A 72,089-nucleotide genomic window follows, 5' to 3' on the forward strand; every position below is an offset into this window, starting at 1 on the left:
GCCGTGAGATGCTGGACGAGAGATTCGGTGCAGTTGTGTGTGCTCCTCAAAATGGACAACATTTCGGCAGTCCGTTATATCAACCACCTAGGAGGCACCAAATCGAAGGCTCTCTCGGACCTAGCAGCAAGTTTCTGGCAATACTGCCTGGACAGTCACGTGTCAGTCACAGCAGAATACCTGCCGGGCCGCGACAATGTGACAGCAGATTTCCACTCATGCCACTTTCGGGATACTAGCCTGTAGAAGCTGCACGACTCGGTCTTTGCGTCCCTCAACGACCTTTGGGGTCCGTTTACGGTGGATCTATTTGCGTCCCGTCTAGACCATCAACTCCCGAAGTTTTTCAGTTGGAGGCCCGATCCCCAGACAACAGCCACGGATGCATTTCTCCAAGATTGGAGCAAAGAGCGGGGCTATGCGTTCCCTCCTTTCGCGATGATCACCCGCTCAACAGCGCAAGTCCGCCGGCAGCGAGCGGAATTAGTCCTAGTCACCCTGCTTTGGAGGTCTCAAGTGTGGTTTCCAGTTCCTCTGGAACTTTCATGGGATTTTCAAATCCAACTCCCCCGGTTTCCACATCTTCTCAAGGATCCGTACGGCACTCCTCATCCTCTAGCGTCCACCAACTTGCTGTGGCTCATGGCATGGAGGATTTCAGGGGTAGATGGCAAACCCTGGGCCTTTCGCGAACGGCTGAGGAGCTCATCTCCAAGGCCTGGGTGGACAGTACGATTAAAAGATACAAGTCCGCGTGGGGCAGATGGTCCCGTTGGTGTTTGCGAAGGGGTCTCGATTCCTTGGTCGCGGACGTGGTCCACATAGTGAACTTCTTGGCGAGCCTTGCCTCAGACTGAATGGCATATCGGTCTATTAACACTTTCAGGTCGGCCATTTCCTCTGGCCATGTTCCGGTGGGCGGATCATCTGTGGGGGAACACCCGTTGGTTTGCAGACTGTTGAGAGGTATTCGTCTCTCTTTACCACCGGAGCCGAGGTATTCGGCTTTATGGGATGTGAATCAGGTCTTGAATCTTTTCCTTTCATGGCAACCTAATAGATTTCTGTCCCGTAAGGAGTTGTCAGCTAAACTTGCAATGCTCCTGTGCCTGGTGTCTTGCCGGCGGGTCTCTGATGTGCGCGCACTTGATATCTCCGGTTGCATGTTCACTCCGGAGGGAATGACGTTTACCCTTTTACGCCGTACAAAGTGCCACACAAGGGTCATCTCTTATCCAGAATTTTCGGATTCTCCGAAGCTTTGCGTAGTTCGCTGTCTTAAAGCGTATGAGGAAATGACAGACGAGTACCATCCTCCGGGAGAACGTCAGCTTCTCATTGATTCTCATTGCGCTCCAGATACCCTTTAAGTCTATTTCCTCACCCACCATTGCCAGACGGGTTCGTTGGGTGATGCAAGAAGCAGGCATTAGCCTCAGACATTTTGGTGCACATTCGGCAAGAGGAGCCATGGCATCTAAGGCGTTTGGTCTGGGTGCTCGCTTGGAGGACATTCTCAATGCGGCGGACTGGTCCTCAGATTCCACCTTCGTGTTTTTACTTCAAGCCAATTCTAAATATGGCTCATTTGGTTGTGGGCAAGCTTTAAACAAGCATAATCCTCGCCTCCAGTCCTGACATAGAATGAAAAATTTCCTAGCTATCGTAACGGAAAGTTTCAATTCTATTAAGGACTCGGAGGCAAGGATTATCCCGCCCTATGCTCTTGGAAGAGATCCCTCCCTGTATGGAGGTAGGTATGTTTCCTTTTTCCCTATGTCGGAAACTGTTGTTGCTTTCTCATGAATTGATGCAAATGATGTTTTGTATTGTATTCTTTCCTGAAAAGATGATATCTAGGGCTGTACTTTCCTCTGGTAATACGTCCTTGTTTGTTACAGGATCAGATACCCACAAACAGGATTCCTGAAGATGATGCTTTGGCTGGCTTCGTGCTCCGAAAGAGGAGGACAGGACGCTAACAAAGGACTATATCATTCCTGAGGAGCCCTGATTGGACACTGTCTCTGTCGTGATTGGTTGCTAACACACTGTTTTTTATGACTACATTTTTCCCTATGGTTCATGGGAAAAGTAGTTTTGTTTCTTCCAACGCTGCGGTTTAATAAAGTGAAGAAAGAAGGCATAATCCTCGCCGTTACGATAGCTAGGAAATGTTTCATTCTCTTCTCATTTGGGAGAAATGTTATCAAGTCAATTAAAAACTGAATGAAACAGTCAATTAGTTATAGAAAAGGTTTATTCAAATCTCGCTTTACAACAGCCGATGCATAATTCAACGTTTCACAGAACTGAAACATTTATAAATACATGTACTTAATAAGATAAATAATAAATTACACAATGTCAACCCACCAACCAATACAATTTAGCATCATAAATATCAATAAATACGTTTTTTTATAAAATAGTATAAATATCTTATTAAAAAAAACACAATACTTTCTATTCAAGTTTCAATTCCTTTTTTCCCTAAAGATAATACTTCGGGCAAAATAAATAGGCAACACAGCTGCATCAATCAATACACAGGTTTACCAATGTCATCGTGTGACATCGTAGTAACATAAAGTACATAGAAAAAGTTCAAATATGTGGTTAAACATTAAACCTCCACCGCCCTGAATAACATAAAATATTAAAACCAGTTAAAAAATAAATGTCGGACTGCTCCTGTGGGTTCCTCATTGTCGTACATTAGGGTAGGGTGATAGCGCTTAATTGACTCACAAGCATTAGCCCAAGCTATACAATATGTAAATATAAAATAATAATAAATAAATGACAACGATCAGGGTACCTAACCAGCATCTACACTGCTAATAGCTCAAAAATCCATTCAACGTTTTTAAATAAAATAAATATTCAAAAGCCAACATTAAATACTGATATATCGGTTCGCTCAAAATGTTGTAGAACTGCCAGAAGTCAAAAGCTCATATTTTCATGTAGACCAATATAAACTCCTTATCACTGCAGCTCATACTTATCCAGATCTAGAATTAAAGGGTTCATTGCTCTCCTCTTTTGTGTCATATCTGCCAGGTGCATTTTGGGGTTCGTAGTCCAACCCCTTCAATGATAAGGGCAGGGCTATGGGTAGACTACAGCACCAGGCAGCAAGTTAAACCCCAGGTGTGGCGGAACATAGCGTCCAAGTCCAGAGTCAGGGCAACAGATTGTGTCAGATGGGCAATTATTATCACAATATAAATTGTGCTTCACGCATGCAGCCACGTTTAAAGGGGCATCCGGAGAATGACATCGCCATACGCCCCTAGACCAAGCTGACATCATCAAACAATAGATCATTCTAGCAATGCCTATTGTTAGTGATTGTTAGCTGTACAGCACTGGTTAAAGACAACTGTTTTCTCTCTACAGTGAATGGCCCCTTTAAAGAAGGCACCATTTACACCTTGGCACCTAGTTTAACTCGGGTGTAGAGATCACTTGCCCAAGATAACAGCCCGATATAAACAGTAATCTGATGCCTTGGCCCTAGGCTACAAATATAAGAAGCTCCTGAAATTCCTTGGTGTAAAAACAATCGGGGAGGCTTTAGCTGTCGCAGGGGAAACATCCGAGAGGTCGTTGTAGGCCATATACAGTCAAATTAAAACAATATGGAATTTCAGAGCAGGAAGAGCACAAGGGTGCATGCCCTATGTATGTGGTTATTCTGTGACCAACATAGAGGACCAACCCCCCACTTTACTCCGCTATAAATCCACTAAACAAATGCATGCTTATCTAATTCTTACATTGCGAAACTCAGTGGTTTCCAGCAGCTCCTTAATTGCTGGAAGAGTAATGTTCTCTTCATCTTAATGTAATTCATGGCAAACATCTTAAAGCATTTCAAATAATTGTATGAATTCTGTTAACGGGCATTTTTAAATATCACACAGAGGGGCATATTTACAAGGGCATTGCGCTACCCAAGGGTCACTTTTTATGCCGCTCCAGTGGCGAAATGCCCTGCTCCATATTTACAATGCACTCAGCAGCACACATAGAAGGAGCACATTGCCTTTAATGATTGTGTACGTGCAGGATGGTGTCCCTTCCTGTACATAAACGATCATCCCTGTAACTCAGGCACCCTTGCACCATGGTGTAAGGGTTTCTGTGATTGCGCTAGACAGCATTTTTAGCGTTGGCACAAGGGAAAACACAGGGGTGTGCCGTATTCTTGTGAATATGGTGCATCCCTGTGTTTTTTAAATGACGCAGTGCGGCGCTGCTAAATTGGTTGCAGGGCCACGCTGCGTCATTTCTTTGTAAATATGCCCCAGAGTTCCCCTGCATTACTTATCCTGTAGACCCCCAAGTTGCTGACAAATGGGAGTGGAAGAATTCCCAAGGTCCTCTTTCTAAAGGAATATATAAATAAATAGCTAAATAAATAAATAGACAAACAGATCACACAAAGTACAATTCTGATCAGTAAATGTAATTTCCCTGTTCGCTAGACCGTTTCAGCAAAAGTTCCAATTTTCAGAATTGGCCAGTCTGAAATAGGGAACTCTCAAAAGTTCACTGGAATTTACTAGGCACAAAAGAAGGTGATTGAAGCAACAAAGTGAAGCTCTCCGAACAGAGGCATGAGAGTGGTGTGCGAGTGTGAGGGTTGGTATTTGTCTCACAATACTTAGTGGTATTTTAGCTGTTTAAGTGGGATCCGTACAGAAGCCCCCATCTGTAGCAGATGCCACCTCTGGCTGCATAGCAGCTTATCTCTGCTGCTCAATGGCAATGCGCCACTCAACAGCAAATGTTCATATGTAAGCCAAATCAACTTTGATGCCTAGCACCATTATCGATTGTATCGTTTGAAACCACAATAAAGATCATTAAAAAACTAAGTAAAATCAAAGATTCGTACAGTTCAGTTCCACACAGTGGACTACATAATGCATGAGGGGGTGAACTCCTAGAGGTCTGCCCCAGTGGATGATGAGTACTGTCATGGCGGTGAGCAGTGGTATCCAGACACCCTTCATATTCCGCAAAGCATGGGCCACAGCATCTGTCCACCGCACCGGAGGGATGCTTACTGCCGGAGGAGGGGCCGCAGGGCACGGATCAGGGTCTCCAGGGAGTGCTGAAGGTTGCACAGGAGGAGGTAACCACCGGCCTGCTCATGGAAAGGCATGGGGAAGCTGACTTCCGCCGAAGGGAAGTTCACTGGCACGATGCTCATGTGTTTCATCTGTGGGAAAGAATAAAGTAAAACATAAGCAGACATCCCTCGTTGTGCATCTCTGACTGCGTAAAAAAAAAGACCCGAACCTCAGCCTCGGAGACCAGGAAAGAGATTCAAGTAAATTTTCAAGTGTCTCCAGTTGTGTTGGAGGAGCCTCAACCCCTGTGTACTCGTACATGCCTCTGTGAACTGGCCTCAAAACATCTAAAATGGAATAAATGGGAATATTTGCACAGAAATAGAAAGGGCTGTGCCCTCTTGCACAATTAGCAGTCGAGAGTTGCACGTTTCGAGGCTTATTCAGAAATGTATGAAGGGGTAAGTAACAGAGTATGCGTGAAGTGCTACTTCCTGTACTCATAAATGCTTTTGTGAATCAGCCCCAGTGTGTTGTGAGGCCACCACAGTGAACCCTGTGCAGCACAATGGGCAGTTAACTTTCTTGAACATGCTGGGTAGGTGGGAGATACCTCATTCCACACCCAACTCTAATCTTCCTATGACACTGGAGGTGCCTCAACCCTGCCTTTTGACCAGCTTATCTGAAAGAAACACGTTAGTTAGATTCCTCACCTTAGAATATCCCCAGGCGTCAGGCTGGATCCGGAAAGATTTTTCGTCAGCAATACCCCTTGCGCGTCGCTAGGCGTCGTCTGCAGCTCCGCGTCCGTCGTCGGCATCGTGCGCTGGGATGACGTCGTCGGAGTACTTAGACGCCGCCCTCGCGCGCTGTCAGTTCTTCTTTTTTCCGCGCCAGACAGCGCCGATCCGGGAAGAGCTTACCCCCTTAGTCAATTTTTGACTGAAATATTTTGACTCTTTTTGGTCTTTGTCGACTCGACTCTGGTGCCGGTAGGATGCCTGGATTTAAGGCCTGTGACGCCTGTCATCGCCTGATGTCGGTGACGGATCACCATCGCCGGTGCCTTTACTGCCTGGGGGCCGACCAAGACGCGGAGTCGGGCCCTGACTGTCAGGCCTTGACCTCGAAGGCTAGGCGGGAGCGGTCCCGTAAGCTTCTCGAGCTTCGGCACTCGGCTCCGCGCCGCTCCCGGTCCAGGAGGAGGTCCAAGGACCGGTCGCGGAGCCGCAGTCGTCCTCATCGCTCATCGGGGCTCGAAGTCTTCGGGTAAGTCGAAGCGATCCAAGAAGTCCAAGAGGCGACACCGCTCTTCGGACTCTCCTCGCCGGTCGCGCAACTCGGCCGAGGGTCAGGGTGGTCCCACCCCCGCGGCTCCGTCGGAGCCGCGTCCGTCCCCATACCCGCCGGTCCCTGGGACTGACGCGACTCCGGCGGAGGTCAGTGCCTTCCTCTCGGCCAGGAGGGGCCTGGCTCCACCGTCGACGCCTGCCGGCGCGCCTTCGGGCCCCGCGGGCTCGACTGGGCGTCCTCGCGTTCCGGCGAGGTCCCGACGCCGCAGGTCCCCGAGAGATCCAGGCCTGGATCTCTACCGTCTCCGGACGACGCCGTTCCCCGGTTTAGTCCCTGTCCGGACCCGACGCCGGCACGGCGCCGCAACCGACGCCGATGGATGAAGGTTTCATCTACCGTCCGGCTCTGATCGTTCCTCCTGTTTATCAGGAATCGGATGACGGGGGCGACTGGGAGGGGTCTGAGGACCCTAAGGCCCTCCAGGGTCAACTTGCACAGGACTAGGCAGACGAACTGGGGGATGCCAGTGGTCTGGACACTTCGCCGGACGCTGGCTTCATCTCTCCTCCGACTGTGGCTTCGGAGGAAGGTGCAGCTTTTTCCGTGGTACTGCGCAAGGCGGCCGAAGCCCTGGGGCTCGAGTTGCCTGCTGTGGCCGTGAGGACTAATATCCTCACAGAGGTGCTTCAACAGTCAGCAAGCTCCACAGAGCCTCTGCTGCAGTTCAATGAGGCCCTCGTCGACGTTCTGCAGGGCACTTGGTCCAAGACCTCCACAGTTCCTCCTGTGGATCGGAACGTGGCCCGGCGCCACCGCCCTGCTCCGGGCGACCCCAGTTTCCTGTCCCAACACCCCATCCCCGAGAGCCTGGTTATCCAGGCCTCCACTTCCCAATCCTCCTTCCCGTCCGCTCCTCCGGATCGGGAATCCAAGAGGCTGGAACAGTTCGGCAAGAAACTGTTCTCTTCCCTGAGATTGGGCCTGCGGTCTTTGAACACCGCTTGCCTCTTGGACTGTTTCTCCCACTCTCTGTGGGATACGGTGGAGGACGTGCTGCCACTGTGTCCGGAGGAGGCCCGGACACGTCTCTTCCAGGCACTTGCTGACGGGCGAGATGCAGCGCGACATGCCATACAGTGTGGACTTGACACCACGGACTCGCTGGGTAGGGCGATTTCCACCACGGTGGCGCTACGTCCATGTCTTTTTCGGGGGATGTCCAGAGTACCCTCATGGATATGCCCTTTGGTGGCGCTCGCCTTTTTGGTGAGAAGGCGGATAGTGCGCTGGCTCGTTTTAAGGACTCCCGGGCTATGGCCACGTCCTTGGGTCTCTCAGCCCCACGGCCGCACGCTTCCGCCTTTCGCCCCTTTAGTGGCCAAGGAAGGGGCGCCTCCTCACGTCCGCCTAGCCACCGGCCGCAGAACCAACCTGCACGCGGTCGCAGACGTGGGTTCCGCCGTGGCGGTTCTAGAGGACAACGCGCCGGTCAGTCCACATCCACCCCGGCAGCATCCGCCTCAAAGCCTTCCTAGTCCGAGCTTTCAGGCCCATTCCACACCAGTGGGCGGCAGAGTTCGCCATCACCTCCTCCACTGGCGCTCCATCACTTCGGACAGGTGGGTGCTGCAAATCTTCCGAAGGGGCTACTCCCTCCCCTTCGAGACGACCCCTCCAGCCATGCCACCGCAGTGCCACCGTATATCGGAGGATCACTTGAATCTTCTGCGGGAGGAAGTTACGGCCCTCTTGGCCAAAGAGGCCGTCGAGCGCGTTCCTGGTCCATAAGTAGGCCGTGGTTGCTACTCCCACTACTTTCTGGTTCCCAAGAAGGGCAAAGGGGGCCTACGCCCTATCTTGGACCTCAGGAGCGTCAACGCCTTCCTCCGGAAGGAACTGTTCAAGATGCTAACTTTAGCTCAGGTTCTGGCTGCCCTCGACCCTGGAGACTGGATGGTAGCGTTGGACTTGCAGGACGCCTATTTTCACATCCCCGTCCTGCCGGCCCACCCGCGTTACCTGCGGTTCACGGTGGGTCAGGAGCACTTTCAGTTCACCGTGCTCCCCTTCGGCCTCCCCAGTGCCCCTCGGGTGTTCACGAAAGTGATGGCGGTGGTCGCAGCTCATCTGCGCAGATCAGGGGTTCCAGTCTTGCCCTATCTCGACGACAGGCTGTTGAAGGCGGGCTCGCCCCAGCAAGTCGTCTCCCACCTCCAGACTACGGCCGACCTCCTGCATTTGCTGGGGTTCTCCATCAACGTGCTGAAGTCACACCTGAGTCCCTCCCAGAAGCTCCTCTTCATCGGAGCGGTTCTCGATTCGGCGCAGTTCCGGGCTTATCCTCCGGAACAGCGGGTCGGGGATATTCAGGCTCTGATTCCCATCTTTTGGCCGCTATCCTGGGTTTCGGTCAGGTTGGTGCTGCGGCTTCTGGGGCTGAGGGCCTCCTGCATCCTGTTGGTGCATTACGCCAGGTGGCGAATGCGGGCTCTACAGTGGGACCTGAAGTTTCAGTGGGCCCAGCATCGAGGCAACCTGTCCGACCATGTCTTGATCTCGGAGGGCACTGCGAAACAGTTGCAGTGGTGGCTCACGGACCGCGATTGGGTCAGCTGCAGATCCCTCTCCCTACCCCAACCGGAACACGTAGTAGTGACGGACGCGTCCCTCCTGGGATGGGGGGGCCACATGGGAGAGGCGGAGATCAGAGGACTCTGGTCTCCGGCGGAGTCTCACCTCCATATCAACCTTTTGGAGCTGAGAGTGATCCGGCTTGCACTGAAAGCCTTCCTTCCCTCTGTCTGGGGAAGTGTCGTGCAGGTGTTCATGGACAACACCACCGCCGTGAGGTATTGCAACAAACAGGGCGGGGTGGGGTCGTGGACCCTTTGTCAGGAGGCTCTGCGCCTCTGGACCTGGCTGGAACACCAGGGCATCACCCTGGTGGTTCAACATCTGGCGGGCTCTCTCAACGCCAGAGCAGACGAACTCAGCCGCCGGTGCATGATGGATCACGAATGGCGTCTGAACTCGGACGTGGCGCAAGGTCTCTTTCTGAAGTGGGGAGAGCCTTGGTTAGATCTATTCACCACCAAAGAGAACGCGCAATGTCAGCAGTTCTGCGTGTTGGAATTTCCAAGGCAGCACTCGCTCGGAGACGCTTTTCGTCGCGAGTGGAGTTGCGGTCTGTTGTACGCCTTTCCGCCTATACCACTTCTGCCCAGAGTGCTGAAGAAGATCAGGCGAGACCGGGCCCAGGTTATCTTAGTGGCTCCGGATTGGCCAAGAAGGTTCTGGTATCCCGAGATTCTCAGTATGTCAATCGACCCTCCGATACGACTGCCACTTCAGGAGGACCTTCTGTCGCAGCAGCAGGGGACGGTCCTCCACCCGAACCTGTCCAGCCTCCACCTCCATGCGTGGAGATTGAGCGGTGGCAGTTCATGCCATTTGACTTGCCTCCTGAAGTCTGTGATGTCATTCTGGCAGCCAGGCGTCCCTCCACAAAGATGGTATACGCCTGCCGGTGGAACAAATTTGTGGCATGGTGCACAGCAAAGGCTGTGGATCCCCTTTCCGCCCCTCTTTCTGAGGTTCTACTCTTTCTTCTTTCTTTGGCCCAGCAGGGCTCTGCTCTGGGCACCTTGAAATGTTATCTTGCTGCAATCTCTGCCTTCTTACGGCTTCCTGATCAGCCTTTTATCTTCAAGTCCCCTGTTGTTTCACGTTTTCTCAAAGACATTACTCACATGTTTCCTCCTGTCCCCTTCGTAATGCCTCAGTGGGACTTAAATCTTGTTCTGACCTTTCTGATGTGCGCTCCTTTTGAGCCTCTTCACAATTGTCCCATTCGTCTTCTGACCTTGAAGACTGCTTTCCTGGTAGCTATCACCTCGGCTAGACGGGTGAGTGAGCTCCAGGCTCTGTCATCTAAGCCTCCCTTTATTTCTGTTCATCCGGACAAGGTTGTCCTCCGGCCTCGTCCTTCTTTCCTACTGAAAGTGGTGACCCCATTTCATCTCGGGCAATCTGTCACGTTGCCCACCTTCTTTCTGCCTCCGCATCCTTCAAAAGAGGAAGAGAGGCTCCACCGTCTGGACCCAAAACGGGTGCTGTCCTTTTATTTTGACTGCACCAAACAGTTCCGGGTGGACGACCAACTTTTTGTTGGATACGTAGGAGCTAAGAAGGGGAAAGCGGTACACAAACGGACCATCTCGCGGTGGTTGTTGTTACTCCTTGGCAAAAAAGGACCCGCCTGTTGGTTTGAGGGCCCATTCCACCTGGGCCACAGCGGCTACTACTGCCCTGGGCCGGGGAGTTCCCTTGCGGGACATCTGTCAGGCGGCGACGTGGGCTTCACTGCACACGTTTGCCAAGCACTATTGCCTGGACAGCCAAGTCCGGAGAGACGGCTTCTTTGGCCGTTCTGTTCTCCAGGACTTTCTGGTGTGATCTTGGTTCGCAGACCCACCACCGGGGTTGGTATTGCTGGGGTATCTATTCTAAGGTGAGGAATCTAACCAACGTGTTTCTTTCAGATGAACAAGTTACTTACCTTCGGTAACGATGTATCTGTAAGAAACATTAGTTAGTTAGATTCCTCACCGACCCACCCATCCTCCCCGTTCTGCGAACTGACATCTAGGGTTAAGGCTATCCTTTTCAGGGCCCTAGATTTTTTGGCACCAGTATCGGTCTCTTGCATGGCTCTGCGTTCCTGGCGCGAAAGCTATGTACAAGAACTGACGTCAGCGCGCGAGGGCGGCGTCTAAGTACTCCGATGACTTCATCCCAGCGCACGACGCCGACGACGGACGCGGAGCCGCAGACGACGCCTAGCGACGCGCAAAGGGTATTGCTGACACAAAATCTTTCCGGATCCAGCCTGACGCCTGGGGATATTCTAAGGTGAGGAATCTAACTAATGTTTCTTACAGATACATTGTTACCGAAGGTAAGTAACTTGTTCATCTCTGCCATCTGATCTCAACCCAAATTTGACATTTGACCCTCCTCACTTTTGCTCTATGGTATTGGGCCAGTCCCAAGTCTGCACTGCGACCCCCCTGGGCCAAACTGGTCTGCAGCCTGAGGTGGTCACCTCTACGTCTGCATGGGCCACCAGGTCTCCATTCTAACCACAGCCCTAAAGCATAAGGCTGGTTTGAACATTCTTTCCAGGACTGACTTTGTTTTCCTGTCCAGCCTTAGTAACCCCAAGTTACCTGTAATATCAGATGAGGACCATATCTGCCGTGACACCACAGGTAGTCGGCGTGATATCTGTTCATTCCCTGGAGCACTGAACCCCTGGGTGGAGCGTGCTTCCTAGATTATGGACATGGAGGTCCAGTTCTCCAAGACGTCTTACCTGCTGTCTGAAGTTGCTCTGCAGGTCTTCGATGTCATGCCTCAGACGGCTGACAGCTACAGTGTTTCTGCTTAGGACCGTCTCCAGAATGGGGAAGCGGCTGTGGTAGGTCTGCAGGCCGCTCTGCACCTGGTTGAAACAATTCTCCTAGAAGCAGTAAAACAAATTGAGGCGCTTTTTCACACACCGTCTGCAATGCAAAACACTGGCTTAAGTGATGCTTTCTTGCAGGAAGGGAATAAAGTGAGTGTCCTCTCTGGGGTGCTACAAATCCCTCTGGAGAGTGGACTGAAGTGGTTGTCATTCCTGAGGGGATACCAGCAAGTGTAGTACAGATGGGGTTCACTGGGACGTAAAGGTAAGGCCTTGTAGAGCCTAGGAAGAGCATCTTTGTACAGCGACAATTAAAGCCTTGCTACACTACCCTGGGATCACCCCTGCTCCCAGCTAGTGTACCTACACACCTCCTCTCTCTATAGTAGCAGGTATCTGACCTCCCTTAAGGATTATAACCTATTACTTGGCACACAAGATGTGTCAGCGTGAGCATCTCTCATGCGGGTGGTAGTCAAAGGGTAGCAGTGTAAGCCCCCCTCACACACAGCCCAGGTGGCAACAGTGGAAGATGCTCTCATGCACAGCCCATGCGGCAACAGTGGGAGATGCTCTCACACACAGCCCAGGCGGCAACAGTGGAAGTTGCTCTCATGCACAGCCCATGCGGCAACAGTGGGAGATGCTCTCATGCACAGCCCATGCGGCAACAGTGGGAGATGCTCTCACACACAGCCCATGCGGCAACAGTGGGAGATGCTCTCACGCACAGCCCAGGCGGCAACAGTGGGAGATGCCCCCATACACAGACCAGGCGGCAACAGTGGGAGATGCTCTCACACAACCCAGGCAGCAACAGTGGGAGATGCTCTCATACACAGACCAGGCGGCAACAGTGAGAGATGCTCTCATACACAGCCCAAGCTGCAACAGTGGAAAATGCTCTCATGCACAGCCCAGGCGGCAACAGTGGGAGATGCTCTCGCGCACAGCCCAGGCGGCAACAGTGGAAGATGCTCACACACAACCCAGGCAGCAGCAGTGGGAGATGCTCTCATACACAGACCAGGCGGCGACATTGAGAGATACTCTCATACACAGCCCAAGCGGCAACATTGGAAGATGCTCTCATGCACAGCCCAGGCGGCAACAGTGGGAGATGCTCTCATACACAGTCTAGGCAGCAACAGTGGGAGATGCTCTCACGCATAGCCCAGGCGGCAACAGTGGGAGATGCTCTCACGCATAGCCCAGGCGGCAACAGTGGGAGATGCTCTCACGCACAGCCCATGCGGCAACAGTGGGAGATGCTCTCACGCGCAGCCCAGATGGCAACAGTGGAAGATGCTCTCAAGCACAGCCTAGGTGGCAACAGTGGGAGATGCTTTCATACACAGACCAGGCGGTAACGGTGGATGTTGCTCTCACACACAGCCCAGGCGGCAACAGTGGGAGCTGCTCTCATACACAGCCCATGCGGCAACAGTGGAAGATGCTCTCATGCACAGCACATGCGGAAACAGTGGGAGATGCTCTCATGCCTAGCCCATGCGGCAACAGTGGAAGATGCTCTCACACACAGACCAGGCGGTAACAGTGTAAGCCCCCTCACATACAGATCAGGTGGCAACAGTGGGAGATGCCCACACAAACAGCCCAGGCAGCAACAGTGGAAGATGCTCTCACACAGCCCATGAGGCAACAGTGGGAGATGCTCTCACGCACAACCCAGGCAGCAACAGTGGGAGATGCTCTCATACACAGCCTAAGCGGCAACATTGGAAGATGCTCTCACGCTCAGCCCAGGCGGCAACAGTGGGAGATGCTGTCATACACAGACCAGGTGGTAACAGTTGAGGATGCTCTCACACACAGCCCAGGGGGCAACAGTAGGAGATGCTCTCACACACAGTCCGGGCAGCAACAGTGAAAGATGCTCTCACGCATAGCCCAGGCGGCAACAGTGGGAGATCCTCTCGCGCATAGCCCAGGCGGCAACAGTGGAAAATGCTCTCAGGCACAGCCCAGGCGGCAACAGTGGGAGATGCTCTCATACACAGACCAGGCGGCAACAGTGGAAGATGCTCTCACGCACAGCCCAGGCGGCAACAGTGGGAGATGCTCTCACGCACAGCCCAGGCGGCAACAGTGGAAGATGCTCACACACAACCCAGGCAGCAACAGTGGGAGAAGCTCTCATACACAGACCAGGCGGCAACAGTGAGAGATGTTCTCATACACAGCCCAAGCGGCAACAGTGAAAAATGCTCTCACGCAAAGCCCAGGCGGCAACAGTGGGACATGCTCTCACGCACAGCCCAGGAGGCAACAGTGGAAGATGCTCTCACGCACAGCCCAGGAGGCAACAGTGGAAGATGCTCTCACGCACAGCCCAGGCGGCAACAGTGGAAGATGCTCTCACGCACAGCCCAGATGGCAACAGTGGAAGATGCTCTCACACACAGACCAGGCGGTAATAGTGTAAGCCCCCTCACATACAGATCAGGCGGCAACAGTGGGGAGATGCCCACACAAACAGCCCAGGCAGCAACAGTGGAAGATGCTCTCACACAGCCCATGCGGCAACAGTGGGAGATGCTTTCACGCACAACCCAGGCAGCAACAGTGGGAGATGTTCTCATACACAGCCTAAGCGGCAACATTGGAAGATGCTCTCACGCTCAGCCCAGGCGGCAACAGTGGGAGATGCTCTCATACACAGACCAGGTGGTAACAGTTGAGGATGCTCACACACAGCCCAGGGGGCAACAGTAGGAGATGCTCTCACACAGCCCAGGAGGCAACAGTGGAAGATGCTCTCACGCACAGCCCAGATGGCAACAGTGGAGATGCTCACAAGCACAGCCTAGGCGGCAACAGTGGTAGATGCTTTCATACACAGACCAGGCGGTAACAGTGGAGGATGCTCTCACACACAGCCCAGGCGGCAACAGTGGAAGATGCTCTCATGCACAGCCCATGCGGCAACAGTGGGAGATGCTCTCACAAACAGCCCAGGCGGCAACAGTGGAAGATGCTCTCACACACAGTCTGGGCAGCAACAGTGGGAGATGCTGCTCTCACACACAGCCCAGGTGGCAACAGTGGGAGATGCCCACACAAACAGCCCAATGCAAAAACAACAATTGATGGACAGAATGCAGAACAATGTCATACATTCAACCCAGTACAGAGATCTGGGCCTAAATCCATCGTTTTTTTGCTCACCATGCCATTCCAGTTTGAACCCAGCCATATGCAAATCAGTCTTGACCCTGTGCCCCATGGGAACAGTCCAGCCCGAACTGCCAAGCCAGGTCCTCCCTGGACTGGAAACAAGCATCCTAGGACCGGTTTCGGGCTTTCAGCCCTCGTCAGCCAGGATAGCTTGATTCCAGTGGCATGGAGAGCACGGGACTCACGTCTGAGCATACCCTTCCCACTCGGGGTGACAAATGCAAAAACAACAATTGATGGACAGAATGCAGAACAATGTCATACATTCACCCCAGTACAGAGATCTGGGCCTAAATCCATCGTTTTTTTGCTCACCATGCCATTCCAGTTTGAACCCAGCCATATGCAAATCAGTCTTGACCCTGTGCCCCATGGGAACAGTCCAGCCCGAACTGCCAAGCCAGGTCCTCCCTGGACTGGAAACAAGCATCCTAGGACCGGTTTCGGGCTTTCAGCCCTCGTCAGCCAGGATAGCTTGATTCCAGTTGCATGGAGAGCACGGGACTCACGTCTGAGCATACCCTTCCCACTCGGGGTGACAAATGCAAAAACAACAATTGATGGACAGAATGCAGAACAATGTCATACATTCACCCCAGTACAGAGATCTGGGCCTAAATCCATCGTTTTTTTGCTCACCATGCCATTCCAGTTTGAACCCAGCCATATGCAAATCAGTCTTGACCCTGTGCCCCATGGGAACAGTCCAGCCCGAACTGCCAAGCCAGGTCCTCCCTGGACTGGAAACAAGCATCCTAGGACCGGTTTCGGGCTTTCAGCCCTCGTCAGCCAGGATAGCTTGATTCCAGTGGCATGGAGAGCACGGGACTCACGTCTGAGCATACCCTTCCCACTCGGGGTGACAAATGCAAAAACAACAATTGATTGACAGAATGCAGAACAATGTCATACATTCACCCCAGTACAGAGATCTGGGCCTAAATCCATCGTTTTTTTGCTCACCATGCCATTCCAGTTTGAACCCAGCCATATGCAAATCAGTCTTGACCCTGTGCCCCATGGGAACAGTCCAGCCCGAACTGCCAAGCCAGGTCCTCCCTGGACTGGAAACAAGCATCCTAGGACCGGTTTCGGGCTTTCAGCCCTCGTCAGCCAGGATAGCTTGATTCCAGTGGCATGGAGAGCACGGGACTCACGTCTGAGCATACCCTTCCCACTCGGGGTGACAAATGCAAAAACAACAATTGATGGACAGAATGCAGAACAATGTCATACATTCACCCCAGTAGAGAGATCTGGGCCTAAATCCATCGTTTTTTTGCTCACCATGCCATTCCAGTTTGAACCCAGCCATATGCAAATCAGTCTTGACCCTGTGCCCCATGGGAACAGTCCAGCCCGAACTGCCAAGCCAGGTCCTCCCTGGACTGGAAACAAGCATCCTAGGACCGGTTTCGGGCTTTCAGCCCTCGTCAGCCAGGATAGCTTGATTCCAGTGGCATGGAGAGCACGGGACTCACGTCTGAGCATACCCTTCCCACTCGGGGTGACAAATGCAAAAACAACAATTGATGGACAGAATGCAGAACAATGTCATACATTCACCCCAGTACAGAGATCTGGGCCTAAATCCATCGTTTTTTTGCTCACCATGCCATTCCAGTTTGAACCCAGCCATATGCAAATCAGTCTTGACCCTGTGCCCCATGGGAACAGTCCAGCCCGAACTGCCAAGCCAGGTCCTCCCTGGACTGGAAACAAGCATCCTAGGACCGGTTTCGGGCTTTCAGCCCTCGCCAGCCAGGATAGCTTGATTCCAGTGGCATGGAGAGCACGGGACTCACGTCTGAGCATACCCTTCCCACTCGGGGTGACAAATGCAAAAACAACAATTGATGGACAGAATGCAGAACAATGTCATACATTCACCCCAGTACAGAGATCTGGGCCTAAATCCATCGTTTTTTTGCTCACCATGCCACTCCAGTTTGAACCCAGCCATATGCAAATCAGTCTTGACCCTGTGCCCCATGGGAACAGTCCAGCCCGAACTGCCAAGCCAGGTCCTCCCTGGACTGGAAACAAGCATCCTAGGACCGGTTTTGGGCTTTCAGCCCTCGTCAGCCAGGATAGCTTGATTCCAGTGGCATGGAGAGCACGGGACTCACGTCTGAGCATACCCTTCCCACTCGGGGTGACAAATGCAAAAACAACAATTGATGGACAGAATGCAGAACAATGTCATACATTCACCCCAGTACAGAGATCTGGGTGGCAGAGTGGGCTAAAGAACGGTGATGGATCAAACCCAGATCTGTTGACTGGGTGTGAGTGTTTGATTGGTTCTGATGCCCTGTCCATCGCCACCCCCTTTTGTACCGCTTTGTTCGCCATAAGTTGGCAGGGTATGCTCAGACATGAGTCCCTTGCTCACTTTGCCACTGGATTCAAGCAAGCCTGGCTGAAGACGGTTGAAATGCCAGAAACCGGTCCTAGGAAGCTTGTTTCCGGTCCAGGGAAGGCATGGCTTGGCAGTTCGGGCTGGACTGTTCCCAAGAGGCACAGGGTCAGACTGATTTGCATATGGTCATGTCTGAACTGGGGTGGCAGAGTGGGCTAAAGAACGGTGATGGATCAAACCCAGATCTGTTGACTGGGTGTGAGTGTTTGATTGGTTCTGATGCTCCGTCCATCGCCACCCCCTTTTGTACCGCTTTGTTCGCCAAAAGTTGGCAGGGTATGCTCAGACGTGAGTCCCTTGCTCACTTTGCCACTGGATTCAAGCAAGCCTGGCTGAAGACGGTTGAAATGCCAGAAACCGGTCCTAGGAAGCTTGTTTCCGGTCCAGGGAAGGCATGGCTTGGCAGTTCGGGCTGGACTGTTCCCAAGAGGCACAGGGTCAGACTGATTTGCATATGGTCATGTCTGAACTGGGGTGGCAGAGTGGGCTAAAGAACGGTGATGGATCAAACCCAGATCTGTTGACTGGGTGTGAGTGTTTGATTGGTTCTGATGCTCCGTCCATCGCCACCCCCTTTTGTACCGCTTTGCACACAAACAGCCCATGCAGTAACAGTGGGAGATGCTCTCACGCACAGCCCAGGTGGCAACAGTGGGAGATGCTCACACACAACCCAGGCAGCAGCAGTGGGAGATGCTCTCATACACAGACCAGGCGGCAACAGTGAGAGATGCTCTCATACACAGCCCAAGCGGCAACAGTGGAAGATGCTCTCATGCACCGCCCAGGCGGCAACAGTGGGAGATGCTCTCACGCACAGACCAGGCGGCAACAGTGAGAGATGCTCTCATACACAGCCCAAGCGGCAACATTGGAAGATGCTCTCACGCACAGCACAGGCGGCAACAGTGGAAGATGCTCTCATGCACAGCCCAGGCGGCAACAGTGGAAGATGCTCTCACGCACAGCCCAGACGGCAACAGTGGAAGATGCTCTCAAGCACAGCCTAGGTGGCAACAGTGGGAGATGCTCTCATACACAGACCAGGTGGTAACAGTTGAGGATGCTCTCACGCATAGCCCAGGCGGCAACAGTGGAAAATGCTCTCGGGCACAGCCCAGGCGGCAACAGTGGGAGATGCTTTCATACACAGCCCAGGGGGCAACAGTAGGAGATGCTCTCACACACAGTCCAGGCAGCAACAGTGGGAGATGCTCTCACGCATAGCCCAGGCGGCAACAGTGGGAGATGCTCTCACGCATAGCCCAGGCGGCAACAGTGGAAAATGCTCTCGGGCACAGCCCAGGCGGCAACAGTGGGAGATGCTCTCATACACAGACCAGGCGGCAACAGTGGAAGATGCTCACACACAACCCAGGCAGCAACAGTGGGAGATGCTCTCATACACAGACCAGGCGGCAACAGTGAGAGATGTTCTCATACACAGCCCAAGCGGCAACAGTGGAAGATGCTCTCACGCACAGCCCAGTCGGCAACAGTGGGAGATGCTCTCACGCACAGCCCAGGAGGCAACAGTGGAAGATGCTCTCACGCACAGCCCAGGCGGCAACAGTGGGAGATGCTCTCACACACAGCCCAGATGGAAACAGTGGAAGATGCTCTCAAGCACAGCCTAGGCAGCAACAGTGGGAGATGCTTTCATACACAGACCAGGCGGTAACCGTGGAGGATGCTCTCACACACTGCCCAGGCGGCAACAGTGGGAGATGCTCTCATACACAGCCCATGCGGCAACAGTGGAAGATGCTCTCATGCACAGCACATGCAGAAACAGTGGGAGATGCTCTCATGCACAGCCCATGCGGCAACAGTGGAAGATGCTCTCACACACAGACCAGGCGGTAACAGTGTAAGCCCCCTCACATACAGATCAGGGGGCAACAGTGGGAGATGCCCACACAAACAGCCCAGGCAGCAACAGTGGAAGATGCTCTCACACAGCCCATGCGGCAACAGTGGGAGATGCTCTCACGCACAACCCAGGCAGCAACAGTGGGAGATGCTCTCATACACAGCCTAAGCGGCAACATTGGAAGATGCTCTCGCGTTCAGCCCAGGCGGCAAAAGTGGGAGATGCTCTCATACACAGAACAGGTGGTAATAGTCGAGGATGCTCTCACACACAGTCTGGGCAGCAACAGTGGGAGATGATCTCACGCATAGCCCAGGTGGTAACAGTGGGGGATGCTCTCATACACAGCCCAAGTGGCAACAGTGGGAGATGCTCTCACGCATAGCCCAGGCGGCAACAGTGGGAGATGCTCTCATACACAGACCAGGTGGTAACAGTGGAGATGCCCTCATACACAGCCCAAGCGGCAACAGTGGGAGATGCTCTCATACGCAGCCCAAGCGGCAACAGTGGGAGATGCTCTCACGCATAGCCCAGGTGGCAACAGTGGGAGATGCTCTCACACACTGTCCAGGTGGCAACAGTGGAAGATGCTCACACACAACCCAGGCAGCAACAGTGGGAGATGTTCTCACGCATAGCTCAGGCGGCAACAGTGGGAGATGCCCTCATACACAGCCCAAGCGGCAACAGTGGGAGATGCCCTCATACACAGCCCAGGCGGCAACAGTGGGAGATGCTCTCACGCACAACCCAGGTGCAGCATGTGTGTGGCTTCCTTTTGGAGCAGTGAAACCATGCCATACTGTGTAAAGGTGCCACTTTTGAGGCCTAGCCCGGCCTAGCCCCAGTGTGGAATGTGTATCTTGACGCCAGTGTTCAGGTGAGCTCACTTGTTATTCTTCAATGTCCTCCTGCTTACATAGGCTCCCTGCCCTATGGTTACAGGAAGGGCTCTTTTGATCGCTCTGTGCTTTCTGTTTGCAGCTTTTTCAGCGCCAAGAACTCGGACGCCGAGGCGCTAGCCTGCACTGGCAGGGCCATCGGTGCCCCCAGAGCCTCTGCCAGGTTCTCAATAAGCACCATGGACAGAAGGCATGAGCTGGCATCTGGGCAGTGGGCAGAGTTGGACAGTATGGCACAAGTCAACGGCTGAGTAGACAGGAGAGTCACAGGGGACCGCTCGAGTCAGCGGATGAGGAGCTCAGGGAGAGGTGTGCAAAGTTTAAAGAGAAAGCACAATTTAGTGTATTTCCGATTATTGGAATTCACATATTTTATGGAGTTTTCCCCTTTTCCTTTGCCCGTGCAGCATTATTGGCAGAAATGGAGTCCTGTGAAACCATGTTACACCAGTTCCCCACAAAAGAAAATCTACGTGAAATTATACATGCATGCAGGAGAGCCACAAGTACCTTCTATTACACCAGAGTACCCGGGTCTGCCCCAGCAGGACAGTGGGATGCATGATTGCTTCTGTACTGCCCTCTGTCACACATTAGGACCTATTCACAAGGGCATTTTGGAGAATGTAAAGTGCTACTCCTATTGTACCCTTTTACGTACTCTTACACACCTTTGGGAACTGGCCACGAAACAAAAACCTGGAATAAAATGGAAATATTCATGTATAGATAGAAAGGGCTGTGCCCTCTTGCACTTTTAGTAGTAGAGACTTGGACGTTTCGGGGATGATTCGCAAACATATGTAGGCGTAAGCAGCGGAGTATGCCTTTAGTACTATCTTAAACACTCATAAATGGTTTTGTGAATCGGTCCCAGTGTGTTGTGAGGTCACCACAGTGAACTCTGTGTGGCAGAATGGGCAGTGAGCTTCCCTGAACATGCTGGGTAAGGGGGTTGCACATGGGCTTTTGAGACTGCATGTTTATTCTACTAGTAGCCTGGCAGGCTGTGAGATAACCGCACCCCTGAGCAGCACAACAGGTCATGAGATGACCTCAGTAGCATCACCAGTGCTTTAAATGGGCCGGTACCGTAGGGAACTGAGGACTAGCACTTTTTTATTTAGAGAGGGAGAGTACCTGTACTTTTCAAGAGTGATGTAATACTTTTAATTCTCACAATCAGGTACTCTGGTAGAGGGTACCTGCACTGCACTTTTCCATTTCAAGCACTGAGAATCACAGTATGGCTGTGAGGGTGTCTGTCCTGTTTCTCACCAGTTTGTAGCTGCTGCTGTGGCACTGGTCCAGGGGAGGCGCGTCGAGGTGCATCTGTTCCTTCAGCGCTGTCAGTTCCTCTTCCTTACACAGGAGCAAATCCCGGCACTGATGCGAAAAACAGAATATTATCTCGTTAGAACACAGACAGGTCACCTCAAAACAGAACTGATGCCTGGCCAGCTGTATAAAATGCTAACATATACAAAATATATATTCAACAGTGTGACTTTCATGTGCAGGAAGACTTGAGGCATCCTTTACCCCTGGCCTAACAGCTAGCGGCTAGAGCGATCGGAATTGAAGCTGGGGAACCGGGTTCGAGTCTCGGCAGGGACACTCAACACCCTGTGATTCTGGGCAAATCATTTCATCTCCTTGTGCCTAACAAAATGAAAGTGTCTGCCTGTAGCGCAACTGGTGCTCATATAAGGTGCTTTGATACCGTCCGGTCGAGTTTACCTATATAAAACTAAAAAAAAACAAAAAACTACTCAGTATCGAGGTAGAGGGGTAACAGCATGTTCTTAGGCAGTCCCTCAAGGCATCTCAACAGCAGAGGGAAGGTAGTGTCAGCAAAGCAGCACAGAGCTGCTGCACAGCCCACCCAGCATGGCCTCTGCATGATGAGGACACAGGAGATACCAGCCTGAGACTCGCCTTCATCTCCTGAATGATGCTAATTAGAAGTTTTAAAGACTGAAACACCCTGCATCTGCAATGTTATAACGTGCATCACACACAGTTATCATTAATTACCTACCATTCTTTTTTTATTGAAGTTAAAAAGGATAACTTAATATTTGTTCCTGAAATAAGATATTTTGATGTTAATTGTTACTAATTGCAGCATTTTAGTAGTAAATAACTACTAACTTGAACCATAATTTGGGTCTTGGAGCGAAGCCAGATCTTTGGCTTGTCTCTCTACCTCATTATTGCCTGGTTTGTCCACCTCTAATAATTTAGAATTGTCTAGACCAGGCAACACCAACACACATACATCCCCAAAAACCTTGTATCGATAGCTTGATGATGCTCGGTGGGCAGCTAAGTCATATAAAAGGTCCCAGTGGCATCAAATTCCCCTTAGTGCATCATTGCTAGTGTTTTCTATATTGGTGAGCAATGTCATTTAAGTCATTCTGCCCCCCTCGAGGTTGATACAAAAGTGTAGTCCTACTTCTCTGTTTGCGACCTGTCCGGAATTTTTGTATTCCAAATCTGGTCAACCTATCTCCATTGCTTTGGGACACTTCAAATTTCCCTGGAGCTGTAAACTCCCCTTTGCTTTGGGACCCTTGGAATAGCCTCTGGAACTGCGGAGCCTCTCTTGCTTTGGGGCACCCTGGCTTTGAGACTCTGAGGAGTCCTTGTGAGTATGGGACTCCCTTTGTTTTGGGGAACCCTCTTGCACTGGAAGCAGGAAGCAGTCTTGTGTTAGGGCTGCCTTTGGAGCTGTGGACTATTCCTTGCTTTAAGCTGCATGGCACTTCCTTCTAAGCTCAGGCAGCGCTCTTGGGTCAGGGCATTTCAGAGTCCACTGGATCTGTGAACTGCCTCTTACTTTGGGGTCTTTGTCATTCCTTGTGCTCTGTGACCCCACACCCCCCTTGCAGCTGTTTATTCTCAGTCACTTTGAGGCACGTGTTTTTTTTAATTACTGTTAATACATTCAATAAAGGAACCGCCGCTCAGGATTCGCACCTCACCTCAAACACCACCATACAAGAAATAAATATATAGGAGGTACATCTTTCTCTGTTCAAACAGCCAAACTATGGAACTCTTTACTCCCAAACATAAGATCCACGGATAACCATCTCACCTTCAGAGGACTAATCAAGATTTGGCTCTTCCCTACATAACCACCGTACTCACACACAAATGTACAGTATATGCCTGTGTATGTAAACATTTATAATTTGATTATAAGTATGTATCTTGATATGTGTATTTCCTTGTACACATATATGTATAATAACAATGATTTTAAAATATATGGCTATTCTTTAGGTCCATCTCTCCTTTTACTCATCCAAGCCTCATCTTACTTCTATGGTCTCCCAAAGAACCCTCTCTAGACTCTTCCCTCTTCTATCCTCCACTATCCTCATCAATCCAACTAACGGACTCACATGTCAGCAGCTCAAATTAACACATATTTCCCTATACTAACCCACCACTAATCCTTTGTGGGATCTGGAGTAGCGTGTTACTAGCCGAACAATCGCTTCGATGTCTTGTAATTGTATTTATATAGCGTTTACTACCCCCGATAATTACTCTTGTGGTTTCAAATACTTACAAAGACGTTGCGCAGCCACTGGCTCTTGTCTTTGATCTTGGCGATGAACTCCAGGTTGTTGGCGAGGAACTGCTGGAAGGCTTGATCTGCATACAGATGGCCGTACTGACCGGAGAATTCATTTAGAGGGGCTGCAAACACCCCCACAATAAGGTACTGGAAGAGCAGGCACAGACAGGACATCTGCAGCACATCTGCGACAGAGTGGGCACATGTGAGTTCTGGATTCGAAGCACTTTCTGTCAGACAGTCAAACTGTTTCAGAAACCCTCACCACCCATGTCCCAGCAACTCCACCCTTCTCTATCTCAACTGTCACTTCTTTTCTCAACCCAGGGGCCAGGACTTTTTCTTTTCTCACTCTCTCATTCTGTTCTTCCATTCAGCTTTGCTGTTTCTCCACTCTCCCGTCTCCCTCTGTTTAATCGTTCTCTTGTGTCATCATTTTCATACTCCCTCTGTTTAATCGTTCTCTTCTGTCATCATTTTCATACTGCTTTCGGCTTCGTTGTCCTCCTTTTGTCGCATGTATATTCATTGCTTATTCGGTCTCACTTCGCACTGTCATTCTTTTCCTTCTGCTATCTGTCTCATCACGCCCCCTCCCAATCATTCATTTCTGTTTGTTTTCCCCCCCCCCAAAGCCACTATTTTCTCTCGCCCTGTTTTCTTATGTATGCGCCTTCGCTTTTGTCTTGTTCCAGCATTTTCTCTCCTCGGGGCACCTTACCCCATTAACTCCGCTGCACTCACTTGTCGAAGGGAGCGTGTGGAAATGTGGTTCGGAGCTACGGCTTTCTTGAGCCGGCAGAACAGGAAAATCCGCTCTGGGAGCCCGGGCCTGCCCTCAACAGGACAGTGGCGTACCTAGGCCTTAGTCCGCCTGTGGCGGCCCCTGCGTTCGACGCCTGTGGCGAACGAATGGTAAGTGGAGGGAGGGGGGGGGGGGGAGGGAGGGAGGCCGCCTCCCCAAAACTCGTGCCGCCTTGCTACGCCACTGCAACCAGGATCTGCCTGCGATCCCAGCCAAGTGGCCCAGGGCCGGAGTACCTGTTCAGGATCTCAGTCCAGAAACAACACTTACGAGTGAGTATTTCTGCTCTCTGCTGAAATCTACGAGACAACTGGTGATCGTCAAATCACAGGGCACTGAGATCTCAATGTCCTTTCACTCCCTTTATTTATCTTTCATTACCCCATGGCACATCCCTTTGGTCCTGCTTTTTATCTGCTTTTCCCTCATCATCGCACGCCCATTTCCTAACTAACATTGGCCATGGTGCCTTTCCCCCTTCCACAGTGGGATTCACCTGGGGAGTCACTAGCCGTTTCACTTGTTTATCATAGTAGCACTACTAACTGTGGCGTACGCCTCCTGCCAATCACACTCTTCAGTGTGTACAACGCAGATTCCATTTTCATTGAATTTTTAATGCTTTGAGGCAGACCTGGCACCTTCTTTAACTAAACAGCAGACAGGAGGGGCCTGGCACCTTCTTTAACTAAACAGCAGGCAGGAGGGGCCTGGCACCTTCATTAAACAGCAGACTGGATGGGCCTGGCACGTTCTTTAACTAAAGAGCAGACAGGAGGGCCCTGGCACCTTCTTTAACTAAACAGCAGACAGGAGGAGCCTGGCACCTTCTTTAACTAAACAGCAGACAGGAGGGCCCTGGCACCTTCATTAAACAGCAGACTGGATGGGCCTGGCACCTTCTTTAACTAAACAGCAGACAGGAGGGGCCTGGCACCTTCTTATAACAGCAGACTGGATGAGCCTGGCACCTTCTTTAACTAAACAGCAGACTGGTTGGGCCTGGCACCTTCGTTCACTTTAGAGAAATAGATTAAATGGCCCTCCCATGTTCCCATGTTCTCAGACTGTGTAATCTACAGAGGGATAGCAGACTAGATGGGCCTGGTGCATTGACTAACTACGGAGGAGCAGCAGACTGGATGGGCCTGGTGCATTGAGTAACTACGGAGGAACAGCAGACTAAATAGGCCTGATGCATTGACTAACTACGGAGGAACTTGACTAACTACAGAGGAACAGCAGACTAGATGGGCCTGGTGCATTGAGTAACTACGGAGGAACAGAAGACTAGATGGGCCTGGTGCATTGAGTAACTACGGAGGAGCAGCAGAATAGATGGGCCTGGTGCATTGAGTAACTACAGAGGAGCAGCAGACTAGATGGGCCTGGTGCATTGAGTAACTACAGAGGAACAGCAGACTAGATGGGCCTGGTGCATTGAGTAACTACAGAGGAGCAGCAGACTAGATGGGCCTGGTGCATTGAGTAACTACAGGGGAGCAGCAGACTGGATGGGCCTGGTGCATTGAGTAACTACAGAGGAGCAGCAGACTGGATGGGCCTGGTGCATTGAGTAACTACAGAGGAGCAGCAGACTGGATGGGCCTGGTGCATTGAGTAACTACAGGGGAGCAGCAGACTGGATGGGCCTGGTGCATTGAGTAACTACAGGGGAGCAGCAAACTGGATGGGATTGGTGCATTGAGTAACTACAGAGGAGCAGCAGACTGGAGGGGCCTGGTGCATTGAGTAATTACAGAGGAACAGCAGACTAGATGGGTCTGGTGCATTGAGTAACTACGGAGGAACAGCAGACTAAATAGGCCTGATGTATTGACTAACTACAGAGGAATAGCAGACTAGATGGGCCTGGTGCATTGACTAACTACAGAGGAACAGCAGACTAGATGGGCCTGGTGCATTGAGTAACTACAGAGGAGCAGCAGACTAGATGGGCCTGGTGCATTGAGTAACTACAGAGGAACAGAAGACTAGATGGGCCTGGTGCATTGAGTAACTACAGAGGAGCAGCAGACTGGATGGGCCTGGTGCATTGAGTAACTACAGGGGAGCAGCAGACTAGATGGGCCTGGTGCATTGACTAACTACAGAGGAATAGCAGACTAGATGGGCCTGGTGCATTGAGTAACTACAGAGGAGCAGCAGACTAGATGGGCCTGGTGCATTGAGTAACTACAGAGGAACAGAAGAATAGATGGGCCTGGTGCATTGAGTAACTACAGAGGAGCAGCAGACTGGATGGGCCTGGTGCATTGAGTAACTACAGAGGAGCAGCAGACTAGATGGTTAGATGCATTGACTAACTACAGAGGAATAGCAAACTAGATGGGCCTGGTGCATTGAGTAACTACAGAGGAGCAGCAGACGAGATGGGCCTGGTGCATTGACTAACTACAGAGGAATAGCAGACTAGATGGGCCTGGTGCATTGAGTAAGTACAGAGGAGCAGCAGACTGGATGGGCCTGGTGCATTGAGTAACTACAGAGGAGCAGCAGACTGGATGGGCCTGGTGCATTGAGTAACTACAGAGGAGCAGCAGACTGGATGGGCCTGGTGCATTGAGTAACTACAGGGGAGCAGCAGACTGGATGGGCCTGGTGCATTGAGTAACTGAAGAGGAGCAGCAGACTGGAGGGGCCTGGTGCATTGAGTAACTACAGGGGAGCAGCAAACTGGATGGGCCTGGTGCATTGAGTAACTACAGAGGAGCAGCAGACTGGAGGGGCCTGGTGCATTGAATAATTACAGAGGAACAGCAGACTAGATGGGTCTGGTGCATTGAGTAACTACGGAGGAACAGCAGACTAAATAGGCCTGATGTATTGACTAACTACGGAGGAATAGCAGACTAGATGGGCCTGGTGCATTGACTAACTACAGAGGAACAGCAGACTAGATGGGCCTGGTGCATTGAGTAACTACAGAGGAGCAGCAGACTAGATGGGCCTGGTGCATTGAGTAACTACAGAGGAACAGAAGACTAGATGGGCCTGGTGCATTGAGTAACTACAGAGGAGCAGCAGACTGGATGGGCCTGGTGCATTGAGTAACTACAGGGGAGCAGCAGACTAGATGGGCCTGGTGCATTGACTAACTACAGAGGAATAGCAGATTAGATGGGCCTGGTGCATTGAGTAACTACAGAGGAGCAGCAGACTAGATGGGCCTGGTGCATTGAGTAACTACAGAGGAACAGAAGACTAGATGGGCCTGGTGCATTGAGTAACTACAGAGGAGCAGCAGACTGGATGGGCCTGGTGCATTGAGTAACTACAGAGGAGCAGCAGACTAGATGGTTAGATGCATTGACTAACTACAGAGGAATAGCAAACTAGATGGGCCTGGTGCATTGAGTAACTACAGAGGAGCAGCAGACTAGATGGGCCTGGTGCATCGACTAACTACAGAGGAATAGCAGACTAGATGGGCCTGGTGCATTGAGTAACTACAGAGGAGCAGCAGACTGGATGGGCCTGGTGCATTGAGTAACTACAGAGGAGCAGCAGACTGGATGGGCCTGGTGCATTGACTAACTACAGAGGAATAGCAGACTAGATGGGCCTGGTGCATTGAGTAACTACAGAGGAGCAGCAGACTGGATGGGCCTGGTGCATTGAGTAACTACAGGGGAGCAGCAGACTAGATGGGCCTGGTGCATTGACTAACTACAGAGGAATAGCAGACTAGATGGGCCTGGTGCATTGAGTAACTACAGAGGAGCAGCAGACTAGATGGGCCTGGTGCATAGAGTAACTACAGAGGAACAGAAGACTAGATGGGCCTGGTGCATTGAGTAACTACAGAGGAGCAGCAGACTAGATGGGCCTGGTGCATTGACTAACTACAGAGGAATAGCAGACTAGATGGGCCTGGTGCATTGAGTAACTAAAGAGGAGCAGCAGACTAGATGGGCCTGGTGCATTGAGTAACTACAGAGGAGCAGCAGACTGGATGGGCCTGGTGCATTGACTAACTACAGAGGAATAGCAGACTAGATGGGCCTGGTGCATTGAGTAACTACAGAGGAGCAGCAGACTAGATGGGCCTGGTGCATTGAGTAACTACGGAGGAATAGCAGACTAGATGGGCCTGGTGCATTGAGTAACTACAGAGGAGCAGCAGACTAGATGGGCCTGGTGCATTGACTAACTACAGAGGAATAGCAGACTAGATGGGCCTGGTGCATTGAGTAACTACAGAGGAGCAGCAGACTAGATGGGCCTGGTGCATTGAGTAACTACAGAGGAGCAGCAGACTAGATGGGCCTGGTGCATTGACTAACTACAGAGGAATAGCAAACTAGATGGGCCTGGTGCATTGAGTAACTACAGAGGAGCAGCAGACTAGATAGACCTGGTGCATTGAGTAACTACAGCGGAACAGCAGACTAGATGGGCCTGGTGCATTGAGTAACAACGGAGGAACAGCAGACTAGATGGGCCTGGTGCATTGAGTAACTACAGAGGAGCAGCAGACTGGATGGGCCTGGTGCATTGAGTAACTACAGAGGAGCAGCAGACTAGATGGGCCTGGTGCATTGAGTAACTACGGAGGAACAGCAGACTAGATGGGCCTGGTGCATTGACTAACTACAGAGGAATAGCAGACTAGATGGGCCTGGTGCATTGCGTAACTACAGAGGAGCAGCAGACTAGATGGGCCTGGTGCATTGAGTAACTACAGAGGAACAGAAGACTAGATGGGCCTGGTGCATTGAGTAACTACGGAGGAACAGAAGACTAGATGGGCCTGGTGCATTGAGTAACTACGGAAGAGCAGCAGAATAGATGGGCCTGGTGCATTGAGTAACTACAGAGGAGCAGCAGACTAGATGGGCCTGGTGCATTGAGTAACTACAGAGGAACAGCAGACTAGATGGGCCTGGTGCATTGAGTAACTACAGAGGAGCAGCATACTAGATGGGCCTGGTGCATTGAGTAACTACAGGGGAGCAGCAGACTGGATGGGCCTGGTGCATTGAGTAACTACAGAGGAGCAGCAGACTGGATGGGCCTGGTGCATTGAGTAACTACAGAGGAGCAGCAGACTGGATGGGCCTGGTGCATTGAGTAACTACAGGGGAGCAGCAGACTGGATGGGCCTGGTGCATTGAGTAACTACAGAGGAGAAGCAGACTGGAGGGGCCTGGTGCATTGAGTAACTACAGGGGAGCAGCAAACTGGATGGGCCTGGTGCATTGAGTAACTACAGAGGAGCAGCAGACTGGAGGGGCCTGGTGCATTGAGTAATTACAGAGGAACAGCAGACTAGATGGGTCTGGTGCATTGAGTAACTACGGAGGAACAGCAGACTAAATAGGCCTGATGTATTGACTAACTACGGAGGAATAGCAGACTAGATGGGCCTGGTGCATTGACTAACTACAGAGGAACAGCAGACTAGATGGGCCTGGTGCATTGAGTAACTACAGAGGAGCAGCAGACTAGATGGGCCTGGTGCATTGAGTAACTACAGAGGAACAGAAGACTAGATGGGCCTGGTGCATTGAGTAACTACAGAGGAGCAGCAGACTGGATGGGCCTGGTGCATTGAGTAACTACAGGGGAGCAGCAGACTAGATGGGCCTGGTGCATTGACTAACTACAGAGGAATAGCAGACTAGATGGGCCTGGTGCATTGAGTAACTACAGAGGAGCAGCAGACTAGATGGGCCTGGTGCATTGAGTAACTACAGAGGAACAGAAGACTAGATGGGCCTGGTGCATTGAGTAACTACAGAGGAGCAGCAGACTGGATGGGCCTGGTGCATTGAGTAACTACAGAGGAGCAGCAGACTAAATGGTTAGATGCATTGACTAACTACAGAGGAATAGCAAACTAGATGGGCCTGGTGCATTGAGTAACTACAGAGGAGCAGCAGACAAGATGGGCCTGGTGCATTGACTAACTACAGAGGAATAGCAGACTAGATGGGCCTGGTGCATTGAGTAAGTACAGAGGAGCAGCAGACTGGATGGGCCTGGTGCATTGAGTAACTACAGAGGAGCAGCAGACTGGATGGGCCTGGTGCATTGAGTAACTACAGAGGAGCAGCAGACTGGATGGGCCTGGTGCATTGAGTAACTACAGGGGAGCAGCAGACTGGATGGGCCTGGTGCATTGAGTAACTAAAGAGGAGCAGCAGACTGGAGGGGCCTGGTGCATTGAGTAACTACAGGGGAGCAGCAAACTGGATGGGCCTGGTGCATTGAGTAACTACAGAGGAGCAGCAGACTGGAGGGGCCTGGTGCATTGAGTAATTACAGAGGAACAGCAGACTAGATGGGTCTGGTGCATTGAGTAACTACGGAGGAACAGCAGACTAAATAGGCCTGATGTATTGACTAACTACGGAGGAATAGCAGACTAGATGGGCCTGGTGCATTGACTAACTACAGAGGAACAGCAGACTAGATGGGCCTGGTGCATTGAGTAACTACAGAGGAGCAGCAGACTAGATGGGCCTGGTGCATTGAGTAACTACAGAGGAACAGAAGACTAGATGGGCCTGGTGCATTGAGTAACTACAGAGGAGCAGCAGACTGGATGGGCCTGGTGCATTGAGTAACTACAGGGGAGCAGCAGACTAGATGGGCCTGGTGCATTGACTAACTACAGAGGAATAGCAGACTAGATGGGCCTGGTGCATTGAGTAACTACAGAGGAGCAGCAGACTAGATGGGCCTGGTGCATTGAGTAACTACAGAGGAACAGAAGACTAGATGGGCCTGGTGCATTGAGTAACTACAGAGGAGCAGCAGACTGGATGGGCCTGGTGCATTGAGTAACTACAGAGGAGCAGCAGACTAGATGGTTAGATGCATTGACTAACTACAGAGGAATAGCAAACTAGATGGGCCTGGTGCATTGAGTAACTACAGAGGAGCAGCAGACTAGATGGGCCTGGTGCATTGAGTAACTACAGAGGAGCAGCAGACTAGATGGGCCTGGTGCATTGAGTAACTACAGAGGAGCAGCAGACTGGATGGGCCTGGTGCATTGACTAACTACAGAGGAATAGCAGACTAGATGGGCCTGGTGCATTGAGTAACTACAGAGGAGCAGCAGACTGGATGGGCCTGGTGCATTGAGTAACTACAGGGGAGCAGCAGACTAGATGGGCCTGGTGCATTGACTAACTACAGAGGAATAGCAGACTAGATGGGCCTGGTGCATTGAGTAACTACAGAGGAGCAGCAGACTAGATGGGCCTGGTGCATTGAGTAACTACAGAGGAACAGAAGACTAGATGGGCCTGGTGCATTGAGTAACTACAGAGGAGCAGCAGACTAGATGGGCCTGGTGCATTGACTAACTACAGAGGAATAGCAGACTAGATGGGCCTGGTGCATTGAGTAACTACAGAGGAGCAGCAGACTAGATGGGCCTGGTGCATTGAGTAACTACAGAGGAGCAGCAGACTGGATGGGCCTGGTGCATTGACTAACTACAGAGGAATAGCAGACTAGATGGGCCTGGTGCATTGAGTAACTACAGAGGAGCAGCAGACTAGATGGGTCTGGTGCATTGAGTAACTACGGAGGAACAGCAGACTAAATAGGCCTGATGTATTGACTAACTACGGAGGAATAGCAGACTAGATGGGCCTGGTGCATTGACTAACTACAGAGGAACAGCAGACTAGATGGGCCTGGTGCATTGAGTAACTACAGAGGAGCAGCAGACTAGATGGGCCTGGTGCATTGAGTAACTACAGAGGAACAGAAGACTAGATGGGCCTGGTGCATTGAGTAACTACAGAGGAGCAGCAGACTGGATGGGCCTGGTGCATTGAGTAACTACAGGGGAGCAGCAGACTAGATGGGCCTGGTGCATTGACTAACTACAGAGGAATAGCAGACTAGATGGGCCTGGTGCATTGAGTAACTACAGAGGAGCAGCAGACTAGATGGGCCTGGTGCATTGAGTAACTACAGAGGAACAGAAGACTAGATGGGCCTGGTGCATTGAGTAACTACAGAGGAGCAGCAGACTGGATGGGCCTGGTGCATTGAGTAACTACAGAGGAGCAGCAGACTAGATGGTTAGATGCATTGACTAACTACAGAGGAATAGCAAACTAGATGGGCCTGGTGCATTGAGTAACTACAGAGGAGCAGCAGACTAGATGGGCCTGGTGCATTGAGTAACTACAGAGGAGCAGCAGACTAGATGGGCCTGGTGCATTGAGTAACTACAGAGGAGCAGCAGACTGGATGGGCCTGGTGCATTGACTAACTACAGAGGAATAGCAGACTAGATGGGCCTGGTGCATTGAGTAACTACAGAGGAGCAGCAGACTGGATGGGCCTGGTGCATTGAGTAACTACAGGGGAGCAGCAGACTAGATGGGCCTGGTGCATTGACTAACTACAGAGGAATAGCAGACTAGATGGGCCTGGTGCATTGAGTAACTACAGAGGAGCAGCAGACTAGATGGGCCTGGTGCATTGAGTAACTACAGAGGAACAGAAGACTAGATGGGCCTGGTGCATTGAGTAACTACAGAGGAGCAGCAGACTAGATGGGCCTGGTGCATTGACTAACTACAGAGGAATAGCAGACTAGATGGGCCTGGTGCATTGAGTAACTACAGAGGAGCAGCAGACTAGATGGGCCTGGTGCATTGAGTAACTACAGAGGAGCAGCAGACTGGATGGGCCTGGTGCATTGACTAACTACAGAGGAATAGCAGACTAGATGGGCCTGGTGCATTGAGTAACTACAGAGGAGCAGCAGACTAGATGGGCCTGGTGCATTGAGTAACTACGGAGGAATAGCAGACTAGATGGGCCTGGTGCATTGAGTAACTACAGAGGAGCAGCAGACTAGATGGGCCTGGTGCATTGACTAACTACAGAGGAATAGCAGACTAGATGGGCCTGGTGCATTGAGTAACTACAGAGGAGCAGCAGACTAGATGGGCCTGGTGCATTGAGTAACTACAGAGGAGCAGCAGACTAGATGGTTAGATGCATTGACTAACTACAGAGGAATAGCAAACTAGATGGGCCTGGTGCATTGAGTAACTACAGAGGAGCAGCAGACTAGATAGACCTGGTGCATTGAGTAACTACAGCGGAACAGCAGACTAGATGGGCCTGGTGCATTGAGTAACAACGGAGGAACAGCAGACTAGATGGGCCTGGTGCATTGAGTAACTACAGAGGAGCAGCAGACTGGATGGGCCTGTTGCATTGAGTAAATACAGAGGAGCAGCAGACTGGATGGGCCTGGTGCATTGAGTAACTACAGAGGAGCAGCAGACTAGATGGGCCTGGTGCATTGATTAACTACGGAGGAACAGCAGACTAGATGGGCCTGGTGCATTGACTAACTACAGAGGAATAGCAGACTAGATGGGCCTGGTGCATTGAGTAACTACAGAGGAGCAGCAGACTAGATGGGCCTGGTGCATTGAGTAACTACAGAGGAACAGAAGACTAGATGGGCCTGGTGCATTGAGTAACTACAGAGGAGCAGCAGACTGGATGGGCCTGGTGCATTGAGTAACTTCAGAGGAGCAGCAAACTAGATGGTTAGATGCATTGAGTAACTACGGAGGAACAGCAGACTAGATGGGCCTGGTGCATTGAGTAACTACAGAGGAGCAGCAGACTGGATGGGCCTGTTGCATTGAGTAAATACAGAGGAGCAGCAGACTAGATGGGCCTGGTGCATTGAGTAACTACAGAGGAGCAGCAGACTGGATGGGCCTGGTGCATTGAGTAACTACAGAGGAGCAGCAAACTAGATGGGCCTGGTGCATTGAGTAACTACAGAGGAGCAGCAGACTAGATGGGCCTGGTGCACTGAGTAACTACGGAGGAGCAGCAGACTAGATGGGCCTGGTGCACTGAGTAACTACAGAGGAGCTGAAGACTAGATGGTACCGACTACAAATGAATACCACACTGGCATGGGCCTGGTGCATTAAGTAACCCAGAGAAGTAGCAGAATAGACACAGGGTTGCCATCTAACGAGAATGTTTTGGACTTGGCCGCTGTTTTCTTATTTCAGGGAAATATTGAGAAAATTAGCAAAAGCTGGTCTTTCCAATATTAAGTTAAAATCCTGCATGCAAAGCAAGATCACTTCAAAGGCATTTCCCAAAATGATTGTTAAAACAAATAAGGGCAAATTACCATACTTTTGGCAGACAGCACTTGCACTTTCATGTGCACACCGTCTCTTTGGGGGCACTTTCCAGAGCCTTACTGAGCCCACTGGGACCAGCACAGGGGGACGGCAATTATCGGCAGCCTAAGCACCAGGAGGCGCACACGTGGGTCGGCAGCGCCAGGTGGCGCTTGAAAACAGCAGCGGGCTCGCGCAGCGCGGGGGGCGCTTTTGGCAGACAGCACTTGCACTTTCATGTGCACACCGTCTGTTTGCGGGCACTTTCCAGAGCCTTACTGAGCCCACTGGGACCAGCACAGCGGGACTGCAATTACTGGCAGCCTAAGCGGCAGGAGGCGCACACGTGGGTCGGCAGCCCAGTTGGCGACCGGGCTGGGCCGCCCCCTTTCTTGTTGTACACAGATGATGACTTGTTGGGACACCGAGAAACTAAGGTCAGTGCTAAGGGTGGGTGGCAAATTCCGTTCTGCTCGCGGAACTTGCGAAATTTCGGCATTTTCGCGTTCCACGTGGAACGCGAAAATGTCAAAACTTCCGCGATCCGCGGCGGAACGGAATTGTATTGCACAAAACGGTGGCATTTTCGTGGATAAATATATGCAGGGCAGGATTCTTTCTGGCATGGTGCTCCTGTCACAAAAATTTAACCTCAACAGGAAGCACTTACAGACATAAATAAAGCAGGTGACCGAGTTGAAGGTAAAATTCAGTAATGTATAATCAGCCCAAAACATTAGTGAGCACAGTCGAGGCTAGGCAGGTGTGCTTTCTTCCCATATCTATATCTATATCTACCGTCTACAATTAGCTGTAATCCTTGATGGAGGTCTTTGCATCCACGAGTTTCTCGAGCGCAATCCCCATGTAGTACCTGTGACCAGGAGGCTGCTTTCTCCTCATCTGCTGCTCTGATCGGTCTCTGTCAGAACACACGCTGTCAGACTTCAGGCTGGATTAAAGGGGCCGTGGTCCGCAGTAATGGTATCTGTGGATTTAGCTGGGGGGCTAGCAGCAGCACATTTGTTTGCCTCAATAATGGATAGGGAATCAGAGAAATATATCCCAAACAACAGAAAATGGAGACTTGGCCCAAGATAGTAGATTGCGTCAGAGTTTTACCAACTTCTCTAAATGGACAGTTATAATGTGAGATTCCGCGTGTTCGCTGAGATTTTTTGCCGTTTCGCGGAATTTTGCGAAAGGCAATCTCGCAAATTCTGCCCACCCCTAGTCAGCACACATAAGTGAACAGTGCCTATTTTCCCCCCAAAACAGTTATTATCGAACTCATGTACTGTTAAGGCACACTTTGCACGCAGTTATGGGCAAACGCACCCCCCAGCGAAAGGATCCACCACCCGGCAAAGAGCTACATCGGTACAACCCACTGCAATTGACAAAATGTTCCAACGGGCAATTGGAGCAGTCTCCGCTGAAATTGAGCGCACAGAGAGTCGTCTCTTTCTAACACCGATTTTAGCCCCAAGTCCCACTCCTTCTGATTTCGGGTCCGTGCCTCCAATCCCAACACTCACCATGATCCCTGATCCAGAGCCCCCAAGGACACAAGCCCAGACAGGAGCGGGTTATGCTCCCAAGACTCCTGTGGGGAGCAGTGGAAAGAAAAAAGGGGGGACACAGAAACAGAAATCCAACACCACGCACAAGGGAGCCAAGCAGAACAAACAAGCACCTGACACGTTATCAAACAAAATTCTGGGGGAACCAGGAACAGGCGTTCAGCCACAGGCGACCTCAGAGCAACCTCTGTGGGTGTCTAAACTGGTGTTGGACCTTAAAGTATATTTTAGATCGGTGGTAAAAGATGAACTTGATGCTCTAACGGCTCGAATCGATAATTTATCGTCATTAGTGGACCACTGGGTGGGTAAAGCAGATTTTATTCTTAATGCAACAGAGACCACTAAATCTCTTCTTACAGATCTGGCCCTGCACCCAAACAAGGTAGCTACAACAGCTATAGATACATTGTCTGTCCCCGCTAGACCTAACATAATTACTCATGGGGATGCAGTTCCCTCATCCAGAACGCCTCCCCCACAGAGCCTGGACCCAGCCAACACCCAACAGAGGCCTCCCAGTTGTCCTCCCCCCGAACCTGTAAATAGGTTACCACCAACCACAACAGGTCCACTTGACCTACAACAAGCTAGTAAAACCAAAGAGGTCTGTGAGAGGACTCCTGCACATATAAAATCCAGGAAAACCCAGCCCACAGTACCATGTATTAACTTGCCCCCAACCTCTACTCCCTACGTCATTGTGCTAGTGGGAGTACCTGAGTTGGAAAGGGGGCAAGGGGAATCTCACTCTGAACTCAAAAATAAATATATACATTGGTTAACTAAACATAGGCATTTCCTATACAAAGATCTAAATAAAATCATACTTACACGCAGGGTAAGCTGGCTGGGGTGGAAGCGGAAGGACATAGCCGGGGACTGCATAGTGATCAACTTTAGGGACACCCGGGCTATCCAATACATCCTGGATTGGGGCTACCCTAGGGAGGCTGGGGGTATCATTACCCTACCCTTGGGATACTTCCACCCTCCTAGGATAATGCCACATAATGTGGGAAGTATGGCCAACGACTGGGGAATGAGTGATCAGTGTGGCCCCATGCCGCAAATAGACTGGGACCGTCCCACATCACTGATATACAATCTCCTCATCGCCAAAAGATTTAGCCCTCTAGACTCGTTAGACTGACTAAGGCCCACTAGCCCCCTCCATGAATGGCCTAGTGACAACTACGAGATTAGAAGGATGGATATGGAAAGCAGAACGGTGACAGGGGGCAGGAATCTGAGGCCAGCCTGTTAGACTCCACCTCTATCCTATCTAGCAACTCAAACCTGGCCAACGAATGCAGCCTCAGGGGAGGGGTAGGGCTCATAGACATACAACAGGCTCAATTAAGGGCAAGTCCCACCCCCAAGGCTCCTTTAGCTACTACAGTAGGACTGCCAAGCACGCGAAAATTGTCTTGGAATATAGCAGGACTCAACTCCAAACTGGATCTCCCTGATTGGGGGGCATTCACAGATCAGCACGAACTATGCTTGTTCCAGGAAACATGGACAAGGGCAGACACACATAGTGGACTATGCGTCGTATTGTATTCCAGCAGTCCAGGGGCTAGGGGGAGACCCTCTGGGGGCCTGTGCACCTGGGTTGGAGTGCACTTGGGCTGTAAGGCCAAAAAGATCGAGACTTCTTTTCTTGATATGCTGTGTGTCCTTCTCTTCTTTCCTAACGCCATTAGAATTGCTCTAATTAATGTTTACTCTCGGCCACTATGCTATGGGCAATTTTCCCATACTCCTGACTGCCTGACTTCATTTCTCCCAACTATAGCGGAGAATTTCTGAGTCATCCTAGGTGGGGATTTTAATTGTCAATTCAAGCCCCTAAATGGCTTGTCTACAAGCATCACAAGTGAGGAGGATTCAGTTTGGGCAGTTCCAGAGCCCAACATTGCACCAACACGGGCATGGACTCCTCTGGTCCTACACTTGAATGCATTCACATTAAGCCACTCACTGAGTGCCTGTAATGGTCGATTGCCATCCGATAGTCCCAGGAATTTTACTTTCAATAGACTTGGGAAGGTATCAATTCTAGATTACATTTTGGTGGATGTCAGACTTTGGCACAGGGCCCTCGATTTTAAGGTTACCCACCGTCATGAAAGTGACCATAATCCTCTGGTTGTAGAATTATCACCTCCACTTGCTAAAAGTCATTATAGTGCATCCTCAAAATCTGACTTCAGCTTAGTATTGGCTGAAGGAGGGAGGAGGGGTCGCTGGGGGGAACTAGCACAATCACAGGACAAAGTGGCCTCCCTATACCAACAAATTCTCCCCCTTCTTTAAGCGGCGTTCCAACTTTCTGTGACCAGCAGCACCATTCCCTCCCAAACGAGAATCACAAAAAATCATCAGGATTTGCTCTTTGTCCTAGCACCTTTTTTCCATAATAGCAATAGGCCCAGGCCGAATTCCAAACCAAGGCACCCATGGTTCAATAAACACTGTAAGGTAGCCAAGCAAGCCCTCTTAACTTCCATTAGAACGAACGATAGGGCACGCACCAAGGAAACTAGGGTGCACTACAAAAATACTATAGCTAAAGCCAAAAGCATCTGGGAAAGTGAAAATTGGGAAGAAATAAAAACAGCATTGGACAACCACGACATGAGAGCTTTTTGGAACCTAGTTAAGACCGGGAAATCCAAAGGCAAACTGGTCATAGCGCCAAACTTAGGGGAAGAAGTCTGGAGAGCCCATTTTAAATCTATATATACAAGGTCAACAGAGGAATAGGGTAGGGTGGAAACAAACACTATAGATTTGGAGTTGCCAAACCTAGACGCACCACCCTGCACAATGAAGAAGATTACAGAGGCACTGGGAACGTTACTACCAGCTAAAGCGCCGGGGCTGGATAAGATTCCTGGCGACTTATTTCATTCCGAGCCCACAGTCTGGGCACCTGTGGTCACTTTTTAATGCCGTTTTGCAAGGTATGGTGCTGCTCTCTACACGGGCAGGGGCAGAAATTATTCCTATTTATAAAAAGGGCTCACCACTGAACCCACCCAACTACCGCCCCATAAGCCTCCTAGTTGTCAGTCAAAAAATCTTTGCACGCGTACTCCTGGGGCGCCTGCAATTCTGGATAGAGGAGAATAATGTACTAACACCCCTAAAAGCAGGGTTCAAGGCCAAGACCTCCACTATTGATCAGATTTTTAGATTGCAACTCATCCACTGGAAAACTGTGGTCCTAGAGGGTGGCAGCCTCTATCTCACATTACTGGCAGCCTAAAATCCGCTTTTGACTTAGTTCAGCTGGACCAACTGTGGAGTATACTTCTTGACCTGGGAGTTCCAGAATATCTCTGCTACCAGCTGAAACGCCTTCACCAAGACAACTATGCACGAATAAGATATGGCAAAAATGGTGAACTTTTTGCCCCCTTCCCTGTGGAGAAAGGGGTGCGACAGGGATGCGCCCTGGCCCCGACACTCTTTTCCCTTTTTATAAAAGGTCTTATTGAATCTCTGTTGGAGGGGAAAGATATTGATGCACCCAGGCAAGCAAACCGCAAAATTCCAGCTCTTATGTTTGCGGATGATACGCTTTTACTTTCCAAATCTCCCATGGGCATGCAGAGGGTGCTCGATGCATTCAGCACTTTCTGCAATAATCGGGGATTGGAGATTAATCTTAAAAAAACTAAGTCTATGGTCTTTAACGCCAACACCACGAACTGCCCAAATCCCCGATTAGATGGAAGGGCCCTAGAGAGGGTGTCCATTTTTGACTATTTAGGAATCACCATAACTGAAAAAATGGAATGGGGGACACAAATAAAGAAAGCTAGCCTAAAACTAACCCAATCCACGGGAGGCATTACAAAAGTCTACAAGAGCTGCGCACACAAAGTAATAGGTCCTGTAGCAGATATTTATAAGACACAGGCTAGAGGCGTGGCACTGTATGGGGCAGAACTGTGGGGCCACCATCCAGTTGCCTCCCTTTCAATGTCAGAGAACCAATTTCTTAGGCAATTGCTGGGCCTTCCTATTAGCTCTCCATTAACACCGCTTAGGATGGACCTAGGGATGAGTCCTATAGCAGATGTAGTCTCTTCTAGACTCCTCCTATATTGGTGACGCCTTTGGAGCACACCCGAATTAGCTGAATACAAAGAGGAGTTGAAGGATGTTATGAGGCTCCATGGTGCGGGAAAACTCCCCTGGTTAGCTCATATCAGAAACACCTGTCAGGCTCTAGGGAGGGTAAACATGTGGACATCCCCAGAAGAGATCTGTTCTATGACCTCTAGGAAGGCACTGCTCGAGTCCTACAGAGAATTCAAACTGGCCCAACTATGGCAGGGGACCAAGCCGGGCTGTCTAACCTTCAGGTTCATGGGAATAAAGCAGCAATACAGGCTCGAACCAGCCCCAGATTACATACAACCGCTTTTAGCAAAGAAACTCTATTTTCAATTTAGACATGGGGCGCTCCCACTTAGATCATTTACTAACAAGTGGCAGGGCTCCCACACATTAGAGTGTCCAGGGCGTGACCGAGCTGAGGAAACCGAAATGCACATTCTTTTCTTTTGCCCTGCCTATGGAAAGTCAAGGTCGCAGTGGTTACTACAAGGCAGGAACATGGGGAGTAGTCATTGCACAGAGGTGTTTAGGCTCCTTAAGTATGAAACTGACGCACCTATTGTGTTCTCCATCTTGCAGTTTTTATACTCCATGTGGTGCACTCGTAGAGCTATTATTAAGAAAACCCTCACAGGAAATTCTTAGTTTAGCAGTAATTCCTATCTACGCTACATTATGCACCGACCAGAATAACGTGGCATGCACATATTACATTGTATGTTTATCCTCACCGCAATTAACTCTTTATCGAGGTGCTTTTAATTCTACAGTTTTAGTTGTTTTTTTCTAGAACTTTTAACACTCCTTTTTACATTTATTAGATAAAGATAGTTTGTAGTACCTAATAGGTGGTTCAAACCCTAAATGTAATAGTCATTTGCTATATGTGCCACTGCTCCCCCTTATCTCACCCAATGCAGACGTTTTATATTTTCTTTTTGTACATCGCACTTTATCCTGCCATAATATCCCCTTGCATCTAATGCAGAAATTATATATATTATTCTGCATTGCACTATATCCTGCTAAATAACCACGAGTAGGCAGGGGGGGGGGGGGGGCTAATTCGAGAATGCAGTCAAAGCTCGCTCATTTGAAATGTTTCAACTATAAAACACAGAAACAATGTATGTAGTTTTTATGATGATATACTGTATTGTATTTTGATAAAATGCTTTGCACTGCTTTTGTATGCTTTTATGGCCTATGGGCGAAATAAAGCTTTTTTTGACTGACTGACATGATTTTTTTAAAAAGATCTTACGCGAGTATCAGCCCTAAGACCCTCCAGGTACAGACAACATGAAGAAATTACCAGTATTTTTCAGTGAAAAACATTGTAGGCCTGAATAACCGGTTCATCTGCTACCCGCAGACAAAGAGCAGCCTGGACGGACGGGGTCATGAATTGTCTGCACTGAACGAGCAGGCCAGATGACTCTGGAGTTCTTCTCCACTGAGAAATGAGCACAGTTGGTGGGCCTGGGGCCATGCTGGCCCCCTCCCTTGGAGAAATACAGTGGCCTGTACTGCAAATCACAGATTCCGGTATGGGCACTTTTATGAGGAAAGGCGTATTTCTTTGAAACTGCAAATAGCACAGAGTTATACTTTTTAAATGTGATCTGCTTTAACAGAAAAATGCAAAATTATATTAAAAACTTTTTTGTTCTCCCTAAAAAAACTCCCTGTTCCCACAATTTCTCATTTTATTCGGAAATTGGACTTATTCCCAAGTGGTCTTGTTGCAAGCAACCAGTGATTGGACCATCCCAGATCTAGTGACACCTTCCAGCCCCCGCTGTTGAAGCACTTGATAGAGGGGTTCCCTCAGCCCCTCCCCTCTCACAGCACACCAACCCTTCTAGGCGCTACTCACTGTGAAGGTTTAGCATCCTCAGGCACACTGGGATGGAGGGCCACTCAGTGCTGGTCAGCACCTCGCTGAGGCAGGGTCTGGTCGTCTCCTTCAGCTGAGGTAGGGCCGGCACCCTCTTCTCTTCTGCTTAGGGTATGTCCTGTTGCTGCAGTCCCTGTGTGTGAGGTGCAGCCTTTTTTCTGGTCTTCAATGCTGGGTTTGGTCGTCTGTGTGAGGTAGTTTCCTTCAGTTTTCTGCTTGAGGTAGGTCGGTCCCAGTAGTAGTGTCTTTTTTTCTTCTACCTGAGTTAGACGCTGTTGCCTTTGCACCTTTTTGCACTCGGGGCTTGAGTGCTTTGGAGTGTTCTGAGGCCTGAGGTTTACCATGGAGGCTTTATACCGGACTCAGGGAATTACCCCGTGATGCAATCTTCGGACGAGGAAGTAATCAGAGACAGTCTGTTGTGCTGTGAACGCGACTCAGTTGGTATTTTACAAAATGCGAGAATTTCTGGCTGAGTCACGTTACATCAAAGCTCATTTTCCGAGTTCGTGGAGCGCTTCCTTTGGCTGATGGATGACTTTATGATCACTTCTGCATAATAAAGAGGCAATTCTCAGGAAGCGCGCGCCGGCTTCCAAATCCCTGTAATTGTAGACTCAGGAACCCGGAAGCTGCAGTGTATTGTGAATATTGCAACATTTATTAGCGCTTACTATCTCTATGTGGGCGCTGAAGTGCTCGCCTACGTGAGGATCACACTGCACCACGCAGGGTGTGTAGTTGGAAGCGTGCTGCCTTTGTTTTGAGCCCGTCTGGTGAGTGTTTCCATGTCTCAGTGTGATGGATGGAAAAGTAAGGGAGAAGTGTGTAGTTATGGTTTTCAGCAGTGTTTTAATTTGTGAAAAAATAAGTGCCGGGGCTCTCGTCAGGAGCCAGTTTGCAGCCGCCCATTGCTGCAATTAGCACCCTCTAAAACGGAATTAACTACTAACCATAAAACTCCATAAGTGGGGAGAGGATGTGGCATAATGGCCAGAGTTGCCGTCTTTGGAGCTGGGGAACCTAGTTCAAGTCTCAGCATAGACTCAGCATCCTGTGATTCTGGGCAAATCACTAAATCTCCCTGTGCCTACAAAATATTAATGTGTCCTTATGTTCTCGAAAAGTGCTCCAACACCTTTGGGTCAAGTAGACGTTATAAGCGCCGGCGTTGACGATTAAGTGCTGGTGCCAAGCACCGGAAACCACCGTCTCAAATTAGGCACTGTTTTCAGTAAGCTGGCAGTTTTAGCAGCTAAGCAGGTCTCTAGATGGCATTTCTTAAAATAGTACATTTAGCAGGTTACTGCACTGAGTTTTGCATTCTGAGATATTTATTTAAAGTTTATGGCCCTGAGCAGGCATAGGTTGGAGAGAGAAATGGTGGAGAGATCTGCTGGGATGGACTTTGGCTACGTCACCCATATGTGATTGTCATTGTGGGATGTCAAAAAGCAGCCATAGTATGAAGCTTGTTGGGACCCGCAGTGATGGGCTAAATTAAAGTCCTCTGTTTTTAGTGCATTGTGGCAAATCTCTTCAGTTAATCTATGCCTGTTCAGTTGGTGATGGTTGGTTTATTGCTGTGCACTCGTACGGTTCTAGGTGATGAACATGAGCCGTAGCTGTTATAGTTCATGTGAGTGTAAGAGTGTTAGCATAAGGGAATCATTAAGCAGCCTGTATGAGCTACGGCTGACTGCCCGACAGCTGAGTGCTACGGTATGACTATTAACATAAGCCAAGATTGTTATATATCGTTTTGTAACTGATTTAATGTAGCGCTTTCTACTTCTGGCAATGTACTGAAGTGTTGTACACCAGGCAACATACGGCCTCGGAACACAGGGTTGCTGCGCTTTTTTTCTGTGGTTATTGTTAGTTATTGGAATTATTTTGTGCCCTTAACTAAATCATTCCGAGCATTTACTCCAGCATATATGTGATAATTTCAATTATTAGGAGTTTGTGATCTTTAGCGGGGGTACCTGAATTCATGCAAGTGGTTGGTGGTTGTGAGAAGTTGGCCTGGTATATGCTGACCACTAATTAAAGTGGGCACTTTGTACCAGTCCAAACAACCCTTATTGATGATTAGGTTAAAGACAACCTTTATAGAAAGCTATCCTAGTGGTAGCTGAGGAGAGCAGCCTTCAGGCTAAGTCTCGAAGGAATGTAAAGCAGCTTGTTTTACCAGATCAGAACCTCCTGAATGACCAAATGAAAGGAGAACCACACACACGAGATATATAAAATATATGTATTTATTACTAAACACTCTCTATTAACCTCTTTATGAGATTAGAGCACAAAGCACATAATATCAAATCACTAGAACGACAGTAAATAGCACAATACACAGCGGGCTCCAGGGGGAGACCGAACCATATACTAAGAAAGTGGTATAACAACCACGACTTAACTAGACACAGTGCCGAGAGCACGTAGAATCACTGGGACCCCAAGGAACCACCCAAAGTAGTGACACAGGGGACCCACGGAGGACGGGTGCAGCGTGAGAACAAAGGCGCGAGCTCCGTCCTACCCTATGGAAAAGTCGCGGTTGGAAAATTACAGTTTAAGGACACATTGGAACATAGAAGGTTCTAAGGCCAGCACCCTTGTGAGTACTGAGGTACCTGGGTTACCTATCCCAGAGGAGCCGGGTGCATGGGGGTCAAGTGGTGTGGGAAACCCTCGTCGTTTTCTATGGCGTGATGTGAAAAAGTGCTGCTGCCGGGAAGATGAAAAGTGTCCGGTGGAATCCAAGCCTAGATCCGAGGTGAGAAGAACCTGAAAGCAGAGGGGACAGAGTCTAGGTCACTTCAGGGTGACCAGGGGCTCAGTAGACGAATGCCAACCAATGTCGGGTGCTTCAGGTGAGAAGATAGGATTCTTGACACTGCAGCCACGGGGACCAGGAGACGTTGACGACAACCAAAGTCTGGAGGTGAGCTGTCCCACGAAGGATGTCGAGTGCTGGGGGGGGTCAGTGTCCGGATCGAACACCAACAAGCCTTGGCAACTGCAACCCACGTGGGCAGAGGAAACAAGCTATGGTGAGGGCCAGCAAGGTCCTGGGGACTCTCCAAGCAATGGAACGACAGGGCACGTATGGCGCAACCAGGAAATCCCAAGGAAAGTCAAAGTTACCTTCACAGGGACCCACAGGCCAGAGATCGCAAAGGGACCTCGAGCAGAATCACAAAATACCAGCCAACGGAACACTCGTGGAGTATAGGCTGGAAATCTTCAGTGGAAATACTGCTCGGGGTCAGGACTACACGTAGCCCAAAGCACAGCCTCAGGGATCGCCAGCACAGCCTCAGGGATCGCCAAAAAGCATATGCTGCTGCAAAAGTACACGGTGCACAGGGGTTTGGGTTGCACGGTCCCCACAAGGGATACTGGTCTCAGAATTGCTGAGAGGTCAGATCAACCTCAGGGACGATCGGGAACCCACCTCCTGTATTGCAGAAGTCTTCGGAGTCCTCAGGAGCTCAGGAGATACAAACCGATCAGATGCGTTAAGGTGCCTGCTGCTGCAGGGGAGTAACTCCTTTACTCCAAGGGAGATTCTTCAGTCGTCCAGCAAAGTGTGGATCATCAAAGTACTTGGTTTCTGTAGCAGAGTTTAGTCCAGGTAAAATCTAAAGTCCTGTAGTCAGGGTTCCTACTTTTTACCCAAGGAAGGGGTGGACAAACTCTGGGGACCCACCTATGGGAGGGTCAGGACAGAGGGGTGGCTACACCCATGTCCTTTGTCCAGCTTCGCACCAGAGCAGGAGCAAATGGCTCCTGCAACCGGTTTGAACTGGACTATGCACAGGGACACCAAATGTACCCCCAGTGCAGACTTTCAAGCACTCTGAGTGCACCCACCCAGCCCCAATACACTAAATCCTGTCTGGGAGGTGGTCACCACTGCCTGTGACAGGAAACCTATTGTCAAGCCTTCCTCTGCTCAAGCTTGGCTCAGCAGCAGGAGGGCAGACTCGTGTCTGTGGCTGGCAGCATCCATTTTGTGATGCCCAGGTCAGGAAAGCTGGTATTTGGTGTACCGGTGTTTCATATAAGTCACTCTAGAAGGGTGGAATCATACCTCCCACACCAGTTACTGATGTGGAGGTATGATTCCAAGATGTTTGACACCAAACACAACATGTTTCTAAGCAGCCGTTTTAAAGTTAGCATTTACCGCGAGGTTATAATGCATTTAAATATATATGGTTGGCTGCATCACAAACAAGTATAAAATAACAGTCCCTTGACAGAACCAACACTTAAATGATCCTATATCACAATGTCTCAAAATTCAATTAGACATTTACACATTAGAGTCTTTCTACATTTATTGTATAAAAAACATACATCATGTCACATTAAAAACATATCCCATTCGAGACCCTCAATTGGACTCTTAAAAACAAATCCACAAAATAATAGAAATAATAAATTGTTACACAAATAATAACAAACCGTTATGAGCCAGCATAACAGAGAAAACAACATAAAAGACAATGCAGTTTGTCATGGGTTGCACATCAAATTGGACCATCAATCTAGAAACACAGTTTGTGATATATCTAACACGCTTCTATCTACATATCTGTGACGATCCCTTTGATTGTGCTCTCAAATGCGTCAACGTGTGTCCATGGATTTTCTTTGTATTACCATCTTTCTCAAGACAACTTAATAGGCATTTTCTCAATTGTGATGTCTGTTTTTTCACTCCAGTTCAAAATAGATATATATATTCAACAAATCTTATACTTAAAAGACATTGTCATCTGTTAATTTATAGTACTAAGTTTTAGTACATTATTATAACATGTTATTATCACATTTTTGCCTCATCTCTGGCCGTTTCATATTATCATATGCTGAGATATCTTGCTACATGTAAGAATCTAAGCCTTGTTACTTCAGATGCCATGGTTATACTCCAATCCCTTGTCATTTTATATCAATATTTGTTTTTGATGCAACCACTGTGTCTATATTGGGGTTCATCCTTGTCATTGTGAATCTCACCCCCATCATATCCACTTTAATATTCATATCCGTCGATTCGTAACATTTTTTATCTTTTCTCTATGCACATGATCAATATTACTCCCCATCATACTTGCGCCTACGAGCGTTGATGTTGACAACTGTGTGTATAATGTTCCCTGTTTTCTCTATCCAGATCTGTGCGAGTTACATTGCTGTTTGCATTGTTCTCACCTTGGTATATAATATCCACTATCTCAACCTCGTTCGGTTTTTATTTAGTCCGTCCCAAATTTCTCTAATGTCTATGCTTTGGACAATATTCAAAGTTTCTGCATGTCCTTTCAATATGTAACGAAAGAGGCATAATGTTGCCAACTCACATCGGTAGTGACTTTACATATACTCTCGATAATATATCCTCCTGAATGCCTACCTTACGGTTGTATTCCTGCAGCCCCCTTGTGTGGACGTGATTCACTCAGTTTTCCAATTTTCAGAGGGAAATAGAGGTCCGTAATGATCCTCCCTACTTGTCTCGCCACCTGATCCAAAAATACAAAAACCATGGTGGCTATGAGTTCTCTCTTCTTTAATCTTTAAACTAAAAAGAAGATATGGCTCTAAGCTAGCGTGGTCGGATGCTCCGCTCCTAACTAGAATCTCTCTGGCCTCACCTTTCAGCGTGTGGTACGTGGCATCAACGCGGAAGTGCTCCTGCGGCGTTTTTCGTGATGGTTACTGCCGTGTCTTCCTATTTGATACCACTAATCTTGTACCTGATTGGTTCTTTCATACACGTGATGTGGGTCACATGGATTTGCCGATAGATTTCAATATTCTTAATTTAGGAGTACTCTTCTAAAGACAACATCTAATGTTAACATTCCCAGTCAAAGGGTCACAACCCTTTAAAGATAATGTTTTCTTCATTGCCTATGGCGCTCTTAACAGTATATTTAACCGGATTCCGGCATGTGCTGACACTACCACTTTCTGCTTGTGTACGAGAGCGAACAACATGTCCTGCCCCCCTCGTGACTTGTGCTGTCTCTATTTATGTATCTCTATGTCATAGATTCAAACATTTACCAACTTTATTGTTCACATTTCTAATTTTCTCCAAATACCTTCACTTGGCATCTACTGTGAAGAGAAAACAATGGTTTATGTGCCACTTAAATACTGCAGATGCGGGCCTTAATTCAAAGGAAGACTGGATTAGTATAATAGCTACATGAGCACAATTAGGCATTTGTACCTATTACAATATAAAATATACCATTCATAGATAATGTCATATTAAATATATTGGATTCTGACAGGCCACAAATGATCTATTTGGACAGGATCAGATTACATACATTCTTTAAAAAAATGTTTTTCTCTGTAACAGTTGAAAACCCAGCTTGATATGATCTAGGTATATAGATAGCATAGAATTAAACTAGGAAGATATGTGCCACTTATCTGCATGTGTATATTGGATTGATATGTCACACAATGTAAGTAGTAACATAGAGCCCGGGTAATTCACACTACACTAAGAACAGCACAATAATTGTATAATCCTACCAAGGAGAATATGGAAGTTTGATGAAATAACAATAAAGTTGATATAAGTTTGAATCAATGAATAGGCAAAATATATATAAACATAGTATAGGTGATGTCGGGTACATGATACACATATGTTTCCTGATTCACAGTAGATGCCAAGTGAAGGTATTTGGAGAAAATTAGAAATGTGAACAATAAAGTTGGTAAATGTTTGAATCTATGACATAGAGATACATAAATAGAGACAGCACAAGTCACGAGGGGGGCAGGACATGCCCTTCGCTCTCGTACACAAGCAGAAAGTGGTAGTGTCAGCACATGCCGGAATCCGGTTAAATATACTGTTAAGAGCGCCATAGGCAATGAAGAAAACATTATCTTTAAAGGGTTGTGACCCTTTGACTGGGAATGTTAACATTAGATGCTGTTTTTAGATGAGTACTCCTAAACTAAAAATATTGAAATCTATTGGCAAATCCATGTGACCCACATCACATGTATGAAAGAACCAATCAGGTACAAGATTAGTGGGATCAAATAGGAAGACACGGCAGTAACCATCACGAAAGACGCCGCAGGAGCACTTTCGCGTTGATGCCACATACCACACGCTGAAAGGTGAGGCCAGAGAGATTCTAGTTAGGAGCGGAGCATCCGACCACGCTAGCTTAGAGCCATATCTTCTTTTTAGTTTAAAGATTAAAGAAGAGAGAACTCATAGCCACCATGGTTTTTGTATTTTTGGATCAGGTGGCGAGACAAGTAGAGAGGATCATTACGGACCTCTATTTCCCTCTGAAAATTGGAAAACTGAGTGAATCACATCCACACAAGGGGGCTGCAGGAATACAACCGTAAGGTAGGCATTCAGGAGGATAAATTATCGAGAGTATATGTAGAGTCACTACCGATGTGAGTTGGCAACATTATGTCTCTTTCGTTACAGATTGAAAGGATATGCAGAAACTTTGAATATTGTCCAATGCATAGACATTAGAGAAATGTGGGACGGACTAAATAAGAACCGAGCGAGGTTGAGATAGTGGATATTATATACCAAGGTGAGAACAATGCAAACATCAATGTAACTTGCACAGATCTGGATAGAGAAAACAGGGAACATTATACAAACAGTTGTCAACATCAATGCTCGTAGGCGCAAGTATGATGGGGAGTAATATTGATCATGTGCATAGAAAAAAGATACAAAATGTTACGAATCGACGGATATGAATATTAAAGTGGATATGATGGGGGTGAGATTCACAATGACAAGGATGAACCCCAATATAGACACAGTGGTTGCATCAAAAACAAATATTGATATAAAATGACAAGGGAAAGGTGTATAACCATGGCATCTGAAGTAACAAGGCTTAGATTCTTACATGTAGCAAGATATCTCAGCATATGATAATATGAAACGGCAGAGATGAGGCAAAAATGTGATAATATAATAACATGTGGCATGTTATAATAATGTACTAAAACTTAGTACTATAAATTAACAGATGACAATGTCTTTTAAGTATAAGATTGGTTGAATATATATATCTATTTTGAACAGGAGTGAAAAAACAGACATCACAATTGAGAAAACGCCTATTAAGTTGTCTTGAGAAACATGGTAATACAAAGAAAATCCATCGAAACGAGTCGACGCATTTGAGAGCACAATCAAAGGGATCGTCACAGATTTGTAGATAGAAGCGTGTTAGATATATCACAAACTGTGTTTCTAGATTGATGGTCCAATTTGATGTGCAACCCATGACAAAGTGCATTGTCTTTTATGTTGTTTTCTCTGTTATGCTGGCTCATAACGGTTTGTTATTATTTGTGTAACAATTTATTTCTTCTATTATTTTGTGGATTTGTTGTTAAGAGTCCAATTGAGGGTCTCGAAAGGGATATGTTTTTAATGTGACATGATGTATGTTTTTTATACAATAAATGTAGAAAGACTCTAATGTGTAAATGTCTAATTGAATTTTGAGACATTGTGATATAGGATCATTTAAGTGCTGGTTCAGTCAAGGGACTGTTATTTTATACTTGTGAAGAGTACTCCATTCCCTTGAGCTTCCCAAGGGGTCTCTCTCAGTTTCATATATATGCATCACAAACAACCCTGGAAAATAGATTCCGAAGGCTGTAGAGGGGCTCTGCTCATGCAGGGGCACTCTCTCACATAAAACCCAGCACCCTGCTTTCAGGATTGATAAGGCCTGCCATAGGGGTGACTAATAGGTTTATATGTGCAGTGATTTAGAATAGATATAGTGAACCTATATCTATGTAAGTGGTGCATGCACCACCTTAGACAGGCTGCAGTAGCAGACCTCTGGTGTCAGTTTGAATGGTCTCTCAGGGGTGGCATAATACATGCTGCAGCCCCTGGGAGGCCTCTGCGATACCTATGCCCTGGGTACATAGTATACCATATACTAGGGACTGATAAGGGTACCCCAGTATCCCATCCGGAGTGTACCTAAAGTACATGCAATCAATTTAGAAGAGAAATCAGCTAGACTGGAGTCCTGGATAGCAGGATCCCAGTCAGTCGAAAACAGTGATACATCAGCAAAAAGTGGGGGTAACTATAAGAAGCAGATCCTACTCTCCTACAGTGGTATTAATAGATGAACATACAAACTCCAGAGAGTTACCTTTTGTAGACAGAAAAGGGACAGGGTATGTAAACCGAGAACAGAGGGTACTCCCTTTTCATTAAAAGTATAAACAATTTTGTATTATTAAAAAATTAGACAAAGATGTATGAAATGGACTTCTAATGTTAAGCAAAGATAAATTGTTATGTATGTACCCTAGTCAGAACAAAATATACTCACAGGTCCTCTGTGCCTGTAGACAATACAGCCATGGGAAACTACAAGTAAGATCCATCAATGGATGAACACAAGGCAAGTCTTTTCAAATATCATCAAAAAAGACGAATAAAGCATTTATTATGTTAAAAAAGACAATGTCTTTCTATCGTTTATTACTTATACGAATAGTCAGTGAAACAAATTATATCAAAAAATTGTGCCACAAAAAATCACAATTCAGTTTTATCAGTCCACAATATCAAAACAGTTATTTACAACTGTATGATTAAAATTCTGTGCCTAGTGAAACAATGTTATTGCATCATTGGCAACAAAACGGAAATATGGCAGTCCATCGTCACCAACGTGAATGCAGTTGGAGTGTCGAGGAGGTCAACGGAGGAGGTCAAGAGGTGCTGGCATGAAATGCACAGCCAAACCAAACAAACTTGCTGCCAACAGGAAGGCAGCAAAGGCGACTGGAGGTGGGAGTCCTGCGCCACAGGAGGATCTGGATGAGCTGGAGGAAATGGTGGCCACAGTCATCAGTGTGGAGACGATGCAAGGTGTTGGGGGTCTGGTCACAGCTCAATATGACCTGACCCAACAGCATCAGGGTGAGTAGCGACCAGGGACTGGGGGGACGGAGGGAGATGGGCACAATGGCACACATGCACAATCATGTGCAGCACACTGCACACCCACAATGAGTGTGGAACATGTCCCTGATACCCTTGGCACACTGCAGCACACATAGAAACACCAAGTCGGCCCCCGCCAACAATGTGCACAAATGGGCCCCCCTCCATATCACCAATGCCACAACCTACCCATGCACATGTGCTTTATCCAGAAAAGCATCAAAAAACGAGGGAGCTGCCAATGCTGCCCATTATTTAACACATATTTTCATTCAAAGTGTAATCATTGAAAAATTAACACTGATGACTTCTTTTTCTGTCAGATTTAATCATAAATGACTTGAATTTATAAGAAACACATAACACTACATTGTACCACAAACCTAAAGACTCATCTCAAAGTGATGTACATAATTGTTTTGTAGGCATATTTGACTTTTTTAAGACTTTTTTTTAAAAAGACACACAAAAAATGTTCTATACAGGACAAACATTAAATATGTCACTCATACCCATTCATACAAATCATATCTGGACGAACCACAATATTTTGTGATAAATTCTGGAGGCCATCAACAAAAATTATATATAATTCACAAATGAACTCTGTTTGATTTGGCTCGAGGATTGGCCTCAAACTAAAGGTCAACACGTTTCAGATCCCTTTTCTTGAAGAGATCCTCATCAGGACCAATGTAAGACTGAAACAAACAAAAACTGTGTGTTCGAGGCATATGAGCTGCAGATTGTACACTTAGCATAGATCGCCATCTGGTGTTGGGCCCAGATGTTTGCAGTTTGTTTTTGTTCTTTGGACAGTCTTTGGAAGTCACGAGTTCGGTGACCCCTCCTTCGGTCCGTACTGCGCATGGGCTTCGGCTCCATCCTCAGATTGTTTTTTTCCGCCATCGGGCTCGGATGTGATACTTTGTGCTCCGGCTTCGAACTTCTACGGTTCCAGCCTCGACGGAAAATCCTCGTTCTTCGAGTTTCTTCATCTATCTTCATCTCTCGAAGCGGCACTTTTCTCCATTCCACACATCGGCACCGGCCTTCGGGCCCTCCTCGACTCCGGTCCCGGCCAATGGAAAGGACTCCGTTCAAAAAGTGCCCAAAATGTGGGTCTAAATTTCCCCACACCGACCCCCATCAGGTGTGTAACCTTTGCCTCTCTCCAGAACACGAGGCTAGAGACTGCCCCGCCTGTAAGTCTTTTCGATCAAAAAAGACCATCCGGGATCGAAGAGCTCGACGCACCATGGCGCACTCATCGACCGCGGCTCCACCGGACATCTTCGGAGACGACACCGGAGCTTCGGGGCAACAACACACCGAGCAGGAGGAAGACATCGTCAGCGCTTCCGAGGCCGACGACTCCGACCTGAAGGACATCACACCGGCGCAGAGGGTCGTGAGTACTCTACCCCCTCCCACCCCCGCGCCCAAAACCAAAGAGACTCAGGTTACACCCTCGCCTGCAGGCCTGGGTAAAACCAAACACGCAGCTTCTATCACCCCACCTTCGGGCCCGGTGTCGAAGCCTCACAAGTCTCACGGCAGCTCGGGCTCGAGCCAGCCGACGCCTGGTGCCGATAAACACCGTTCGGCACCGAAGAAAGTGACGCCCAGCTCGACTCCGAAGCCACCGGTGCCGAAGCCTGGACTTTCGGTGCCGACAAAACACAAGCACAAATCCCTCGGCACCGACGCTCCGGCGCCGAAGCTTACCTCGACGCCGAAAAAACCGGAGGTTCCAAAAAGGCATGGCGCAGAGAAACCACCCAAATCCTCGGCTCCGAAAACATTGGCGCCAGCGGACGATTCGGCGCCACCGGACCTTTTTACACCAGACCTTATCAAAAGACCTTATCAAAGGATCCAAAGACTGGGCTATTAACTTTAACTATCAAGAAAAGACGTCTTGACACACCAGCTCCTCCTCCACCGCCCAAGCGGAAGGACTCTGCCACATCTCCTCTCAGAGTGCCCTCCCCACCACCTCCTACACCTCCTCCTCCTCCTCCTCCTCCTCCTCCTCCTCCTCCTCCACCTCTTCCACCTCCTCTCCCTCCCAGGTCTCCGCCACCCTTGCCTCATCATTCCCCGACCCCGTCCCCAGATCCGGATTACGGGGATCCAGATTATGACCCGGCGGACACCCCAATGGACCCCACACCACCGGGGACCCCAGACCCATGGGAAGATTACCACAACCCTGACATACCGGATGTGCCTCAGGATGACCTCTACCCATCCAGGCCATCCCCCCCAGAGGACTCACTAGGGTTTCACCACTTAGTGCAGAGAGCAGCACACTACCATGGGGTGGAACTGCATAGTGAACCAGTGGAAGACGACTTCTTACTGGATACATTTGATATTCAGGATAAGTCCACAGCCATCTTGCCCATGCTTAAGGGTGTCACCAAGCATGCTGCTGAGGTGTTCAAAGACCCTGTCAGGGCGAGGGTCTTAAACCCTAGAATAGAAAAAAAGTACAAGGCGGCACCCACAGACCCTACATACATTAAGGGCCCTGCTCCCTTAGATTCCCTAGTTGTGTCCACAGCTAGAAAGCGGTCTAACTCCCAGTCCTCAGGGGAGGCCCCACCGCCAGATGAGGAATCGAAACTCCTAGATGCGTCTGGTAAACGCACCGCCTCGCAAGCCGCGAACATCTGGCGCATTGCGAATACACAGGCGCTGCTTGCGCGTTATGACAGAGCACACTACGATGAGCTTGAGGCTCTTATGCAGCACCTCCCGGAAAAACACAAACGTAAAGCTCATGACCTGATACAGGAGGGAAAGCTAATTACTAACACCTCCATTAAATGTGCCCTCGATGCAGCGGACACTGCTTCTAGAGCCATAAATACTAGTGTCCTGCTTCGTCGTCATGCCTGGCTCAGGATCTCAGGGTTCAAGCCAGAAGTCCAGGCATCCATACTAAATCACCCCTTTGACCAACAAAATCTCTTTGGGCCAAAGGTAGACGAAGCATTAGAAAAAATGAAAAAGGACACAGACACAGCAAAGTCTATGGGTGCATTACAATCACAGACCCCTAAACGCTCCTTTCGGCGTTCATCCTTTCGTAGCACAGGCAGAGGCTACTCCACCGATAGCGCCTCTACCTCCTACAAGTCCCCTCCTCAAAATACCTTCTCGAAGGGCTACCAAAGGGGTGGATACAGGGGCAACAACAATAAGGGCAGGGGCAAAACTAACACCACCCGTTCTGCCACCCCGCCCGCACAATGACTTCCCTCCGCTCCCCCCAGACCATCCCACTCCGGTCGGGGGCAGACTACAACACTTTATCCACGCCTGGGAATCATCCATAACATCGGACAAATGGGTGACCCAAATTATTCGGTCAGGGTACTGTCTCGAGCTAACATCTACCCCACCCAATATCCCACTAAGGCACCGTCCAATGTCTCAAGAACATTCCACACTGCTCAAACAGGAGGTGCTCTCCCTCCTCCAAAAACACGCTATAGAGCAGGTCCCCGTCAATCAGCAAAATCTAGGGGTCTACTCTCTGTATTTCCTGATACCAAAGAAAGACGGGACCCTGAGGCCCATTCTGGACCTCCGGCCTCTAAATGCATACATACATTCAGACCATTTCCACATGGTCACCCTACAGCAAGTCCTCCCGCTCCTCTGTCAAGGAGACTTTCTCACTACCTTGGATCTGAAAGACGCATACTTTCACATTCCAATACACCCTTCTCACAGGAAGTACCTCAGGTTTGTGGTGGACGGTCAACATTACCAGTTCACAGTTCTCCCCTTCGGGGTCACCACCGCACCACGGGTGTTTACCAAATGCCTAGCAGTAGTAGCAGCACACCTCAGAGGTCAACATATTCACGTCTTCCCTTACTTAGACGACTGGCTGATAAAAGCCGCGTCCTACAACCAATGTGTGCAACATACAAACAGCACCATCCAACTGCTCCACCAGCTAGGCTTCACGGTGAACTACCAAAAGTCCCACCTCGTACCATCTCACACAAAGCAATATCTAGGGGCCACTATAGACACCTCCAAAGGTATTGCATATCCAAACTCAGCCAGAATCGCAAGCATACAAGCCTTGCGCCAAACGTTCCTTCCTCAGCACTCTCTTCCAGCGAGAGTGTTTATGAAGCTCATAGGGATGATGGCATCTTGCATCTTCATAGTGCCCCATGCAAGACTCCACATGCGTCCACTCCAAGAGTGCCTAGCACAACAGTGGAACCAGGCCCAAGGACAGCTGACGGATCTGGTGTTGGTGGACGGCCGCACCCATCACTCTCTGCAGTGGTGGAACACCACAAACCTTTCCAAAGGGCGGACGTTCCTGGACCCGGTTCCTCAGGTGATTCTAACAGCGGACGCATCGCTCTCCGGCTGGGGAGCGCACCTCCTACACCTCACAATGCAAGGTCTATGGACGCCACAGCAAAAGTCGCTCCACATCAACCATCTGGAGCTCTTGGCGATCTTTCTAGCCCTAAAATCCTTTCAAAAACAGATTTCAGCCAAAGCAGTCCTCATTCGCACAGACAATATGACTGCAATGTATTATATTAAAAAACAGGGGGGGGACACACTCTCCCCAGCTCTCCCGCTTAGCCCAGAGCATATGGAGATGGGCAATTCCACAAAACATCTTTCTCCTGGCACAGCACGTTCCAGGCGTACAAAACACCATGGCAGATCTGCTCAGCAGACAAACGCAACAACTACACGAATGGGAACTGCATCCACAAGTTCTTCGCCCATTCTTCCACAAGTGGGGGCATCCTCAGATAGACCTCTTCGCCACCCACGAAAATAAAAAATGCCCAAGCATCGCCGCCAGATACCCACACCCGTTGTCCAAAGGCAATGCGATATGGATGAACTGGTCAGGCAAATTTGCATACGCCTTTCCACCTCTCCCGCTAATTCCATTAGTGGTCAGGAAGCTACAACAGCACTCCCTCACACTCATTCTGGTAGCTCCAACATGGGCCAGACAGCCGTGGTACACCACACTACTACAACTATCAGTGGTACCACATCAAAAACTGCACCTGTCCCCATGCCTCCTAACTCAGAACCATGGAGAAATCAGACACCCGGACCCAGCGCAGCTCAACCTTGCGATCTGGCTCCTGAAATCTTAGAATTTGGATACCTTAACCTTCCCCCTGATTGCATGAACATTATCAAGGAAGCCAGACGTCCTACCACTCGAGCATGCAATGCCGCAAAGTGGAAGAGATTTGTTGTTTACTGCCGTAACAATACAATCAACCCTTTAGATGCATCCATACAGCACATCATATGCTATCTACTCCATCTTCAAAGGTGTAACCTGGCATATTCATCCATACGCCTACACCTAGCAGCGATTGCTGCTTACCTACAAAACAGACAGCATTTATCACTGTTCAGAGTGCCCGCTATTAAAGCCTTTATGGAAGGCCTTAAACGAGTAATTCCTCCCAGGGCACCACCTTCCCCTGTATGGAATCTAAATGTAGTTCTTACAAGGCTAATGGGTCCGCCCTTCGAACCAATGCATAAATGCGAGCTACAGTTCCTCACCTGGAAAACAGCTTTCCTCGTAGCTATCACTTCCCTTAGAAGGGTTAGTGAAATACAAGCGTTCACTATACAGGAACCCTTCTTGCAAATACATCACAGCAAAGTGATACTTCGTACAAATCCAAAGTTTCTGCCCAAGGTCATTTCCCCCTTCCATCTCAATCAATCGGTGGAATTACCTGTTTTTTTCTCGCAACCTCAATCTGTTGCGGAACGGGCTCTACATACACTTGATGTTAAGAGGGCTTTACTGTACTACATACAGAGAACACAACCTTTCAGGAAAACCAAACAATTGTTTGTTTCCTTCTCTCCAACGCATAAAGGCAACCCCATCTCAAAATCAGGGATAGCTAGGTGGATTGTAAAGTGCATACAAATTTGCTATCAAAAGGCAAAAAGAACATTATCTGTTCCACCTAAAGCCCACTCTACTAGAAAGTTAGGGGCTTCTATGGCTTTTCTAGGGAACATACCCTTAGATGACATCTGCAAATCAGCCACATGGTCAACACCGCACACCTTCACAAAACATTACTGTGTAGACGTACATTCCAAGCAACAAGCTAGTGTGGGCCAGGCTGTACTAAAGACACTATTTCAAACCGCTGCAACGGATACCGGTGGTCGCCGCTAAGGTTGGGTACTGCTATACAATCTATGCTAAGTGTACAATCTGCAGCTCATATGCCTCGAACGGAATATGCTACTTACCAGTATGCATCTGTTCTTGGCATGTAGAGCTGCAGAGTTGTACACGCCCACCCGCCTCCCCGGCTACCTGTATCCGTTCCAGTCCATCTTATTTAGATACAACACACATGGGTTTCTCACTGTTATTACTACGCTCCATCATTTCCCTGTTGGCGAAAAACAATCTGAGGATGGAGCCGAAGCCCATGCGCAGTACGGACCGAAGGAGGAGTCACCGAACTCGTGACTTCCAAAGACTGTCCAAAGAACAAAAACAAACTGCAAACATCCGGGCCCAACACCAGATGGCGATCTATGCTAAGTGTACAACTCTGCAGCTCTACATGCCAAGAACAGATGCATACTGGTAAGTAGCATATTCCTTACTAAATGACCCAATGAATTGCTTGTCTAAGCGTTCTAACCGCTGGATATGACTCTTACCTGCACTAGTGCAGTGAAAATCGGGAATGGGAGTAATTCCGAAATGGACCTAAAAAGGTAACAACATCAACTCTTAATGCTACCATACTTGTTTGAAAGTCATTGTCAGCTTGCATAACCATACACTATAGTCAGTATTTAGTCATAATGTCTTACTTGTGGTGTCCTGGCGGTTTGTGGACCCAACTGTGGGCGGGGGATTGAAGATTCTGTTGTATGAAAAATGGGCATGTTAATATGAGAGCAAAAATTAGCGCTAATCTTAACCAGGGTAAAGAGAGCTCAGCTTGTTCAAAGCCTACCTTAACTCGTAGCGTTTGGTCTAGCAAGCCGGGGACGGTCGGTATTTTTAATTTCTTGACATTCGGTTCTCTCTGTGTGACACATAAACGGACGTGTTAGGATGCCATCTCACGAATGAGTGCGCAAATAAAATAAACTAGCATCAATAGTGTGAGCCTCCTCTTCTTTGCTCGCACAGGTCTTACCTTCGGTTTCAGTGATATCCTACGTGTTGTATGGCTCACTACCTTCGAAACAATGGTGTCTTCCTGGTATTAAGCTTCATCTGTGCCGTTTGAATCTCGCAATCTTTTGCTGCCTCTGGGAAATGTAGTTCGAAGTCACGTTATTCCGCGTGTGTGTGAACAAACTTTACTCAATATTGATACTTTTGTGAACAACACTACCTCATTTATATAGAAACTTAATTGGTGCATTGAAGCCTCACTGCAATAGAAGTTCAGTGGGTACTGGGCTCATAGTATGTTATGTTGCATTGATGCAATAAATCCAACATATTCTGTTGCTCATTGCCTTTTGAAACATTGGCATCTTTCCTGATATTAAGCTTTGTCTATGTCGTCTGATTCTCGCGATCTTATGCTACCTCTCGAAAATATGGTTCGATGTAGCGCTATTCCGCGTGTGAATGAGCAAACTTTGCTCAGTTCTAGTGCTTACGTGGACAACGTTCTATCCTTAATATGGGAACCTAATTTATACAACTATACATTATCCAGAAAAGCAGCGGCTCTGTGAGCCACACTGACCATGCAGAGGACACTGCATGACAGATAGCATGGCTGCAGTCACAATACATGACATGTTGCACGAGACGACATTGAGGTGGCTGAGTATGGACCACATCCTTAAAAGAGCAGGTCACACTCTGACACATCCACGTGCACCTACAACCCATGACGTCAAAAACACATCTGCAGACAAACAATACACAAGAGTACAAAATTTGTCCAAGAGCACAAATGACCCAAGTCGCAAACATCCCAGCACCCGAAAAGCACACAAGTCAAAGGCACACCGACTCAAAGGGATAAGGGGCTGCCAAATCAGAGCTGCAGGGGCGACTCACCAACAATGCAGCACACACACATAGCAATCACAGTACATCAACATTGACGACAATGTGTTACAAAGTGCAACCCTTACACCACAGGACAGAGGACACAACTGGTGCCGCTCGTGTGTTGAAACTGGCCAAACATATCTGGTATTGCATAACACTGTGGGATGATAATGTACGAGTACAAGCACACATCCGTCATATAGTCGAAATGTCCACTGTCTCCCATGAAATAGCTAGCTTCACCAAAACAGTCACAATGGACAATGTCATGCAGTCTGAATGTAAACATCTACAATGCGTCAACATACATGGAACACACTGTTAACCTGCATCTCCACTTTACATTGCAGAGGGACAATCAACACCTCCTGCAGAGCAGACCACACATCTCTTCAGTGATGATGAAGAGGATACCCTGCACATTTGCTCAGACACCCTCCAACGGCTAATAGAAAGCCTCCGCACCCCACCTACAGGAGCAGGGCAGCCCAGCTGCATCGCGGTGATCCCACACCCTGCACAGACCACACAGCAGGAAGCACACACCACCACGGCTGGCTCCCAGGACCCCCACGACCAACAGATGGAATTCCAACGCCGTGTGTTAGGGTGCCAGGAGAAGATGGCTGATCAGCTGCGAGTGGGGTTCGACCTCATGGCAGCCAAACTCGATGCCATACGTGGGTGTCTGAGTCCCATCAGGGACCACTTACTCTCCCTAACGGACAACCACTGTCCGCACCATGCTCACCAACAATCCTTGGCTGACATCGCTGGGGCCATTACTCGGATACAAGAACTGTCTAGTCAGACAGGCTCCAGCGATGACAGCACAGAGTTGGCACAGATGCGGAGGACAATGGAGACCATGGAGCCGATGCAGCCTGGAAGCATGGCTGCCATGGCTGAACACCAGCGAGATGTAGCTGGGATCTTCCATGCCTTGCAGATCCTCATCTTGCCATTGCTGCCACTGAGCATGTACCAAATGACTGCCGCAGGAACCTCGACACACACAGCTCCGCCCCCTGACGTGTCATTGGCACACAGTGATGCAGCCCTATCACCTTCGCACCCTGATGTGTCAGTGGGACACAGTGATGCAGCCATAACACCACCACACACACCTGACACACCAGACACAGAAGACGTCTCAGAGGAGTAAGATGTGGAGGTTAATGACTGTGTGAGGAAGGAGGTAGTAGCATCTGTAAGAAACTGGCTCCATATATACTGCACCAAAGTAAGGTACAGTGTGTATAGAGTCCAAGGGTCTCCAGAGGTTTGGCAGAGGTTAAAGTTAGATAAAACCTTACTCTCTAAAGTGGTAGCTCGGTCGAGCAGTAAGGCAGTATCAGAGGACAGTGTAAAGCATTTGTTGTACACACTCAGTCAGCAAATTAATTCACACACTCAACGACTGAACTCTAGGCCAATTGTTTTTGTATAAAAGATATACTGTTATTTTATTCGAACCAAGCAAGCCTGATACAGGTAAGCATTAAATTCTTTTCAGTAATAAGTTACTTGTTGTCAACAGTTTTAAAAAGCAATGAAGATTGTACCTGATTTGATTTACAGGGGATGCAGTAGGTTGCAATACTTAGTAAATGCACTACATTGAAATGAATGGCTTTTGAAAGTAAATGCATGTAAAATTACTTTTGTGTTACTCTTGTAATCCAATGCTGGACTCCTAGGTTCAGCACTGGGACATTTACTTAAAACAGGTAAGTAATTACGTATTCGTAGTTTGTACGATTTTGAAAGAATATTTTCAGATTTCAAAAGTCCACACTTAGAAACGTTTTGGACCAGTACATTGAAATACATGGGCTTTTCCTGTAAATTGCAGGTAAATTACTTTTGCGTTACTTTTGTAATCCAGGGCTGGACTCCTAGATTCAGCACTGGGACATCTACATAAAACAGGTAAGTAATTACGTTTTTGTAGTTTGTACGATTTTTAAAGAATATTCTTGTATTTCATAAGTTGACAAACTTTTTCACAAAGAACCCCCAATGTTATCCTATGGAAGGAAATTCAATTCACAGGTAAATTACTTTTTTGTTACTTTTCTTACTCAGTGCTGGACACCTAGATTCAGCACTGGGACATTTCCTGAAAACAGTTGAGAAAATGCGTTTTGGTTATTCGGCTGATTTTTAAGGAATATTTGTAATTTTCAAAAATCGACACTTAGAAACTTTTTGGGAGAAAAAGTGTCAATGTTATTCTATGAGGAAAAAGAGGTTATCGGTTTCCAGGTAGGTAATCGATCTTTTGAGTAAGGGTTCCGGGGTTAGACTCAGGGGTCTCCCAGGGTCAGTGATAGTCTATTGTTGCACCCCCAGTGGCACTAGGGCGGCCGGGTGCAGAGTGTTGAGGCCCAATGTTATCCTATGGAGGATAGGGGGACTCCACTTGGTGGCTGCTGGCAAGCAGGCCACGGGGTTGTGGGAGCAAAGCTCCTAGGGTTAAGCTCAGGGCAAGTTGGGGACCAAGTTAGCACAAAAGGGGCACCCTCAGCGTCACTAGGGCGGCCAGGTGCAGGGTGCTGTTTTGAGGTCGGGTGCCCTGTTGATTTCAATGATGATTCTCCGGGACAAAGAAACACTGCAGGCTCGAGGATGAGGATCTTCCAGGAGTGACCACCACTTCGAGGGGTAAGTAGGGATGTAGAGGGTTGGTTAGGCACCGCTGGGTTGGGCACACAAGGCTGTGGGGCGTCGGGTGCAGGAGTGCCTTGGGACGTCGGATTTTCTTACCCGCTCTGGTCGCTGTGGGGGTCCTCTGGATTGAGGCTGCAGGCGTCGTCAGGAGGCTTGAGGCAGGTTAGGGGTTGCCGGATCTCAGGTCAGGATCGCCGGGGGGACCTCCTTGTGGTGTTTTTCCAATCGAGCTCGGGCCGGGTTTAGCGGGTGCAGAGTGGGTAGATTTGCGGGCCCTGGCTGGCACCAGAAGCTGCAGTTCGAACACGTCAGGTGTTCACGGGAGAAACAGCTTAGAAAGTGATGGCAGGCAGGTCTTCCGGGGTTTTTGAGGTTGCTGGCCGCTGGACACGCCGGGGTTTTGCAGGAGCAGGTTCGAGGGGAGACGGGCCTGTAGGGCTGGGGCAAAGTCAGTGGGCGTCGTCCTCTTGTTAGCTCTGCACGGCTTCTCGTCCTTCTTCTTATCTTCTTTTTCTTGTGGTTGCTGGATCTGAGGAAGGAAGGTTCAGGGTGCCCCTAAATACTAAATTTAGGGGCGTTACAGGTAGGTAAAGGGCAGGGACCAATGGGTCCCTCCCCTGGGGTGGGACACCTATTCTGCCACTCTCCAGTGGGAGGGGGGCAGGAGCCTGTCCCTGGTTGGCTGGATTCCCCCATCCTCAAGATGGTGGGGACTCGAGGTTGTGCTTCACCTCGCCTCCCCCACCTTAAGGGTGGAGTTGGCAGAGGTGGGCACACGTCTCTTCCTCACTTGATTTTTCTGCCGGTTCTCCCGCCCAAAGTGGGGGGTAGAACCAGTGGGGACCAGTTGCTGAGTACAGCAAGTGGTCTGGAGAAGCTCACAAAGGCAGCAGGCCTTTGAAGCTTCCCCTGCCAATCCTGGGGGAGGGGACCTAGCACCTCGTCCCAGGATGTGCATTGTTGGAGGCCCTCGAGAGCGGATGGCTCTCGACCCAGGGGTCCTGCAACATGTCTGGTGGGTGGCAGCCTAAGCAGCCATTCAGTCGGGACACTGGTTGTGGGTCGAGTCCAGGGGGCATTTCTAAAATGCCCTCTGTAGTGCGTTTTACATTGAAACCCACACTGGCATCAGTGTGGGTACAATGTGCTGAGAAGTTTGATACCAAACTTCCCAGACTTCAGTGTATCCATCATGGTACTGTGGAGTTCGTAATGACAACCTCCCAGCACCATATACTCTTTAATGGTACACTGCACTTACAATGTCTGAGAATGGACTCAGATACTACAGGGGCTCATGCCTCTGTACCCTCACCACTGGCATAGTGCACACGGCTAGAGGGGTGACTGACCTATGCCAGGGCAGTGGTTGGTAGGCATGGCACACAGGGATGTGTGCCATGTCGACTTCACTTTTGATCTGCACCAAGACACGCAGCCTGCAAGGCAGTGTGTTTGTGAAAAGGTACAGGGCACCTAAGAGTGGCACAATTGGTGCTGCAGCCCTTAGGAGCCTTCTCTGGTCACAGTGCCCTGGGTACATGGGGTATCATTTACCAGGGACCTACCTGTGGCCAGAGTTGCCAATTGGGTTTTGTTTTGGGGAAAGAACACATGCCCTGGGGTCCTGATTGGCAGAGCACATCAAGTCAAAGAGCATCAGTATTCTGGCAACAAGAAAAGGGGGGGTTTACTGCAACAGAAACCCACTTTCTCACAGCATCCGTCCCCACCATATGGCCTGTCCCTGCCTGGTTCAGCCCTATGCATCATGTCCTGGAACACCTCCCACTGTCCCCCGAAACACTCTGCGACATTCACCTGGACCCTGACATGGACTGCCATATCTGCTCTGGTACCAATGACACAACAATCCGCTGCGGACTGAACTCTTCCTCTTCAGATTAACTTTGCATTCCCCCAAGGACTCTGGTTGGCCCACCACTGGGCTACCATGTTATGTGGGCTTGAAATGGCCATGTACTGCTTCAGCTCCGACACTCCCCAGAATGTGAATAAAACATTCCAAATCACACAGATGTGTCATGTCTATGTTCACACACGTGTAAAAGTATGGATGAATGTAGGGACATTGATTGCACTAAAAGGTACACCCTGGTAAATGTCTTCAATGCACGTGTTTGACCCTGACCCACATGGCCAATTAGATGACTGTGAAGGTGTGAACTAGCTGTGGCCTCATTGCACATGAACAATAATCTCGTTACCCCCCAACGTAGCCCCACGTCCATGTATTAAATAGGGCTGTGTGTAGAAATGTCAAAATCTGTAGCAGTCCTGAAGTGGTGTCCCACATCACATGTGACAACAGAATGTCTCTTTGCATACCTACTCACACACATCTGTGTGGACACAGTCTGTTTTGATGGATAACCTTGATCTACTTGGCAAGAAGTTGGACACCATACACACATTGCTGGAGACACGTAAGAGCACAGGTCTGCCAGCAACTATCCCAACCACAATGTCTGGCTCACAGAGGTGGAGCTGTCAATAGGGACTCACCCCCAATTTGCAAGCGTCAGTCAATCCCTCCCTGTGTACGGACAATGCTCCTGGAGGCACACGATTTATCATTATAATCAACACTCATCACAGTTGTACACTAGTGAAGTTGCGTAGACTTTATTAGCATGTGCATGTCAGTACGTGCAAGGCAAGGGCCACAACATGCAGACCAATGTTTAAGACACTTACAGGCAGCTTAGGAATATGTCGAGGTGCAAGAAATGGGGTGGCAAAAATGAACACAAATCATTACGGATGTCAACGGTCTCAGCCCACCTTGCCTTGCTGGACGAGTCATGTGATGTTTAGTGTCTGCTCATTGCCCCGTGTCAGGCGACACTACTCCCATGGGATCTGCATAGTGCTGTACCACCGGACTGCGCCGATTGTGTGCTCTGCTGACAGTGAGCAGGTGAAAGGGTCCTACAAGGCCACATGTCGTACTACATTGCCATGTGTGGGGAACGTTGCCAAACGACGCTGTGCAGCCCCGCCCTTGGGACTGCATCACCTTGCAGAGGTGTGTGCACAAACGCGTAGGTCCACACACATGCATTCTGAGTCCAGGTGAAGGTAGACAAGCCCAAAGTTGTGGTGGGATATGTGACCATTTCTCCAAGATGCTACAAGGTGTGGGAACCTGTGATCTGGGTAACAATCAGCTGTGGCTGCAGGAACGTAGTTACTCGTCCATGAATGCGAGCTCTTCTTCATGGGCAATCTGTTCCAAGAGTACATCGTTGTCGAGTTCAAGGAACATGAGGGCAAGCCAATCCATTAACTGGTCTGGGCAGCTGTGCTCCGTCCACGTCGTTTCACCAATCCGCAACGCAGCCCAATAGGGGAGCGCCTCGATGTGGTCACTGCACACGAGGAGTTGTGCAATCTCCCATGCCCAACTGCCTGCACATACGCCAAATATCAAGGCATCCCATGCACAGGTATCACGGTTACACGCCTGTTCGTGGGCCTACAGGGGGCACACACACAAGTCATAATCCAGTTCAGCTACCGTTGTGTTGGATAGGCAGACATCCATAGGCCACTTGAATGTGCATGATCGACAGTGGAACCAGGGCTGGATGCAGGTGACGTAGGAAAATGGATGGATCCCAACAGATGCAGCATTCGTGCATGGTACAGTTCCACATGACAGGGGTTGTGCATGTGCCCGGGATTGCCAGCCATTGCCTTTGTTGGTCTCGTAGCACCGGCACTCTTTTGACAGGCGGCAGTTATGTGGATGATATGCCACTGCTCGGAGCAATGAGTCATATTTGTTTGCAACATTTGGACGTATGTGTTGTTTTTTACTTATATGTTAAGGGTATCCAATACAAGTGTACCCCAAGCATGGACAAGTGTGTGTGGGGTGTGGACACGTTGGTCTTTCATTTGCGCAGTTTGTGGTGTGGGAGTCATCAAGATCTGGTATGGTATCTCTCGCAGGGAGTGCCAGCCGCATTCCAGACCTAGGTCGGGTTTTCAGATGTCCTTCCGCCTTGTGTATTGAAACAAAGGAGCTTTCATACCTAATGTTAGTCTGACTACTGCTTGCATTTTTGAAATGTGATGTGGCCTTCGCGTTGCAATTGATGCCAGGCCTTCGACTTAGTGTGCACCAATAGCGATCCACACACATCAGTTGGCATGTATGAGCCAAGAGCCCAATTGGCCTTGCGCTCTTTGTACAATCTCTCGCTTTCTCTCTCTCTCTCTTTCTCTCACTCTATCTCTCTCTCTTTTGCTCGCTCACTCTGTCCTTTGATGAGCGCATGACACACCTTCTTATTTAGGATTTTGTTTTGCAGGCTGTGACTTACAGATTGTCCTTAGAGGACCTGCCATGACTCTTCAAAATTGTTGTTTTGTGTTTATTCTGGATGAAACAAATAATTTGGAAATTCTAAGATGAATGTACGATTCTCATTTTTCTGATCACACATGTATGTAAGGTGTTGTAATTGTGCAACATCAGGCACATTGTTTTGTTCATGATTTCGTAACGTTGATGTGACAAATCTTTGTCCGGGGGCGGGCGGGGGGGTGCCCGGAGTGGTGCCCCGGGTGCGCGGGGGGGGTGTTGGGGTCCTGGGGGTGGTGGCTGTGGGTGTTGTTGCCCTCTGCCGGGATGCATAGTCAGTGGCTCCATGGCATCTGTTGTTCTTCAGGTGTGGCTCTGGGCTGGGCTCCCTTTGATGGTGCAGGTTGTCGTCTGACTTTACACCAGGTCAGAGCAAAGTGTTAGATTCCTGCTGCTAACACGCCTTATCACATGTTTTGAGATCTTATCGCCCATCTGGCTGGTCGTTGAGAATGTTGTGGAGTGGTGTTGTCACGGCTTTTTGCACGGGAAAGCCTACTCTGCATCACATTTGCGATAGTTGCCGGGCTCATCTGTGGAGATGTTTTTTGCGGCTGCTATCGCAGGTAAACTGGCGTTATCGGCTGTTAGCACCAGCTTGTGAATGGGGTGGTAAATTTATCCCGACTTTGGCTGCGATAAAGTGCCGATAACTCGGCGATAGATCCTTGAGAATATGCTCCTTAATTGCTCCTTTATAGTGGGTACTTCTTCTTGGAACCAGTGCTACCTGCTGTGAGAAGCATTACTCTAGATCAGCGTTTCTTAACCTTTTAACTTTTGTGGACCCTCACTGAATCATTAATGGAATCCCAGAACACCCACTGAGTCATTACTGGAATCCAGGGACCCCCTCCCCCCACTAAATCATTAATGGAAGTTGGGCACCCGGCCTAAGCAATTTCTACAATTCAAACTTCAAAACAATTCACAAATATACAGAAACAAGTATACCTCAAACAAGTACACAAATGTCAAAAATATTTTATTTAATTCGCAAACATAGAGAATTATATATTTTTATTTTAATGGGAATGTTGGAGCTTTTCTAAATTTGTATTTTAATTCTAAAAGAGGAAGCGATATGCTTAACACAAGCATATCACTTTGTCTTTTTTGCTCCTAATGTGTACTTTTATTAATGGACGCTTCAATTGAGGCCACCCATCGTCTGCACTTTGTCCTGTTTGCTGTACTTGTGCTGTTCCAACAAATCAAGCTAAGGATTCCAACTTAATTTTAAGCCTCCAGTTTCAAATTCTTTGAAATTTACAGAACATATAAAAATTTCCAATTATAGTGTTTATTTATGTATTTATATACACTTTACCAATCTGATATTATCTAATTTTCCATACAGGTGCAGACCTCCAAAGTATGACTACTGTTTAAGAACACTGTTGTAGAAAGGTATGGAAGCCTGAGAAGGACACTTCAAAAGAACCAAACCAGCTCTACAGCACAAGAGAGTGGATACACCATCTTTGGTGCCATTTGCACCATGCCTTAACTTCTACGAAACCTTGAGGCGTCTGACCCATGGCAGTTCATTTAAACGAGTACCTTCCTTCCTCCACTATTGGCCGATATCATTTTAAATATGTCCCAGTGGAAACATCTGACTGATATGCAAGTCTGTACACAACATTTCCTATGCTCAGGCAGCTCCACCACCGTTAAGAACTGCAACCATCTGCAAACTGCATGATGATAGCTAGAGCAGATGGTGTGCGCACTCAGAGAGTGTACACGGAGTGATTGAGTTAGCAGCAAGTCCTCTGTATGAATTGCATTGAAAATTTGATGACCTAGAAGCTTGTGGTGTTGTATGTGGGCGAGGAAGTGTAAGGCAGATCTCCCCTAGATTTGCAGTCATGTGGGGGGATAGGGCAGGGACGGCTCCTCCGCTAAGATGGAGGAGCGTTGCCCCACTGCTTTCCAGCACTGCACAAGAGGAAAATTACAATGATAAAGCAATAACATAACAGGTGTATTTGTAAAGCGCACGATTACCTGTAGGTGTCCTGGCACTGAATAACAGATGTTTTATTGTTACCCAACTCAATGGTACTTTTTTATCGACCTCAGATGGATGAAAGGCTGAGTGGACCCACCGGGATTTGAACCTGTGACCATGAGGTTGAAAACAGGCCCCTGCAGAGGCTGCTTTAGTCCACAGAGCCACCAGACCCAACCAATGTTATTATCATTTAATTTCTTTCAAGCTGAGGCAGTTTTCTGGGGAGGGGTGTGGATGGGGAGGGGTGTGGAGGGGCAGGGTGGGGCTGGGCTAGGCAGAGCAGGGGGAAGAGTGGTGGCACTCTCTAAGTGCACATGACTGTTTGCCGGCCAAACAGTCATGCACACTTTGCATGTTCTCTACCGGCTGTATTGTACAGCCTGGGTGGAGAACATACCCAGGCTGCCAGTCCCTGCCCGAGCACCGAAAAACAGCACTCAGACCAATCAGGACACTGTTGTCATGGTGACAGCAGCGTCGCGAATGGCTTAGGAGAACCTGGGTGCTTCCTCCGTCCGGTCCAAACAGAATGAAGAGGACAGAGAGAGGGTGGTGGAGAGGTGGCAGCCGGCGAGCCAGCCGGCAGGTATGTGATCTTTTTTTTTTTTTAACCCCCTCCCCGCCCCGCTACTGCTTCCTAGGAGCATCTGCCACTGTGAGGGGGGGGGGTGGGGGGGAGTTATCCACTTTCACCTGAATGGAGGAGGAGTCATCAGACTCCTTCTTCTCTGCGTTGGGAATTGAAGTTTATATTGGCCTTCTTTACTGTGCCAAGCCATCTAAATTCAAGGCGGAAATGCACTTATGGACAGTGCTTTAAAAGGTGGGCAGGTACTGAAAAGTACTGAGTTCCTACGCTGTATCTGAAAGGAAGAGTACCCGCACCTCTCTGTAGGGGTTCAGTACTGTTAATGAGTACCATCACTTTCAGTGAGCCATCCGGTATCTAGGATAGTAACAGTCAGTGCATAGCTTGGAAGTTCATGGGGCAGCAATGAAACTAGGCTCCCCAGCTGGTATTAAAATACTGCTATAAATGAGATGCCACGTGCCCAGCCAGCCCTGGATCCTGGTGTCACAGCACCTGCTACACTAATGTAAGTTACGGGTCTCCAAGTTCCTCCTTCCACTCAACTTTCTTTGTTGCCTTCCTATCTCCATCCCACTCTTCTCCTTCATCCATTTAATTCTCTGCTCTCTTTTCCCTTCCATGGTCTCTCTCTTCCCCCTTATCTGCCTCTCACTCATCCTCATCTCCTTCCTCTCCTTATTTCCGGTTCCTTCCCCTTCCTTTTCCCATGCCTCCTTTGCTCATCCTTATCTCCTTTCTCTTTCTCGCTCAATCTTATTTCCTTTTCCCACTCTTGTCATCTTTTCCCGCCCTTCTCCCAGTTCACCCACTCCTTTTCTTTCATCCCCTTCCTCTCTCTTCATTTTTGTTCCGTATCCTCTACTCCTTCTGTAGCCCTTCCCTTGAAAAGTTAACACCACAGAGCCAGAACAGACGGCCTCTTAAGTAACATCAGTCTGATGCAGGGATCACGGAGCCACCTCCCACCTCCGAGTCCTGGTGCACTGCACCAGTTACACCCATTCCCAGGCCCTGAACACACTTGCTGGCAATTGTTAGGCAAGATTCTCTTAGTGGAGAGGTGTGGCGCAGTGGCCAGAGCGGCGGGCTCTGGAGTGCAGGGCTCGCGGTTTAATCCCCGGTAGCAGCTCAGCATCATGTGAATCTGGGCAATAGCTCACTTAATCTCCCCAATGGCCCCCGGCACCCGGGTACCCCTAGGGGTGAAAAGACGCACGTTATAAATATGGCGGTTTATTTACAAGCCCCTTGACCGCCGGTGCGTCACTTTTTGTATGGGAAACAGTGAGGTAACGGTGACGCATGGGGCTTGTAAATAAGTCCCATGGAATTTAGATTTTTCTATTTTTTGTTTACTGGGGACTCCAGTGGAAGGTGAGTTTGGGCAGTCACGGCTGAATGTAGGAGTCCGGGAGGTGGTTAGGTCTTTGGACTCCAATACAATACAATATAATATAATAGAGGAAAGCTCACTCACAAGTATTTCTTTAGCAGGTAACTCATTCTTTAACCTCACGGAAAAGAGCAGTCAACAGATATCGCAAAGGCTGCCGCCTGAAATGCTAGTTATGACTCCAAATGTTAAACCCAGAAAATGTGCTTGTAGGACTATGGGGCACTAATAGTTTTCACAGTGGGTCACTAGGCAATGTTTCTCTAAGGTCCACTTATGTCCCACAGGTCCCTTGGCTCTCAGATGTTGTACGCCAGAAGACAGTGTCACAAAATTTGATTTTTGTAAAGTGTTAACCTAGGATGGAAGGCAAAGGTGCGCTGGACAGAGCAACAAGTTACATGTCAGCATGGCGGGAGAAGGTCATGCGGGGATATTGCATAGAGAAATTAGCTATTAATT

At 48.9% G+C, this 72,089-nt stretch overlaps 1 protein-coding gene across 2 annotated transcripts; it reads right to left on the bottom strand.

Moving 5' to 3' along the window:
* Positions 1 to 2,324: 2,324 nt before the first annotated feature.
* Positions 2,325 to 48,161, bottom strand: CSF3 (colony stimulating factor 3). 2 transcript variants are annotated; one of them, XM_085640450.1, is made up of 6 exons: positions 48,107 to 48,161; positions 47,866 to 47,974; positions 23,835 to 24,028; positions 21,527 to 21,634; positions 11,758 to 11,904; positions 2,325 to 5,236 (listed from the first exon to the last, which is right to left on the bottom strand). In XM_085640450.1, the coding sequence occupies exons 3-6, from the start codon at positions 24,015 to 24,017 to the stop codon at positions 5,078 to 5,080; spliced, it is 597 nt and encodes a 198-aa protein (XP_085496576.1). In that variant the 5' UTR covers positions 24,018 to 24,028; positions 47,866 to 47,974; positions 48,107 to 48,161; the 3' UTR covers positions 2,325 to 5,077. The 2 variants fall into 2 exon arrangements, with proteins under 2 accessions (XP_085496576.1, XP_085496575.1); XM_085640449.1 differs by lacking the exons at positions 47,866 to 47,974; positions 48,107 to 48,161 and adding an exon at positions 42,411 to 42,739.
* Positions 48,162 to 72,089: the final 23,928 nt, after the last annotated feature.

This window comes from Triturus cristatus, unplaced genomic scaffold (assembly GCF_964204655.1).
Source record: "Triturus cristatus unplaced genomic scaffold, aTriCri1.1 SCAFFOLD_200, whole genome shotgun sequence".
Lineage (NCBI taxonomy): Eukaryota > Metazoa > Chordata > Amphibia > Caudata > Salamandridae > Triturus > Triturus cristatus.

Excerpts from the sequence above, each read along its gene's own strand:
- CSF3 (XM_085640449.1), bottom strand. Across the intron at positions 11,905-21,526 it reads ACAGCAGCAGCTACAAACTG|GAGAATTGTTTCAACCAGGT; the intron begins GTGAGAAACAGG and ends TACTGCTTCTAG. Across the intron at positions 5,237-11,757 it reads AGAGCAACTTCAGACAGCAG|ATGAAACACATGAGCATCGT; the intron begins GTAAGACGTCTT and ends TCTTTCCCACAG.